Source organism: Ascaphus truei, chromosome 15, assembly GCF_040206685.1.
Source record: "Ascaphus truei isolate aAscTru1 chromosome 15, aAscTru1.hap1, whole genome shotgun sequence".
Lineage (NCBI taxonomy): Eukaryota > Metazoa > Chordata > Amphibia > Anura > Ascaphidae > Ascaphus > Ascaphus truei.
Window position 1 is genome coordinate 28,702,781 of NC_134497.1, and position 72,089 is coordinate 28,774,869.

The 72,089-nt window shown below is 44.6% G+C and overlaps 1 protein-coding gene across 8 annotated transcripts; it reads right to left on the reverse strand.

Annotated features, from left to right (window-relative positions):
- Positions 1-40,543: 40,543 nt before the first annotated feature.
- LOC142466742 (uncharacterized) lies at positions 40,544-59,893 on the reverse strand. Of its 8 annotated transcripts, none has more exons than XM_075572095.1 (4): positions 59,804-59,893; positions 53,720-54,836; positions 52,446-52,635; positions 40,544-43,126 (listed from the first exon to the last, which is right to left on the reverse strand). In XM_075572095.1, exon 4 carries the CDS (start codon positions 42,968-42,970, stop codon positions 40,679-40,681), a length of 2,292 nt encoding a protein of 763 aa, XP_075428210.1. In that variant the 5' UTR covers positions 42,971-43,126; positions 52,446-52,635; positions 53,720-54,836; positions 59,804-59,893; the 3' UTR covers positions 40,544-40,678. The 8 variants fall into 8 exon arrangements, with proteins under 8 accessions (XP_075428210.1, XP_075428212.1, XP_075428217.1 ...); XM_075572097.1 differs by having other exon boundaries at positions 59,800-59,872; XM_075572102.1 differs by lacking the exon at positions 59,804-59,893 and adding an exon at positions 52,002-52,152 and having other exon boundaries at positions 53,720-55,282.
- Between the last annotated feature and the right edge of the window lie 12,196 nt (positions 59,894-72,089).

Consider the following 72,089-nt stretch of genomic DNA (forward strand, 5'->3'; position numbering starts at 1 on the left):
CTATTCCATGTCCTTTTATTAAAAGTATCTTTTAACATTTTGAACTAATTTTAATCTTCTATTTGCTGCTCTATGTGTTTAGCCCGTTCTGAGCATTCTTATGCTTCACTTATCTCCCCATTGGTCATCCAGATCCATAGGGCAATGATAATACTTGCTATTGTGTTTCTTTGCCATGTTTTAATACTTTTTTTCTTGTTTTAGCACATCAATCGCGTCATGGTTAACATTGCTTTTGTTAATAAAGTTTGTTTGAAGTTTTTTTGCATATGTTTAACACTGTGAGTGACGCATGCACTTCGGGACTCTAACCCCGCCCCAGTCGCTTTCCTATTGGATAATAGAACTGATGGCTGAGCCAATGAGGCACGATCGTGGGATATTTAGATTCTACCCGAATCCACTTGATATCAGTCCCTGATGAAGAAACTTTATGTTTCGAAACGCGTAGGACATGTTTGTACTAGTGCTCTAGCTTTTTACTAGCACCCTACTGCGCAATTTGATCGTGGTCGAACGGCGCCGAATTCCTGTGGTGACGTCACGAACCAGGAAGCACTCCACACGGAGGAGAGTGCAAACGCCCAGCAGATGACCAGATTCGCTTTGCTGAAGCACTGCAGGAATCAGCAGCTCCCGGCCCAATCGTGCACAGGGGAGCAAGGACCAGCAGAGGTTGTGCACCTACTCCAATAGGACCCTGCACCATCGAGGATAGCAGTTTAACCCCTGCGAGGACACCTAATCCGGTCTCCGGAGGCGTTGGGTAACATATCCCGAAACTGCTTGATTTTATTGCAATTGATGTACGCACATTACTCACCCTTTTATTGTTTATGTGAATAATATTTGTAATGCACTATGAGCGTTGTGCGCTGTGTCTTTTTTGTATCCATTTGTTAGCTCCAGGGGGATTCTGAGCCCCCCCCTTCATCACAGCTGCAGACGCTCAATTCTAGGTTAAGTTATTTAATTAACTTATTTTCACTTATCACGTCACGTTACAACTTAGTTGCGCACTGTTATTTCTTCTTTTTTCACTTTATATTGCTCTGTTCGGTGCTGCACTTACACCTGTTGGTTTACACCTTTATTGTGTGGTTGACACCCTCTTTTAATTATGGTGTGGAGCCTGTTAGAATGCAGGAAAAAACGTGATGATAACTTTGACTCACTCTTTAGTGAGGAAACCATTGTAGTTCCTAGTGAAGGAAACATTAAGGGGTCCATTGAAAAGAATTTTAAAATTTTAGAGCAATTACTCCTTACCGAAGTAAAAATACATCTTGAAAAAAGAACTTTTCAGAAATATGTGGAGTGTGATAGGGTCCCTAGGGGCCTGCGATTTCGTAAATCCCCCACCTTCGGTAAGGAGAATGAGCATTTTTTAAAAGAGTGGAATAGGATCTTGGACGACTGCTCCATATCATTAATGAAGCTCATTATTTATGAGAGAACTAAAATGTTAAAGACAATGGATAAGGAGATCTCTGATGTTATAAAAGTGCTGGAGCCCCTGGTGGTCGAATATGACTGCTCGGAGCTGGAGCACGACCTCCGCATGAAACTTGAACATGCGGAGGAAGAAATTATAAAAAAGAAGCATGAAAAGTTTTTCAGAGACAAAGCTGATTACGATAACAATAGGCAAAGAAATTGGGCTAAAGACCCAAAAAGAAGTAGGTCTGTAAAAACAAACCAGAAAGGTGGGGATAAAAGAGATTCCTCTCAATCCCAAACTAGAAATAATGAGCAGCATAGAAATGTTATACCTATCCCTAACCAAAGAGGTTGGGAAAATTGGAATGAGAGGGGCAGGGATACCCAAATCTATGAAGATAGAAGGGGTTATACCCCAAGCAATGGGTATCCCCGTCAACATAGACAAGAGGGTCATTTTAGAAACCCCAATTACAAAGGTAAAAATTACATTCCAAATTTTAAATATGGACAAAGAGACTATGTTAAATACGAGTCAAATTTTAATCAAAGAGCTTTTAAACCAAGCCCTAGGCAGAGATCACCGGCCCATCCCTCACCCTCGGGTTTTTTAGACTCCGTCAAGAACAGACATATAGATCCCCAAAAAAGGGGGGAGACTCTGGACGTAGTACACAAACCAGAGATAAAAGAAAGAAGGAAAAGGGTCCTGTCAGGCGGGGGACAAGAGGGGGGGCCAGACTTAAAGAAAAGAGACTGCGAAATGCCGTAAGAAGTACACCCTTTAATGGGATCTTTAATCTGTCCACTGTTATTTTGACAGATGATCAAAACAAAGTACTAGATAGAGGCCTCACTTTCTCCCGATCCTGTGGTCCAAGTGGCTTTCAGCTATACTCAGACCTTCAGAAGTTTGTACGAAATCTTACTCTGAAGAGACATTTTATTAAATCTGACATTGAAAATATTCCACAAAAAGCAATAGCTGAGACTAGCACTGTAGATTCTACTCTGCCTGAGACCGGAGAGGGAGACTTAACCTGTACACATACCCACTTTAGGGGGAAGTCGACTTTCTACCCAGCACATTCTAAAGGCCACCACATAGATACGTTTTTTAACATGGTCAACAAAGATTTTAACCTTTTAACTAATGATGTTAAAAATAATAATGATTTTAGACATAATTTAAATAAGAACGAAGCACTTGCACTTAAATTCCTCAAAGATAACAAAAACCTGATTATCAGACAGGCTGATAAGGGGGGGGGGTGTTGTACTACAAGATAGGAAGGATTATGAGGGTGAAGCCCTCAGACTCCTAAACGACACATCCTCCTATAAAAGACTGATGAGGGACCCTACAAGGGATTTTCTGGTCCCTTTAAAAGAACTTCTAGATGAAGCCCTAGCAAATAATGTCCTAGAAAAAAGAGAATATGATTTTTTGTACTGTAGTTGCCCAAAAATTGCAATTTTCTACCATCTCCCAAAAACACACAAGAGCTTAACAAACCCGCCAGGTAGACCGATCATATCGGGAATAGATAGTTTAACATCTAACCTATCCCAATACGTGGATTTTTTCCTTCAACCACATGCGGCAAAACTTCCCTCCTACCTGAGAGACTCAACATCAGTGTTGAACCTGATGGAAGGTGTGGTGTGGAAAGAATCCTATAGATGGTTAACCTGCGATGTGCAGGCTTTATACACCAACATCCCACATGCAGAAGGTTTACATGCAGTCCAAACTTTTTTATTGAACGATGCCACCTTGCATCCTCTGAATGGTCAATTTGTCCTGCAATCAATTGAATTTATCCTGAAGCATAATTACTTTATGTTTCTTGATGATTTCTTCCTACAGGTTTGCGGAACTGCGATGGGCACGAGATTTGCCCCCAGTTTCGCAAACCTGTATATGGGAAAATGGGAGGAGGATTACATCTATAATGACAAATTAAATCCCTTCAAATTGAACATCATTGTATGGCGTCGATTTTTAGATGACATCCTGTGCATCTGGGATGGCGACCAGGGTTCAATTGATCTATTCCTACTGTACATAAATAATAATGACAGGAATTTGACTTTTACCCATGTACAGCATGAAAATGAAATAAATTTCCTGGATCTCAATCTTAAGGCATTATCTGACGGGACTGTTGCAACTAAAACCCATTTTAAGGAGGTTGATTCAAACAACCTCCTTATGGCCACAAGTAATCACAAAAAAACATGGATATCTAATATCCCCAGCGGCCAATATTATAGATTGAAGAAAAATTGCAGTACAGTAGTAGATTTTGAGGATCAGGCCAAAGATTTAACATCAAGATTTTTGGAGAGGGGATACCATCTAGAAAAACTAAATGGGGATTTGGAGAAAATAAGAAAACTAGAGAGAAAATCCATGTTATTAACTAAAGAGAAAAAAAGTAAAAAAATTCATAAATGAGGGAAAGTGCAATGTATCTTTTATTACAAATTTTAATTCCATGACAGGCAGGATAGAGAAAATTATAAAAAAACACTGGCCAATTCTTTCAAATGACCCGCTTTTGGGCACCCACCTTTCGAAATTCCCGAAATTTATTTATAGAAAGGCTAAAAATGTAAAAAATACGCTATCCCCTAGTGATATTAAATTAAAAGAACAACATAGTGGGGAGAGGCATTGGTTGAGCACTAAACCAACTGGGAATTTCAAATGTGGGAAATGCTCTGTTTGCAAGTATATGCATCCTGATAAAAAACATTTTAAATGTCCAAGTGGTGAAATTATCAATATTAATGATTTTATTCTTTGTAATACCGACCATGTAGTGTATTTATTAGAATGCCCCTGTGGCCTTTTTTATGTGGGACGCACTAAGCGTGCTTTAAAGGTACGCATTTTAGAACATTTGCGGAATATTAAAATGGGGTTTATGAAACACAGCCTCTCGAAACATTACGCAACATGTCACAACAGTGATCCCTCAACCCTCCTGTTTAAAGGTATAAAGCATATTCCAAAAAATAGGAGAGGGGGGGATAGGGTCAAGGAACTATCTAGGCAAGAAACCTTCTGGATACACAAACTAAACACCTTGCATCCAGGAGGTTTAAATGAAGACATAGATATTTGGTCTCTGTACTAATTCTTTTATAACATAATCAACTCTTTTTTAATTAGTATTAATATTTTAACTATTCCATGTCCTTTTATTAAAAGTATCTTTTAACATTTTGAACTAATTTTAATCTTCTATTTGCTGCTCTATGTGTTTAGCCCGCTCTGAGCATTCTTATGCTTCACTTATCTCCCCATTGGTCATCCAGATCCATAGGGCAATGATAATACTTGCTATTGTGTTTCTTTGCCATGTTTTAATACTTTTTTTCTTGTTTTAGCACATCAATCGCGTCATGGTTAACATTGCTTTTGTTAATAAAGTTTGTTTGAAGTTTTTTTGCATATGTTTAACACTGTGAGTGACGCATGCACTTCGGGACTCTAACCCCGCCCCAGTCGCTTTCCTATTGGATAATAGAACTGATGGCTGAGCCAATGAGGCACGATCGTGGGATATTTAGATTCTACCCGAATCCACTTGATATCAGTCCCTGATGAAGAAACTTTATGTTTCGAAACGCGTAGGACATGTTTGTACTAGTGCTCTAGCTTTTTACTAGCACCCTACTGCGCAATTTGATCGTGGTCGAACGGCGCCGAATTCCTGTGGTGACGTCACGAACCAGGAAGCACTCCACACGGAGGAGAGTGCAAACGCCCAGCAGATGACCAGATTCGCTTTGCTGAAGCACTGCAGGAATCAGCAGCTCCCGGCCCAATCGTGCACAGGGGAGCAAGGACCAGCAGAGGTTGTGCACCTACTCCAATAGGACCCTGCACCATCGAGGATAGCAGTTTAACCCCTGCGAGGACACCTAATCCGGTCTCCGGAGGCGTTGGGTAACATATCCCGAAACTGCTTGATTTTATTGCAATTGATGTACGCACATTACTCACCCTTTTATTGTTTATGTGAATAATATTTGTAATGCACTATGAGCGTTGTGCGCTGTGTCTTTTTTGTATCCATTTGTTAGCTCCAGGGGGATTCTGAGCCCCCCCCTTCATCACAGCTGCAGACGCTCAATTCTAGGTTAAGTTATTTAATTAACTTATTTTCACTTATCACGTCACGTTACAACTTAGTTGCGCACTGTTATTTCTTCTTTTTTCACTTTATATTGCTCTGTTCGGTGCTGCACTTACACCTGTTGGTTTACACCTTTATTGTGTGGTTGACACCCTCTTTTAATTATGGTGTGGAGCCTGGTAGAATGCAGGAAAAAACGTGATGATAACTTTGACTCACTCTTTAGTGAGGAAACCATTGTAGTTCCTAGTGAAGGAAACATTAAGGGGTCCATTGAAAAGAATTTTAAAATTTTAGAGCAATTACTCCTTACCGAAGTAAAAATACATCTTGAAAAAAGAACTTTTCAGAAATATGTGGAGTGTGATAGGGTCCCTAGGGGCCTGCGATTTCGTAAATCCCCCACCTTCGGTAAGGAGAATGAGCATTTTTTAAAAGAGTGGAATAGGATCTTGGACGACTGCTCCATATCATTAATGAAGCTCATTATTTATGAGAGAACTAAAATGTTAAAGACAATGGATAAGGAGATCTCTGATGTTATAAAAGTGCTGGAGCCCCTGGTGGTCGAATATGACTGCTCGGAGCTGGAGCACGACCTCCGCATGAAACTTGAACATGCGGAGGAAGAAATTATAAAAAAGAAGCATGAAAAGTTTTTCAGAGACAAAGCTGATTACGATAACAATAGGCAAAGAAATTGGGCTAAAGACCCAAAAAGAAGTAGGTCTGTAAAAACAAACCAGAAAGGTGGGGATAAAAGAGATTCCTCTCAATCCCAAACTAGAAATAATGAGCAGCATAGAAATGTTATACCTATCCCTAACCAAAGAGGTTGGGAAAATTGGAATGAGAGGGGCAGGGATACCCAAATCTATGAAGATAGAAGGGGTTATACCCCAAGCAATGGGTATCCCCGTCAACATAGACAAGAGGGTCATTTTAGAAACCCCAATTACAAAGGTAAAAATTACATTCCAAATTTTAAATATGGACAAAGAGACTATGTTAAATACGAGTCAAATTTTAATCAAAGAGCTTTTAAACCAAGCCCTAGGCAGAGATCACCGGCCCATCCCTCACCCTCGGGTTTTTTAGACTCCGTCAAGAACAGACATATAGATCCCCAAAAAAGGGGGGAGACTCTGGACGTAGTACACAAACCAGAGATAAAAGAAAGAAGGAAAAGGGTCCTGTCAGGCGGGGGACAAGAGGGGGGGCCAGACTTAAAGAAAAGAGACTGCGAAATGCCGTAAGAAGTACACCCTTTAATGGGATCTTTAATCTGTCCACTGTTATTTTGACAGATGATCAAAACAAAGTACTAGATAGAGGCCTCACTTTCTCCCGATCCTGTGGTCCAAGTGGCTTTCAGCTATACTCAGACCTTCAGAAGTTTGTACGAAATCTTACTCTGAAGAGACATTTTATTAAATCTGACATTGAAAATATTCCACAAAAAGCAATAGCTGAGACTAGCACTGTAGATTCTACTCTGCCTGAGACCGGAGAGGGAGACTTAACCTGTACACATACCCACTTTAGGGGGAAGTCGACTTTCTACCCAGCACATTCTAAAGGCCACCACATAGATACGTTTTTTAACATGGTCAACAAAGATTTTAACCTTTTAACTAATGATGTTAAAAATAATAATGATTTTAGACATAATTTAAATAAGAACGAAGCACTTGCACTTAAATTCCTCAAAGATAACAAAAACCTGATTATCAGACAGGCTGATAAGGGGGGGGGGGGTGTTGTACTACAAGATAGGAAGGATTATGAGGGTGAAGCCCTCAGACTCCTAAACGACACCTCCTCCTATAAAAGACTGATGAGGGACCCTACAAGGGATTTTCTGGTCCCTTTAAAAGAACTTCTAGATGAAGCCCTAGCAAATAATGTCCTAGAAAAAAGAGAATATGATTTTTTGTACTGTAGTTGCCCAAAAATTGCAATTTTCTACCATCTCCCAAAAACACACAAGAGCTTAACAAACCCGCCAGGTAGACCGATCATATCGGGAATAGATAGTTTAACATCTAACCTATCCCAATACGTGGATTTTTTCCTTCAACCACATGCGGCAAAACTTCCGTCCTACCTGAGAGACTCAACATCAGTGTTGAACCTGATGGAAGGTGTGGTGTGGAAAGAATCCTATAGATGGTTAACCTGCGATGTGCAGGCTTTATACACCAACATCCCACATGCAGAAGGTTTACATGCAGTCCAAACTTTTTTATTGAACGATGCCACCTTGCATCCTCTGAATGGTCAATTTGTCCTGCAATCAATTGAATTTATCCTGAAGCATAATTACTTTATGTTTCTTGATGATTTCTTCCTACAGGTTTGCGGAACTGCGATGGGCACGAGATTTGCCCCCAGTTTCGCAAACCTGTATATGGGAAAATGGGAGGAGGATTACATCTATAATGACAAATTAAATCCCTTCAAATTGAACATCATTGTATGGCGTCGATTTTTAGATGACATCCTGTGCATCTGGGATGGCGACCAGGGTTCAATTGATCTATTCCTACTGTACATAAATAATAATGACAGGAATTTGACTTTTACCCATGTACAGCATGAAAATGAAATAAATTTCCTGGATCTCAATCTTAAGGCATTATCTGACGGGACTGTTGCAACTAAAACCCATTTTAAGGAGGTTGATTCAAACAACCTCCTTATGGCCACAAGTAATCACAAAAAAACATGGATATCTAATATCCCCAGCGGCCAATATTATAGATTGAAGAAAAATTGCAGTACAGTAGTAGATTTTGAGGATCAGGCCAAAGATTTAACATCAAGATTTTTGGAGAGGGGATACCATCTAGAAAAACTAAATGGGGATTTGGAGAAAATAAGAAAACTAGAGAGAAAATCCATGTTATTAACTAAAGAGAAAAAAAGTAAAAAAATTCATAAATGAGGGAAAGTGCAATGTATCTTTTATTACAAATTTTAATTCCATGACAGGCAGGATAGAGAAAATTATAAAAAAACACTGGCCAATTCTTTCAAATGACCCGCTTTTGGGCACCCACCTTTCGAAATTCCCGAAATTTATTTATAGAAAGGCTAAAAATGTAAAAAATACGCTATCCCCTAGTGATATTAAATTAAAAGAACAACATAGTGGGGAGAGGCATTGGTTGAGCACTAAACCAACTGGGAATTTCAAATGTGGGAAATGCTCTGTTTGCAAGTATATGCATCCTGATAAAAAACATTTTAAATGTCCAAGTGGTGAAATTATCAATATTAATGATTTTATTCTTTGTAATATCGACCATGTAGTGTATTTATTAGAATGCCCCTGTGGCCTTTTTTATGTGGGACGCACTAAGCGTGCTTTAAAGGTACGCATTTTAGAACATTTGCGGAATATTAAAATGGGGTTTATGAAACACAGCCTCTCGAAACATTACGCAACATGTCACAACAGTGATCCCTCAACCCTCCTGTTTAAAGGTATAAAGCATATTCCAAAAAATAGGAGAGGGGGGGATAGGGTCAAGGAACTATCTAGGCAAGAAACCTTCTGGATACACAAACTAAACACCTTGCATCCAGGAGGTTTAAATGAAGACATAGATATTTGGTCTCTGTACTAATTCTTTTATAACATAATCAACTCTTTTTTAATTAGTATTAATATTTTAACTATTCCATGTCCTTTTATTAAAAGTATCTTTTAACATTTTGAACTAATTTTAATCTTCTATTTGCTGCTCTATGTGTTTAGCCCGCTCTGAGCATTCTTATGCTTCACTTATCTCCCCATTGGTCATCCAGATCCATAGGGCAATGATAATACTTGCTATTGTGTTTCTTTGCCATGTTTTAATACTTTTTTTCTTGTTTTAGCACATCAATCGCGTCATGGTTAACATTGCTTTTGTTAATAAAGTTTGTTTGAAGTTTTTTTGCATATGTTTAACACTGTGAGTGACGCATGCACTTCGGGACTCTAACCCCGCCCCAGTCGCTTTCCTATTGGATAATAGAACTGATGGCTGAGCCAATGAGGCACGATCGTGGGATATTTAGATTCTACCCGAATCCACTTGATATCAGTCCCTGATGAAGAAACTTTATGTTTCGAAACGCGTAGGACATGTTTGTACTAGTGCTCTAGCTTTTTACTAGCACCCTACTGCGCAATTTGATCGTGGTCGAACGGCGCCGAATTCCTGTGGTGACGTCACGAACCAGGAAGCACTCCACACGGAGGAGAGTGCAAACGCCCAGCAGATGACCAGATTCGCTTTGCTGAAGCACTGCAGGAATCAGCAGCTCCCGGCCCAATCGTGCACAGGGGAGCAAGGACCAGCAGAGGTTGTGCACCTACTCCAATAGGACCCTGCACCATCGAGGATAGCAGTTTAACCCCTGCGAGGACACCTAATCCGGTCTCCGGAGGCGTTGGGTAACATATCCCGAAACTGCTTGATTTTATTGCAATTGATGTACGCACATTACTCACCCTTTTATTGTTTATGTGAATAATATTTGTAATGCACTATGAGCGTTGTGCGCTGTGTCTTTTTTGTATCCATTTGTTAGCTCCAGGGGGATTCTGAGCCCCCCCCTTCATCACAGCTGCAGACGCTCAATTCTAGGTTAAGTTATTTAATTAACTTATTTTCACTTATCACGTCACGTTACAACTTAGTTGCGCACTGTTATTTCTTCTTTTTTCACTTTATATTGCTCTGTTCGGTGCTGCACTTACACCTGTTGGTTTACACCTTTATTGTGTGGTTGACACCCTCTTTTAATTATGGTGTGGAGCCTGGTAGAATGCAGGAAAAAACGTGATGATAACTTTGACTCACTCTTTAGTGAGGAAACCATTGTAGTTCCTAGTGAAGGAAACATTAAGGGGTCCATTGAAAAGAATTTTAAAATTTTAGAGCAATTACTCCTTACCGAAGTAAAAATACATCTTGAAAAAAGAACTTTTCAGAAATATGTGGAGTGTGATAGGGTCCCTAGGGGCCTGCGATTTCGTAAATCCCCCACCTTCGGTAAGGAGAATGAGCATTTTTTAAAAGAGTGGAATAGGATCTTGGACGACTGCTCCATATCATTAATGAAGCTCATTATTTATGAGAGAACTAAAATGTTAAAGACAATGGATAAGGAGATCTCTGATGTTATAAAAGTGCTGGAGCCCCTGGTGGTCGAATATGACTGCTCGGAGCTGGAGCACGACCTCCGCATGAAACTTGAACATGCGGAGGAAGAAATTATAAAAAAGAAGCATGAAAAGTTTTTCAGAGACAAAGCTGATTACGATAACAATAGGCAAAGAAATTGGGCTAAAGACCCAAAAAGAAGTAGGTCTGTAAAAACAAACCAGAAAGGTGGGGATAAAAGAGATTCCTCTCAATCCCAAACTAGAAATAATGAGCAGCATAGAAATGTTATACCTATCCCTAACCAAAGAGGTTGGGAAAATTGGAATGAGAGGGGCAGGGATACCCAAATCTATGAAGATAGAAGGGGTTATACCCCAAGCAATGGGTATCCCCGTCAACATAGACAAGAGGGTCATTTTAGAAACCCCAATTACAAAGGTAAAAATTACATTCCAAATTTTAAATATGGACAAAGAGACTATGTTAAATACGAGTCAAATTTTAATCAAAGAGCTTTTAAACCAAGCCCTAGGCAGAGATCACCGGCCCATCCCTCACCCTCGGGTTTTTTAGACTCCGTCAAGAACAGACATATAGATCCCCAAAAAAGGGGGGAGACTCTGGACGTAGTACACAAACCAGAGATAAAAGAAAGAAGGAAAAGGGTCCTGTCAGGCGGGGGACAAGAGGGGGGGCCAGACTTAAAGAAAAGAGACTGCGAAATGCCGTAAGAAGTACACCCTTTAATGGGATCTTTAATCTGTCCACTGTTATTTTGACAGATGATCAAAACAAAGTACTAGATAGAGGCCTCACTTTCTCCCGATCCTGTGGTCCAAGTGGCTTTCAGCTATACTCAGACCTTCAGAAGTTTGTACGAAATCTTACTCTGAAGAGACATTTTATTAAATCTGACATTGAAAATATTCCACAAAAAGCAATAGCTGAGACTAGCACTGTAGATTCTACTCTGCCTGAGACCGGAGAGGGAGACTTAACCTGTACACATACCCACTTTAGGGGGAAGTCGACTTTCTACCCAGCACATTCTAAAGGCCACCACATAGATACGTTTTTTAACATGGTCAACAAAGATTTTAACCTTTTAACTAATGATGTTAAAAATAATAATGATTTTAGACATAATTTAAATAAGAACGAAGCACTTGCACTTAAATTCCTCAAAGATAACAAAAACCTGATTATCAGACAGGCTGATAAGGGGGGGGGGGTGTTGTACTACAAGATAGGAAGGATTATGAGGGTGAAGCCCTCAGACTCCTAAACGACACCTCCTCCTATAAAAGACTGATGAGGGACCCTACAAGGGATTTTCTGGTCCCTTTAAAAGAACTTCTAGATGAAGCCCTAGCAAATAATGTCCTAGAAAAAAGAGAATATGATTTTTTGTACTGTAGTTGCCCAAAAATTGCAATTTTCTACCATCTCCCAAAAACACACAAGAGCTTAACAAACCCGCCAGGTAGACCGATCATATCGGGAATAGATAGTTTAACATCTAACCTATCCCAATACGTGGATTTTTTCCTTCAACCACATGCGGCAAAACTTCCCTCCTACCTGAGAGACTCAACATCAGTGTTGAACCTGATGGAAGGTGTGGTGTGGAAAGAATCCTATAGATGGTTAACCTGCGATGTGCAGGCTTTATACACCAACATCCCACATGCAGAAGGTTTACATGCAGTCCAAACTTTTTTATTGAACGATGCCACCTTGCATCCTCTGAATGGTCAATTTGTCCTGCAATCAATTGAATTTATCCTGAAGCATAATTACTTTATGTTTCTTGATGATTTCTTCCTACAGGTTTGCGGAACTGCGATGGGCACGAGATTTGCCCCCAGTTTCGCAAACCTGTATATGGGAAAATGGGAGGAGGATTACATCTATAATGACAAATTAAATCCCTTCAAATTGAACATCATTGTATGGCGTCGATTTTTAGATGACATCCTGTGCATCTGGGATGGCGACCAGGGTTCAATTGATCTATTCCTACTGTACATAAATAATAATGACAGGAATTTGACTTTTACCCATGTACAGCATGAAAATGAAATAAATTTCCTGGATCTCAATCTTAAGGCATTATCTGACGGGACTGTTGCAACTAAAACCCATTTTAAGGAGGTTGATTCAAACAACCTCCTTATGGCCACAAGTAATCACAAAAAAACATGGATATCTAATATCCCCAGCGGCCAATATTATAGATTGAAGAAAAATTGCAGTACAGTAGTAGATTTTGAGGATCAGGCCAAAGATTTAACATCAAGATTTTTGGAGAGGGGATACCATCTAGAAAAACTAAATGGGGATTTGGAGAAAATAAGAAAACTAGAGAGAAAATCCATGTTATTAACTAAAGAGAAAAAAAGTAAAAAAATTCATAAATGAGGGAAAGTGCAATGTATCTTTTATTACAAATTTTAATTCCATGACAGGCAGGATAGAGAAAATTATAAAAAAACACTGGCCAATTCTTTCAAATGACCCGCTTTTGGGCACCCACCTTTCGAAATTCCCGAAATTTATTTATAGAAAGGCTAAAAATGTAAAAAATACGCTATCCCCTAGTGATATTAAATTAAAAGAACAACATAGTGGGGAGAGGCATTGGTTGAGCACTAAACCAACTGGGAATTTCAAATGTGGGAAATGCTCTGTTTGCAAGTATATGCATCCTGATAAAAAACATTTTAAATGTCCAAGTGGTGAAATTATCAATATTAATGATTTTATTCTTTGTAATACCGACCATGTAGTGTATTTATTAGAATGCCCCTGTGGCCTTTTTTATGTGGGACGCACTAAGCGTGCTTTAAAGGTACGCATTTTAGAACATTTGCGGAATATTAAAATGGGGTTTATGAAACACAGCCTCTCGAAACATTACGCAACATGTCACAACAGTGATCCCTCAACCCTCCTGTTTAAAGGTATAAAGCATATTCCAAAAAATAGGAGAGGGGGGGATAGGGTCAAGGAACTATCTAGGCAAGAAACCTTCTGGATACACAAACTAAACACCTTGCATCCAGGAGGTTTAAATGAAGACATAGATATTTGGTCTCTGTACTAATTCTTTTATAACATAATCAACTCTTTTTTAATTAGTATTAATATTTTAACTATTCCATGTCCTTTTATTAAAAGTATCTTTTAACATTTTGAACTAATTTTAATCTTCTATTTGCTGCTCTATGTGTTTAGCCCGCTCTGAGCATTCTTATGCTTCACTTATCTCCCCATTGGTCATCCAGATCCATAGGGCAATGATAATACTTGCTATTGTGTTTCTTTGCCATGTTTTAATACTTTTTTTCTTGTTTTAGCACATCAATCGCGTCATGGTTAACATTGCTTTTGTTAATAAAGTTTGTTTGAAGTTTTTTTGCATATGTTTAACACTGTGAGTGACGCATGCACTTCGGGACTCTAACCCCGCCCCAGTCGCTTTCCTATTGGATAATAGAACTGATGGCTGAGCCAATGAGGCACGATCGTGGGATATTTAGATTCTACCCGAATCCACTTGATATCAGTCCCTGATGAAGAAACTTTATGTTTCGAAACGCGTAGGACATGTTTGTACTAGTGCTCTAGCTTTTTACTAGCACCCTACTGCGCAATTTGATCGTGGTCGAACGGCGCCGAATTCCTGTGGTGACGTCACGAACCAGGAAGCACTCCACACGGAGGAGAGTGCAAACGCCCAGCAGATGACCAGATTCGCTTTGCTGAAGCACTGCAGGAATCAGCAGCTCCCGGCCCAATCGTGCACAGGGGAGCAAGGACCAGCAGAGGTTGTGCACCTACTCCAATAGGACCCTGCACCATCGAGGATAGCAGTTTAACCCCTGCGAGGACACCTAATCCGGTCTCCGGAGGCGTTGGGTAACATATCCCGAAACTGCTTGATTTTATTGCAATTGATGTACGCACATTACTCACCCTTTTATTGTTTATGTGAATAATATTTGTAATGCACTATGAGCGTTGTGCGCTGTGTCTTTTTTGTATCCATTTGTTAGCTCCAGGGGGATTCTGAGCCCCCCCCTTCATCACAGCTGCAGACGCTCAATTCTAGGTTAAGTTATTTAATTAACTTATTTTCACTTATCACGTCACGTTACAACTTAGTTGCGCACTGTTATTTCTTCTTTTTTCACTTTATATTGCTCTGTTCGGTGCTGCACTTACACCTGTTGGTTTACACCTTTATTGTGTGGTTGACACCCTCTTTTAATTATGGTGTGGAGCCTGGTAGAATGCAGGAAAAAACGTGATGATAACTTTGACTCACTCTTTAGTGAGGAAACCATTGTAGTTCCTAGTGAAGGAAACATTAAGGGGTCCATTGAAAAGAATTTTAAAATTTTAGAGCAATTACTCCTTACCGAAGTAAAAATACATCTTGAAAAAAGAACTTTTCAGAAATATGTGGAGTGTGATAGGGTCCCTAGGGGCCTGCGATTTCGTAAATCCCCCACCTTCGGTAAGGAGAATGAGCATTTTTTAAAAGAGTGGAATAGGATCTTGGACGACTGCTCCATATCATTAATGAAGCTCATTATTTATGAGAGAACTAAAATGTTAAAGACAATGGATAAGGAGATCTCTGATGTTATAAAAGTGCTGGAGCCCCTGGTGGTCGAATATGACTGCTCGGAGCTGGAGCACGACCTCCGCATGAAACTTGAACATGCGGAGGAAGAAATTATAAAAAAGAAGCATGAAAAGTTTTTCAGAGACAAAGCTGATTACGATAACAATAGGCAAAGAAATTGGGCTAAAGACCCAAAAAGAAGTAGGTCTGTAAAAACAAACCAGAAAGGTGGGGATAAAAGAGATTCCTCTCAATCCCAAACTAGAAATAATGAGCAGCATAGAAATGTTATACCTATCCCTAACCAAAGAGGTTGGGAAAATTGGAATGAGAGGGGCAGGGATACCCAAATCTATGAAGATAGAAGGGGTTATACCCCAAGCAATGGGTATCCCCGTCAACATAGACAAGAGGGTCATTTTAGAAACCCCAATTACAAAGGTAAAAATTACATTCCAAATTTTAAATATGGACAAAGAGACTATGTTAAATACGAGTCAAATTTTAATCAAAGAGCTTTTAAACCAAGCCCTAGGCAGAGATCACCGGCCCATCCCTCACCCTCGGGTTTTTTAGACTCCGTCAAGAACAGACATATAGATCCCCAAAAAAGGGGGGAGACTCTGGACGTAGTACACAAACCAGAGATAAAAGAAAGAAGGAAAAGGGTCCTGTCAGGCGGGGGACAAGAGGGGGGGCCAGACTTAAAGAAAAGAGACTGCGAAATGCCGTAAGAAGTACACCCTTTAATGGGATCTTTAATCTGTCCACTGTTATTTTGACAGATGATCAAAACAAAGTACTAGATAGAGGCCTCACTTTCTCCCGATCCTGTGGTCCAAGTGGCTTTCAGCTATACTCAGACCTTCAGAAGTTTGTACGAAATCTTACTCTGAAGAGACATTTTATTAAATCTGACATTGAAAATATTCCACAAAAAGCAATAGCTGAGACTAGCACTGTAGATTCTACTCTGCCTGAGACCGGAGAGGGAGACTTAACCTGTACACATACCCACTTTAGGGGGAAGTCGACTTTCTACCCAGCACATTCTAAAGGCCACCACATAGATACGTTTTTTAACATGGTCAACAAAGATTTTAACCTTTTAACTAATGATGTTAAAAATAATAATGATTTTAGACATAATTTAAATAAGAACGAAGCACTTGCACTTAAATTCCTCAAAGATAACAAAAACCTGATTATCAGACAGGCTGATAAGGGGGGGGGGGTGTTGTACTACAAGATAGGAAGGATTATGAGGGTGAAGCCCTCAGACTCCTAAACGACACCTCCTCCTATAAAAGACTGATGAGGGACCCTACAAGGGATTTTCTGGTCCCTTTAAAAGAACTTCTAGATGAAGCCCTAGCAAATAATGTCCTAGAAAAAAGAGAATATGATTTTTTGTACTGTAGTTGCCCAAAAATTGCAATTTTCTACCATCTCCCAAAAACACACAAGAGCTTAACAAACCCGCCAGGTAGACCGATCATATCGGGAATAGATAGTTTAACATCTAACCTATCCCAATACGTGGATTTTTTCCTTCAACCACATGCGGCAAAACTTCCCTCCTACCTGAGAGACTCAACATCAGTGTTGAACCTGATGGAAGGTGTGGTGTGGAAAGAATCCTATAGATGGTTAACCTGCGATGTGCAGGCTTTATACACCAACATCCCACATGCAGAAGGTTTACATGCAGTCCAAACTTTTTTATTGAACGATGCCACCTTGCATCCTCTGAATGGTCAATTTGTCCTGCAATCAATTGAATTTATCCTGAAGCATAATTACTTTATGTTTCTTGATGATTTCTTCCTACAGGTTTGCGGAACTGCGATGGGCACGAGATTTGCCCCCAGTTTCGCAAACCTGTATATGGGAAAATGGGAGGAGGATTACATCTATAATGACAAATTAAATCCCTTCAAATTGAACATCATTGTATGGCGTCGATTTTTAGATGACATCCTGTGCATCTGGGATGGCGACCAGGGTTCAATTGATCTATTCCTACTGTACATAAATAATAATGACAGGAATTTGACTTTTACCCATGTACAGCATGAAAATGAAATAAATTTCCTGGATCTCAATCTTAAGGCATTATCTGACGGGACTGTTGCAACTAAAACCCATTTTAAGGAGGTTGATTCAAACAACCTCCTTATGGCCACAAGTAATCACAAAAAAACATGGATATCTAATATCCCCAGCGGCCAATATTATAGATTGAAGAAAAATTGCAGTACAGTAGTAGATTTTGAGGATCAGGCCAAAGATTTAACATCAAGATTTTTGGAGAGGGGATACCATCTAGAAAAACTAAATGGGGATTTGGAGAAAATAAGAAAACTAGAGAGAAAATCCATGTTATTAACTAAAGAGAAAAAAAGTAAAAAAATTCATAAATGAGGGAAAGTGCAATGTATCTTTTATTACAAATTTTAATTCCATGACAGGCAGGATAGAGAAAATTATAAAAAAACACTGGCCAATTCTTTCAAATGACCCGCTTTTGGGCACCCACCTTTCGAAATTCCCGAAATTTATTTATAGAAAGGCTAAAAATGTAAAAAATACGCTATCCCCTAGTGATATTAAATTAAAAGAACAACATAGTGGGGAGAGGCATTGGTTGAGCACTAAACCAACTGGGAATTTCAAATGTGGGAAATGCTCTGTTTGCAAGTATATGCATCCTGATAAAAAACATTTTAAATGTCCAAGTGGTGAAATTATCAATATTAATGATTTTATTCTTTGTAATACCGACCATGTAGTGTATTTATTAGAATGCCCCTGTGGCCTTTTTTATGTGGGACGCACTAAGCGTGCTTTAAAGGTACGCATTTTAGAACATTTGCGGAATATTAAAATGGGGTTTATGAAACACAGCCTCTCGAAACATTACGCAACATGTCACAACAGTGATCCCTCAACCCTCCTGTTTAAAGGTATAAAGCATATTCCAAAAAATAGGAGAGGGGGGGATAGGGTCAAGGAACTATCTAGGCAAGAAACCTTCTGGATACACAAACTAAACACCTTGCATCCAGGAGGTTTAAATGAAGACATAGATATTTGGTCTCTGTACTAATTCTTTTATAACATAATCAACTCTTTTTTAATTAGTATTAATATTTTAACTATTCCATGTCCTTTTATTAAAAGTATCTTTTAACATTTTGAACTAATTTTAATCTTCTATTTGCTGCTCTATGTGTTTAGCCCGCTCTGAGCATTCTTATGCTTCACTTATCTCCCCATTGGTCATCCAGATCCATAGGGCAATGATAATACTTGCTATTGTGTTTCTTTGCCATGTTTTAATACTTTTTTTCTTGTTTTAGCACATCAATCGCGTCATGGTTAACATTGCTTTTGTTAATAAAGTTTGTTTGAAGTTTTTTTGCATATGTTTAACACTGTGAGTGACGCATGCACTTCGGGACTCTAACCCCGCCCCAGTCGCTTTCCTATTGGATAATAGAACTGATGGCTGAGCCAATGAGGCACGATCGTGGGATATTTAGATTCTACCCGAATCCACTTGATATCAGTCCCTGATGAAGAAACTTTATGTTTCGAAACGCGTAGGACATGTTTGTACTAGTGCTCTAGCTTTTTACTAGCACCCTACTGCGCAATTTGATCGTGGTCGAACGGCGCCGAATTCCTGTGGTGACGTCACGAACCAGGAAGCACTCCACACGGAGGAGAGTGCAAACGCCCAGCAGATGACCAGATTCGCTTTGCTGAAGCACTGCAGGAATCAGCAGCTCCCGGCCCAATCGTGCACAGGGGAGCAAGGACCAGCAGAGGTTGTGCACCTACTCCAATAGGACCCTGCACCATCGAGGATAGCAGTTTAACCCCTGCGAGGACACCTAATCCGGTCTCCGGAGGCGTTGGGTAACATATCCCGAAACTGCTTGATTTTATTGCAATTGATGTACGCACATTACTCACCCTTTTATTGTTTATGTGAATAATATTTGTAATGCACTATGAGCGTTGTGCGCTGTGTCTTTTTTGTATCCATTTGTTAGCTCCAGGGGGATTCTGAGCCCCCCCCTTCATCACAGCTGCAGACGCTCAATTCTAGGTTAAGTTATTTAATTAACTTATTTTCACTTATCACGTCACGTTACAACTTAGTTGCGCACTGTTATTTCTTCTTTTTTCACTTTATATTGCTCTGTTCGGTGCTGCACTTACACCTGTTGGTTTACACCTTTATTGTGTGGTTGACACCCTCTTTTAATTATGGTGTGGAGCCTGGTAGAATGCAGGAAAAAACGTGATGATAACTTTGACTCACTCTTTAGTGAGGAAACCATTGTAGTTCCTAGTGAAGGAAACATTAAGGGGTCCATTGAAAAGAATTTTAAAATTTTAGAGCAATTACTCCTTACCGAAGTAAAAATACATCTTGAAAAAAGAACTTTTCAGAAATATGTGGAGTGTGATAGGGTCCCTAGGGGCCTGCGATTTCGTAAATCCCCCACCTTCGGTAAGGAGAATGAGCATTTTTTAAAAGAGTGGAATAGGATCTTGGACGACTGCTCCATATCATTAATGAAGCTCATTATTTATGAGAGAACTAAAATGTTAAAGACAATGGATAAGGAGATCTCTGATGTTATAAAAGTGCTGGAGCCCCTGGTGGTCGAATATGACTGCTCGGAGCTGGAGCACGACCTCCGCATGAAACTTGAACATGCGGAGGAAGAAATTATAAAAAAGAAGCATGAAAAGTTTTTCAGAGACAAAGCTGATTACGATAACAATAGGCAAAGAAATTGGGCTAAAGACCCAAAAAGAAGTAGGTCTGTAAAAACAAACCAGAAAGGTGGGGATAAAAGAGATTCCTCTCAATCCCAAACTAGAAATAATGAGCAGCATAGAAATGTTATACCTATCCCTAACCAAAGAGGTTGGGAAAATTGGAATGAGAGGGGCAGGGATACCCAAATCTATGAAGATAGAAGGGGTTATACCCCAAGCAATGGGTATCCCCGTCAACATAGACAAGAGGGTCATTTTAGAAACCCCAATTACAAAGGTAAAAATTACATTCCAAATTTTAAATATGGACAAAGAGACTATGTTAAATACGAGTCAAATTTTAATCAAAGAGCTTTTAAACCAAGCCCTAGGCAGAGATCACCGGCCCATCCCTCACCCTCGGGTTTTTTAGACTCCGTCAAGAACAGACATATAGATCCCCAAAAAAGGGGGGAGACTCTGGACGTAGTACACAAACCAGAGATAAAAGAAAGAAGGAAAAGGGTCCTGTCAGGCGGGGGACAAGAGGGGGGGCCAGACTTAAAGAAAAGAGACTGCGAAATGCCGTAAGAAGTACACCCTTTAATGGGATCTTTAATCTGTCCACTGTTATTTTGACAGATGATCAAAACAAAGTACTAGATAGAGGCCTCACTTTCTCCCGATCCTGTGGTCCAAGTGGCTTTCAGCTATACTCAGACCTTCAGAAGTTTGTACGAAATCTTACTCTGAAGAGACATTTTATTAAATCTGACATTGAAAATATTCCACAAAAAGCAATAGCTGAGACTAGCACTGTAGATTCTACTCTGCCTGAGACCGGAGAGGGAGACTTAACCTGTACACATACCCACTTTAGGGGGAAGTCGACTTTCTACCCAGCACATTCTAAAGGCCACCACATAGATACGTTTTTTAACATGGTCAACAAAGATTTTAACCTTTTAACTAATGATGTTAAAAATAATAATGATTTTAGACATAATTTAAATAAGAACGAAGCACTTGCACTTAAATTCCTCAAAGATAACAAAAACCTGATTATCAGACAGGCTGATAAGGGGGGGGGGGTGTTGTACTACAAGATAGGAAGGATTATGAGGGTGAAGCCCTCAGACTCCTAAACGACACCTCCTCCTATAAAAGACTGATGAGGGACCCTACAAGGGATTTTCTGGTCCCTTTAAAAGAACTTCTAGATGAAGCCCTAGCAAATAATGTCCTAGAAAAAAGAGAATATGATTTTTTGTACTGTAGTTGCCCAAAAATTGCAATTTTCTACCATCTCCCAAAAACACACAAGAGCTTAACAAACCCGCCAGGTAGACCGATCATATCGGGAATAGATAGTTTAACATCTAACCTATCCCAATACGTGGATTTTTTCCTTCAACCACATGCGGCAAAACTTCCCTCCTACCTGAGAGACTCAACATCAGTGTTGAACCTGATGGAAGGTGTGGTGTGGAAAGAATCCTATAGATGGTTAACCTGCGATGTGCAGGCTTTATACACCAACATCCCACATGCAGAAGGTTTACATGCAGTCCAAACTTTTTTATTGAACGATGCCACCTTGCATCCTCTGAATGGTCAATTTGTCCTGCAATCAATTGAATTTATCCTGAAGCATAATTACTTTATGTTTCTTGATGATTTCTTCCTACAGGTTTGCGGAACTGCGATGGGCACGAGATTTGCCCCCAGTTTCGCAAACCTGTATATGGGAAAATGGGAGGAGGATTACATCTATAATGACAAATTAAATCCCTTCAAATTGAACATCATTGTATGGCGTCGATTTTTAGATGACATCCTGTGCATCTGGGATGGCGACCAGGGTTCAATTGATCTATTCCTACTGTACATAAATAATAATGACAGGAATTTGACTTTTACCCATGTACAGCATGAAAATGAAATAAATTTCCTGGATCTCAATCTTAAGGCATTATCTGACGGGACTGTTGCAACTAAAACCCATTTTAAGGAGGTTGATTCAAACAACCTCCTTATGGCCACAAGTAATCACAAAAAAACATGGATATCTAATATCCCCAGCGGCCAATATTATAGATTGAAGAAAAATTGCAGTACAGTAGTAGATTTTGAGGATCAGGCCAAAGATTTAACATCAAGATTTTTGGAGAGGGGATACCATCTAGAAAAACTAAATGGGGATTTGGAGAAAATAAGAAAACTAGAGAGAAAATCCATGTTATTAACTAAAGAGAAAAAAAGTAAAAAAATTCATAAATGAGGGAAAGTGCAATGTATCTTTTATTACAAATTTTAATTCCATGACAGGCAGGATAGAGAAAATTATAAAAAAACACTGGCCAATTCTTTCAAATGACCCGCTTTTGGGCACCCACCTTTCGAAATTCCCGAAATTTATTTATAGAAAGGCTAAAAATGTAAAAAATACGCTATCCCCTAGTGATATTAAATTAAAAGAACAACATAGTGGGGAGAGGCATTGGTTGAGCACTAAACCAACTGGGAATTTCAAATGTGGGAAATGCTCTGTTTGCAAGTATATGCATCCTGATAAAAAACATTTTAAATGTCCAAGTGGTGAAATTATCAATATTAATGATTTTATTCTTTGTAATACCGACCATGTAGTGTATTTATTAGAATGCCCCTGTGGCCTTTTTTATGTGGGACGCACTAAGCGTGCTTTAAAGGTACGCATTTTAGAACATTTGCGGAATATTAAAATGGGGTTTATGAAACACAGCCTCTCGAAACATTACGCAACATGTCACAACAGTGATCCCTCAACCCTCCTGTTTAAAGGTATAAAGCATATTCCAAAAAATAGGAGAGGGGGGGATAGGGTCAAGGAACTATCTAGGCAAGAAACCTTCTGGATACACAAACTAAACACCTTGCATCCAGGAGGTTTAAATGAAGACATAGATATTTGGTCTCTGTACTAATTCTTTTATAACATAATCAACTCTTTTTTAATTAGTATTAATATTTTAACTATTCCATGTCCTTTTATTAAAAGTATCTTTTAACATTTTGAACTAATTTTAATCTTCTATTTGCTGCTCTATGTGTTTAGCCCGCTCTGAGCATTCTTATGCTTCACTTATCTCCCCATTGGTCATCCAGATCCATAGGGCAATGATAATACTTGCTATTGTGTTTCTTTGCCATGTTTTAATACTTTTTTTCTTGTTTTAGCACATCAATCGCGTCATGGTTAACATTGCTTTTGTTAATAAAGTTTGTTTGAAGTTTTTTTGCATATGTTTAACACTGTGAGTGACGCATGCACTTCGGGACTCTAACCCCGCCCCAGTCGCTTTCCTATTGGATAATAGAACTGATGGCTGAGCCAATGAGGCACGATCGTGGGATATTTAGATTCTACCCGAATCCACTTGATATCAGTCCCTGATGAAGAAACTTTATGTTTCGAAACGCGTAGGACATGTTTGTACTAGTGCTCTAGCTTTTTACTAGCACCCTACTGCGCAATTTGATCGTGGTCGAACGGCGCCGAATTCCTGTGGTGACGTCACGAACCAGGAAGCACTCCACACGGAGGAGAGTGCAAACGCCCAGCAGATGACCAGATTCGCTTTGCTGAAGCACTGCAGGAATCAGCAGCTCCCGGCCCAATCGTGCACAGGGGAGCAAGGACCAGCAGAGGTTGTGCACCTACTCCAATAGGACCCTGCACCATCGAGGATAGCAGTTTAACCCCTGCGAGGACACCTAATCCGGTCTCCGGAGGCGTTGGGTAACATATCCCGAAACTGCTTGATTTTATTGCAATTGATGTACGCACATTACTCACCCTTTTATTGTTTATGTGAATAATATTTGTAATGCACTATGAGCGTTGTGCGCTGTGTCTTTTTTGTATCCATTTGTTAGCTCCAGGGGGATTCTGAGCCCCCCCCTTCATCACAGCTGCAGACGCTCAATTCTAGGTTAAGTTATTTAATTAACTTATTTTCACTTATCACGTCACGTTACAACTTAGTTGCGCACTGTTATTTCTTCTTTTTTCACTTTATATTGCTCTGTTCGGTGCTGCACTTACACCTGTTGGTTTACACCTTTATTGTGTGGTTGACACCCTCTTTTAATTATGGTGTGGAGCCTGGTAGAATGCAGGAAAAAACGTGATGATAACTTTGACTCACTCTTTAGTGAGGAAACCATTGTAGTTCCTAGTGAAGGAAACATTAAGGGGTCCATTGAAAAGAATTTTAAAATTTTAGAGCAATTACTCCTTACCGAAGTAAAAATACATCTTGAAAAAAGAACTTTTCAGAAATATGTGGAGTGTGATAGGGTCCCTAGGGGCCTGCGATTTCGTAAATCCCCCACCTTCGGTAAGGAGAATGAGCATTTTTTAAAAGAGTGGAATAGGATCTTGGACGACTGCTCCATATCATTAATGAAGCTCATTATTTATGAGAGAACTAAAATGTTAAAGACAATGGATAAGGAGATCTCTGATGTTATAAAAGTGCTGGAGCCCCTGGTGGTCGAATATGACTGCTCGGAGCTGGAGCACGACCTCCGCATGAAACTTGAACATGCGGAGGAAGAAATTATAAAAAAGAAGCATGAAAAGTTTTTCAGAGACAAAGCTGATTACGATAACAATAGGCAAAGAAATTGGGCTAAAGACCCAAAAAGAAGTAGGTCTGTAAAAACAAACCAGAAAGGTGGGGATAAAAGAGATTCCTCTCAATCCCAAACTAGAAATAATGAGCAGCATAGAAATGTTATACCTATCCCTAACCAAAGAGGTTGGGAAAATTGGAATGAGAGGGGCAGGGATACCCAAATCTATGAAGATAGAAGGGGTTATACCCCAAGCAATGGGTATCCCCGTCAACATAGACAAGAGGGTCATTTTAGAAACCCCAATTACAAAGGTAAAAATTACATTCCAAATTTTAAATATGGACAAAGAGACTATGTTAAATACGAGTCAAATTTTAATCAAAGAGCTTTTAAACCAAGCCCTAGGCAGAGATCACCGGCCCATCCCTCACCCTCGGGTTTTTTAGACTCCGTCAAGAACAGACATATAGATCCCCAAAAAAGGGGGGAGACTCTGGACGTAGTACACAAACCAGAGATAAAAGAAAGAAGGAAAAGGGTCCTGTCAGGCGGGGGACAAGAGGGGGGGCCAGACTTAAAGAAAAGAGACTGCGAAATGCCGTAAGAAGTACACCCTTTAATGGGATCTTTAATCTGTCCACTGTTATTTTGACAGATGATCAAAACAAAGTACTAGATAGAGGCCTCACTTTCTCCCGATCCTGTGGTCCAAGTGGCTTTCAGCTATACTCAGACCTTCAGAAGTTTGTACGAAATCTTACTCTGAAGAGACATTTTATTAAATCTGACATTGAAAATATTCCACAAAAAGCAATAGCTGAGACTAGCACTGTAGATTCTACTCTGCCTGAGACCGGAGAGGGAGACTTAACCTGTACACATACCCACTTTAGGGGGAAGTCGACTTTCTACCCAGCACATTCTAAAGGCCACCACATAGATACGTTTTTTAACATGGTCAACAAAGATTTTAACCTTTTAACTAATGATGTTAAAAATAATAATGATTTTAGACATAATTTAAATAAGAACGAAGCACTTGCACTTAAATTCCTCAAAGATAACAAAAACCTGATTATCAGACAGGCTGATAAGGGGGGGGGGGGTGTTGTACTACAAGATAGGAAGGATTATGAGGGTGAAGCCCTCAGACTCCTAAACGACACCTCCTCCTATAAAAGACTGATGAGGGACCCTACAAGGGATTTTCTGGTCCCTTTAAAAGAACTTCTAGATGAAGCCCTAGCAAATAATGTCCTAGAAAAAAGAGAATATGATTTTTTGTACTGTAGTTGCCCAAAAATTGCAATTTTCTACCATCTCCCAAAAACACACAAGAGCTTAACAAACCCGCCAGGTAGACCGATCATATCGGGAATAGATAGTTTAACATCTAACCTATCCCAATACGTGGATTTTTTCCTTCAACCACATGCGGCAAAACTTCCCTCCTACCTGAGAGACTCAACATCAGTGTTGAACCTGATGGAAGGTGTGGTGTGGAAAGAATCCTATAGATGGTTAACCTGCGATGTGCAGGCTTTATACACCAACATCCCACATGCAGAAGGTTTACATGCAGTCCAAACTTTTTTATTGAACGATGCCACCTTGCATCCTCTGAATGGTCAATTTGTCCTGCAATCAATTGAATTTATCCTGAAGCATAATTACTTTATGTTTCTTGATGATTTCTTCCTACAGGTTTGCGGAACTGCGATGGGCACGAGATTTGCCCCCAGTTTCGCAAACCTGTATATGGGAAAATGGGAGGAGGATTACATCTATAATGACAAATTAAATCCCTTCAAATTGAACATCATTGTATGGCGTCGATTTTTAGATGACATCCTGTGCATCTGGGATGGCGACCAGGGTTCAATTGATCTATTCCTACTGTACATAAATAATAATGACAGGAATTTGACTTTTACCCATGTACAGCATGAAAATGAAATAAATTTCCTGGATCTCAATCTTAAGGCATTATCTGACGGGACTGTTGCAACTAAAACCCATTTTAAGGAGGTTGATTCAAACAACCTCCTTATGGCCACAAGTAATCACAAAAAAACATGGATATCTAATATCCCCAGCGGCCAATATTATAGATTGAAGAAAAATTGCAGTACAGTAGTAGATTTTGAGGATCAGGCCAAAGATTTAACATCAAGATTTTTGGAGAGGGGATACCATCTAGAAAAACTAAATGGGGATTTGGAGAAAATAAGAAAACTAGAGAGAAAATCCATGTTATTAACTAAAGAGAAAAAAAGTAAAAAAATTCATAAATGAGGGAAAGTGCAATGTATCTTTTATTACAAATTTTAATTCCATGACAGGCAGGATAGAGAAAATTATAAAAAAACACTGGCCAATTCTTTCAAATGACCCGCTTTTGGGCACCCACCTTTCGAAATTCCCGAAATTTATTTATAGAAAGGCTAAAAATGTAAAAAATACGCTATCCCCTAGTGATATTAAATTAAAAGAACAACATAGTGGGGAGAGGCATTGGTTGAGCACTAAACCAACTGGGAATTTCAAATGTGGGAAATGCTCTGTTTGCAAGTATATGCATCCTGATAAAAAACATTTTAAATGTCCAAGTGGTGAAATTATCAATATTAATGATTTTATTCTTTGTAATACCGACCATGTAGTGTATTTATTAGAATGCCCCTGTGGCCTTTTTTATGTGGGACGCACTAAGCGTGCTTTAAAGGTACGCATTTTAGAACATTTGTGGAATATTAAAATGGGGTTTATGAAACACAGCCTCTCGAAACATTACGCAACATGTCACAACAGTGATCCCTCAACCCTCCTGTTTAAAGGTATAAAGCATATTCCAAAAAATAGGAGAGGGGGGGATAGGGTCAAGGAACTATCTAGGCAAGAAACCTTCTGGATACACAAACTAAACACCTTGCATCCAGGAGGTTTAAATGAAGACATAGATATTTGGTCTCTGTACTAATTCTTTTATAACATAATCAACTCTTTTTTAATTAGTATTAATATTTTAACTATTCCATGTCCTTTTATTAAAAGTATCTTTTAACATTTTGAACTAATTTTAATCTTCTATTTGCTGCTCTATGTGTTTAGCCCGCTCTGAGCATTCTTATGCTTCACTTATCTCCCCATTGGTCATCCAGATCCATAGGGCAATGATAATACTTGCTATTGTGTTTCTTTGCCATGTTTTAATACTTTTTTTCTTGTTTTAGCACATCAATCGCGTCATGGTTAACATTGCTTTTGTTAATAAAGTTTGTTTGAAGTTTTTTTGCATATGTTTAACACTGTGAGTGACGCATGCACTTCGGGACTCTAACCCCGCCCCAGTCGCTTTCCTATTGGATAATAGAACTGATGGCTGAGCCAATGAGGCACGATCGTGGGATATTTAGATTCTACCCGAATCCACTTGATATCAGTCCCTGATGAAGAAACTTTATGTTTCGAAACGCGTAGGACATGTTTGTACTAGTGCTCTAGCTTTTTACTAGCACCCTACTGCGCAATTTGATCGTGGTCGAACGGCGCCGAATTCCTGTGGTGACGTCACGAACCAGGAAGCACTCCACACGGAGGAGAGTGCAAACGCCCAGCAGATGACCAGATTCGCTTTGCTGAAGCACTGCAGGAATCAGCAGCTCCCGGCCCAATCGTGCACAGGGGAGCAAGGACCAGCAGAGGTTGTGCACCTACTCCAATAGGACCCTGCACCATCGAGGATAGCAGTTTAACCCCTGCGAGGACACCTAATCCGGTCTCCGGAGGCGTTGGGTAACATATCCCGAAACTGCTTGATTTTATTGCAATTGATGTACGCACATTACTCACCCTTTTATTGTTTATGTGAATAATATTTGTAATGCACTATGAGCGTTGTGCGCTGTGTCTTTTTTGTATCCATTTGTTAGCTCCAGGGGGATTCTGAGCCCCCCCCTTCATCACAGCTGCAGATGCTCAATTCTAGGTTAAGTTATTTAATTAACTTATTTTCACTTATCACGTCACGTTACAACTTAGTTGCGCACTGTTATTTCTTCTTTTTTCACTTTATATTGCTCTGTTCGGTGCTGCACTTACACCTGTTGGTTTACACCTTTATTGTGTGGTTGACACCCTCTTTTAATTATGGTGTGGAGCCTGGTAGAATGCAGGAAAAAACGTGATGATAACTTTGACTCACTCTTTAGTGAGGAAACCATTGTAGTTCCTAGTGAAGGAAACATTAAGGGGTCCATTGAAAAGAATTTTAAAATTTTAGAGCAATTACTCCTTACCGAAGTAAAAATACATCTTGAAAAAAGAACTTTTCAGAAATATGTGGAGTGTGATAGGGTCCCTAGGGGCCTGCGATTTCGTAAATCCCCCACCTTCGGTAAGGAGAATGAGCATTTTTTAAAAGAGTGGAATAGGATCTTGGACGACTGCTCCATATCATTAATGAAGCTCATTATTTATGAGAGAACTAAAATGTTAAAGACAATGGATAAGGAGATCTCTGATGTTATAAAAGTGCTGGAGCCCCTGGTGGTCGAATATGACTGCTCGGAGCTGGAGCACGACCTCCGCATGAAACTTGAACATGCGGAGGAAGAAATTATAAAAAAGAAGCATGAAAAGTTTTTCAGAGACAAAGCTGATTACGATAACAATAGGCAAAGAAATTGGGCTAAAGACCCAAAAAGAAGTAGGTCTGTAAAAACAAACCAGAAAGGTGGGGATAAAAGAGATTCCTCTCAATCCCAAACTAGAAATAATGAGCAGCATAGAAATGTTATACCTATCCCTAACCAAAGAGGTTGGGAAAATTGGAATGAGAGGGGCAGGGATACCCAAATCTATGAAGATAGAAGGGGTTATACCCCAAGCAATGGGTATCCCCGTCAACATAGACAAGAGGGTCATTTTAGAAACCCCAATTACAAAGGTAAAAATTACATTCCAAATTTTAAATATGGACAAAGAGACTATGTTAAATACGAGTCAAATTTTAATCAAAGAGCTTTTAAACCAAGCCCTAGGCAGAGATCACCGGCCCATCCCTCACCCTCGGGTTTTTTAGACTCCGTCAAGAACAGACATATAGATCCCCAAAAAAGGGGGGAGACTCTGGACGTAGTACACAAACCAGAGATAAAAGAAAGAAGGAAAAGGGTCCTGTCAGGCGGGGGACAAGAGGGGGGGCCAGACTTAAAGAAAAGAGACTGCGAAATGCCGTAAGAAGTACACCCTTTAATGGGATCTTTAATCTGTCCACTGTTATTTTGACAGATGATCAAAACAAAGTACTAGATAGAGGCCTCACTTTCTCCCGATCCTGTGGTCCAAGTGGCTTTCAGCTATACTCAGACCTTCAGAAGTTTGTACGAAATCTTACTCTGAAGAGACATTTTATTAAATCTGACATTGAAAATATTCCACAAAAAGCAATAGCTGAGACTAGCACTGTAGATTCTACTCTGCCTGAGACCGGAGAGGGAGACTTAACCTGTACACATACCCACTTTAGGGGGAAGTCGACTTTCTACCCAGCACATTCTAAAGGCCACCACATAGATACATTTTTTAACATGGTCAACAAAGATTTTAACCTTTTAACTAATGATGTTAAAAATAATAATGATTTTAGACATAATTTAAATAAGAACGAAGCACTTGCACTTAAATTCCTCAAAGATAACAAAAACCTGATTATCAGACAGGCTGATAAGGGGGGGGGGGGTGTTGTACTACAAGATAGGAAGGATTATGAGGGTGAAGCCCTCAGACTCCTAAACGACACCTCCTCCTATAAAAGACTGATGAGGGACCCTACAAGGGATTTTCTGGTCCCTTTAAAAGAACTTCTAGATGAAGCCCTAGCAAATAATGTCCTAGAAAAAAGAGAATATGATTTTTTGTACTGTAGTTGCCCAAAAATTGCAATTTTCTACCATCTCCCAAAAACACACAAGAGCTTAACAAACCCGCCAGGTAGACCGATCATATCGGGAATAGATAGTTTAACATCTAACCTATCCCAATACGTGGATTTTTTCCTTCAACCACATGCGGCAAAACTTCCCTCCTACCTGAGAGACTCAACATCAGTGTTGAACCTGATGGAAGGTGTGGTGTGGAAAGAATCCTATAGATGGTTAACCTGCGATGTGCAGGCTTTATACACCAACATCCCACATGCAGAAGGTTTACATGCAGTCCAAACTTTTTTATTGAACGATGCCACCTTGCATCCTCTGAATGGTCAATTTGTCCTGCAATCAATTGAATTTATCCTGAAGCATAATTACTTTATGTTTCTTGATGATTTCTTCCTACAGGTTTGCGGAACTGCGATGGGCACGAGATTTGCCCCCAGTTTCGCAAACCTGTATATGGGAAAATGGGAGGAGGATTACATCTATAATGACAAATTAAATCCCTTCAAATTGAACATCATTGTATGGCGTCGATTTTTAGATGACATCCTGTGCATCTGGGATGGAGACCAGGGTTCAATTGATCTATTCCTACTGTACATAAATAATAATGACAGGAATTTGACTTTTACCCATGTACAGCATGAAAATGAAATAAATTTCCTGGATCTCAATCTTAAGGCATTATCTGACGGGACTGTTGCAACTAAAACCCATTTTAAGGAGGTTGATTCAAACAACCTCCTTATGGCCACAAGTAATCACAAAAAAACATGGATATCTAATATCCCCAGCGGCCAATATTATAGATTGAAGAAAAATTGCAGTACAGTAGTAGATTTTGAGGATCAGGCCAAAGATTTAACATCAAGATTTTTGGAGAGGGGATACCATCTAGAAAAACTAAATGGGGATTTGGAGAAAATAAGAAAACTAGAGAGAAAATCCATGTTATTAACTAAAGAGAAAAAAAGTAAAAAAATTCATAAATGAGGGAAAGTGCAATGTATCTTTTATTACAAATTTTAATTCCATGACAGGCAGGATAGAGAAAATTATAAAAAAACACTGGCCAATTCTTTCAAATGACCCGCTTTTGGGCACCCACCTTTCGAAATTCCCGAAATTTATTTATAGAAAGGCTAAAAATGTAAAAAATACGCTATCCCCTAGTGATATTAAATTAAAAGAACAACATAGTGGGGAGAGGCATTGGTTGAGCACTAAACCAACTGGGAATTTCAAATGTGGGAAATGCTCTGTTTGCAAGTATATGCATCCTGATAAAAAACATTTTAAATGTCCAAGTGGTGAAATTATCAATATTAATGATTTTATTCTTTGTAATACCGACCATGTAGTGTATTTATTAGAATGCCCCTGTGGCCTTTTTTATGTGGGACGCACTAAGCGTGCTTTAAAGGTACGCATTTTAGAACATTTGCGGAATATTAAAATGGGGTTTATGAAACACAGCCTCTCGAAACATTACGCAACATGTCACAACAGTGATCCCTCAACCCTCCTGTTTAAAGGTATAAAGCATATTCCAAAAAATAGGAGAGGGGGGGATAGGGTCAAGGAACTATCTAGGCAAGAAACCTTCTGGATACACAAACTAAACACCTTGCATCCAGGAGGTTTAAATGAAGACATAGATATTTGGTCTCTGTACTAATTCTTTTATAACATAATCAACTCTTTTTTAATTAGTATTAATATTTTAACTATTCCATGTCCTTTTATTAAAAGTATCTTTTAACATTTTGAACTAATTTTAATCTTCTATTTGCTGCTCTATGTGTTTAGCCCGTTCTGAGCATTCTTATGCTTCACTTATCTCCCCATTGGTCATCCAGATCCATAGGGCAATGATAATACTTGCTATTGTGTTTCTTTGCCATGTTTTAATACTTTTTTTCTTGTTTTAGCACATCAATCGCGTCATGGTTAACATTGCTTTTGTTAATAAAGTTTGTTTGAAGTTTTTTTGCATATGTTTAACACTGTGAGTGACGCATGCACTTCGGGACTCTAACCCCGCCCCAGTCGCTTTCCTATTGGATAATAGAACTGATGGCTGAGCCAATGAGGCACGATCGTGGGATATTTAGATTCTACCCGAATCCACTTGATATCAGTCCCTGATGAAGAAACTTTATGTTTCGAAACGCGTAGGACATGTTTGTACTAGTGCTCTAGCTTTTTACTAGCACCCTACTGCGCAATTTGATCGTGGTCGAACGGCGCCGAATTCCTGTGGTGACGTCACGAACCAGGAAGCACTCCACACGGAGGAGAGTGCAAACGCCCAGCAGATGACCAGATTCGCTTTGCTGAAGCACTGCAGGAATCAGCAGCTCCCGGCCCAATCGTGCACAGGGGAGCAAGGACCAGCAGAGGTTGTGCACCTACTCCAATAGGACCCTGCACCATCGAGGATAGCAGTTTAACCCCTGCGAGGACACCTAATCCGGTCTCCGGAGGCGTTGGGTAACATATCCCGAAACTGCTTGATTTTATTGCAATTGATGTACGCACATTACTCACCCTTTTATTGTTTATGTGAATAATATTTGTAATGCACTATGAGCGTTGTGCGCTGTGTCTTTTTTGTATACACACTGACTGCCTGACACACGCAACAGCAATGTCTCCCGGCATCTTTCTCTGCAACTACTGGCAATATGGCTGAAAATTACATCCTGGGTAACGCCGGGTATATCAGCTAGTGTGTATATATATATACCGCCAGATGGCGAGGAGAGCAGTAAACCTTGCAGCAGGGAGACCACTAGCCCCTGAGGCTACTCTTGTTCCGCTCCCTGGATCATGCTCACTGGCTCACTGTAATGGTGAAGGGGTTAACCAGGCTCACTAATAAAAGTTAAGCCCACTTGTTTACCCCTGATCCATGTGTTGAGGTCCTAGAGTGTCAGCTCTTGGACCCAGATGTAAGAAATGCATTACTGTGACTGTGTGCAAATTATGCGACATTAAAGATTGATTTGTGTTTTACCTTTCCTGGGGGGCTGGGACCGGGAGATTTCTAGGCTGTAAGTTTCAGGGTGGGTTTGCCGGAGAAAGTCTTTACAGAATGTGTCTATGTATCGGGGTTCTGGAGTTATGGGATACCCCAAAAGTTGGATCCGGGAATCGTGTGAGATTCTCGGATACAGCCACGCACATTACTCTGGTCAAACTCTGACTCTGAAAACGTTCTTACGACTCACCGCCAGGATTCCTCAGCAACATCATCCAGACAAGGTAAACGGGTATGAAGGGGTTAATGTATACCTGCAACCATACACGGGGTCCCTAGTATAACAGGGAGACCCTAGTATAAGGGGGTGCCCATATACATGCCCAGGTACCCTGAAACTGATATAGGGGTTCAGGGGATGCTCCTGAGAGTGGTTTCTTGTGGGTAAAAAGTTTTAAAAGTTATTTTCTAAAGTGTGCCAAGAATGAGGCTAGTGAGTTTAGGCAAATTATACTCTCACTCCATCCCTGACACCAGAATAGGAACTTATATATTTTATCACACAACAGACAGGACACAGTATATTTTATTAAAATAGTTATATTTAATAGGTATATGTACTGATAACCTGTAAATAAACGGTGGGATTTCCAAGTCATTTATTCCGAGGGACCAGATGGCTACCAAGCTTGGTGCCTATGTGTCTGTGCGGAGTCCGGACTTGAAAGCCTCAGGGATGCCAATGTGTTAGAACAGGAGGGGTACTGCCGTTCTGCTCTAGTACCCGCATCCTGGGCTAACACAGGGCTAACCGGCCACCATTTGCCAGATCCCAGACTGTGGAGCCTGGCCAGCGGGTGGGCTCAGTATGCAAAGGTGCCAGGTTGGTGCATGCCCCTTTACCGACTGAAAAAAGATGCCCTCCCGGCTTTATAATACTGACAAATCGGTGATTCGCTGGCAGGAGAATTCCCACACTCTGATAGGCTGTAGATGTTGGTGAATGAGACCCTGAAACCCATAAGGGGACTTGCAGCCAATCAGGAGCGCAGTTTCCAAGCGCCAAACCAAAAGCGGCAAATTCAAAGATGCGCTGTACTGAATAAACGCGAGCTTGCTTCAAAGATTTTGACTCAAGAATTCTTCTAAGTCCCACTTCTGAAGAACGTAGCGGTCGCGTCTGGCATTGCATGCCAAAATATGTTCCAGGACTTTCGTGAGTACCTACCGGTCATTGGAAAGAGCTCCTACAGAGGTCATTTTGTGAATTTTGTTTAAAGGATAGATTTATTTGTTAGCCCGTTCCCAGTAAGTGTGTTAACCCTTTAAATTGTGTTGCATTGTGTGTATGTCTTTCCTGAAATAAATGAAATTTATTTTACCTCCTTGCTTTGCTCCATCAATGATCCCTGTATAAAAAGGTGTTGATAAACTTGGTCTCCCATGACACTCACCATCTGCACTCTCATCTTCCCTGCTTTCCTCCTCCTCTGCCTCCACTTCCACCAGGGCTGGAATGAGCTCCGGCACCCTGGCTGGGCTAGTGGACCCTGCAACTGCAGGTGAGGCTGGGATTGCCTCAGGTGAAGCTATCCTTGCTTCAGACCTTCTGAGATTCTCCTCAAGCACCGTCTTCGCCTGACCTGCGGTCAGTAGTCCATAACTTTCACAACTGGCAAGAATCCGGGGACGGTCCCAGGACATATACTGTTCTGCCCGTCGGTCCATCTACGCCATGTGGCACTAAACTTAAGTGACAAAGAGGACCTGCACTTTCCTTAGCTTTGTGTAACGTGTGTAAGTCACTACTTGTTTTGAGAGCTCGCAATCTACGAGTTTCTCTTTATGTTAGAAGACCCTGCAGGATTTTAAAACATAAAGCTCAATGATCCCACACGCTGCCACCAGTAAATATAAGTCTATCACGGCAGACCAGGCAATTTACACCTTTTTATCCGGATCATACATTGAGCAAAACAAGATAATGAAATAAATTGTAAATTTATACACAGGAAATGGCAGACATATGTTACACAAAATACATAAGAAAAGATACACTTACTAGGGGTCTGGGGATACAAAATGATACACTCCTGGGTGCAAGGAATCTTACCTAAGAATTTTCCCCAAAGCTTGCAATTGTCCAGGAAATGAAATCAGCATGCAATTCCAGGCACCACCACCCCCCTTCTCTCCAGAGGGCTTAAAGTTACTGCCGATCATACACATTTTAAGTGAAAGTTCTTTGGCTTTTGTCACTGATTTGTCACAGAAATTGTATTTGCAACAATGTTTTTAATTTAAAATCAAAACACAATTGTATTGACAAAACGCAAAGAAGTTTGACTTAGAACGTGTTTTAGCTATTTGCACTTCTATATTTATAGTAACTGAATTCCTTGTGTGTGTGTATGTGTGTCAGTCAGTGTATGTCAGTGTGTGTGTCTATCAGTGCGAGTCTGTGTGTGTTAGTCTGTGTGTGTGTGTGTGTGTGTCAGTCAGTGTGTATGTGTCAGTCAGTGTGTGTGTGTGTCAGTCTGTGTGTGTGTGTGTGTCTCTTTCTATCTGTGTGTGGTGTGTGTCTCTCTCTGTGTTGTCGTCCCCCTCTCTTCTGATTTCCCTCACCCCCGACGGAGCTGCAGACACGAGGGGTTCTGTCTGAGTCCCCCCTCCCCGGCAGAGCTGTGGACACGGCAGTGTGTGTCCTGCTGCAGCCAGCCCCCCGGGGGAGGTACAGGGACACGGGGGGGGGGGGTTGTTCAGCGGCTTACTGTGAGGGGGGCGCATCACTCAGGTGGGCGTTGTTCGGTGCATCACGCCCCTCCCTGCCCCCGGTGGAGGTCCCAGCCAAAGGGAGGAGGTAGTGGCCACACAACACTCAGCAGGGTGGGGGGGGACGCGTGGGCAGCCCGGGCAGCAGTGTACAGAGCAGGGGGAGAGGCTAGAGCACGGGACACACGGGGGAGGGGGAGGTGTTCCCCTGTTTCCTAAGTTAAAGCTGTAGTTCAGTCAATATCCTGCATGTGTGTTTTTTTTAATAAATCAGTTCTGTAGTAAGAAAAAATACTTTTAGCATTTTCTGTTTAAAAAAAAAACAACTTTGAAAGACCAATTTTCTTGTATTCTATTTTAACAACCATTTGCAGAAGCAGAAAAAAACAGATCCCTTCACTAATGATGTCACCAAATTTCGCCGATCAATACATGGAGAACGAATTGACCTGCAGCTATACAGTTCTTTAGGTAATTAGATTGCACACATGAAACTATTGAAGTAAAAAAATAAATTAAAAAAAAAAAAAAGACTGAACTGCAGCTTTAATGGCTTAAAAAAAACTTGTTTAGAATTTTGGAGAACTCAAAATCAGCAGCAGTGTGCAGAGCGAGGAGATAGGCCAGATCACTTTGTGTGTATGTGTGTGTTTCCCCGTCCGTCCAGAGCTGACTCCTCCTGGTGGAAGCTGGCAACACTCACGGCCTCTTCTACCAGGAGTGATATCACTTTCGTCACCACTGACTTTCGTCTCCAATCAATACACTAACGCCGCTAATGAAAATTCACTTAAAAAACTTGCTTAGAATCTTGGAGAACTGAAAATCTGAGTTACGCCGCGGTTTATAATACCTCTGGTGTTTCATTCCCAAATTACAATGGCCCAATCAAAAGCCTGAGAAATTTCTCAGCAGCTAATCAGAGCAGGGCTCACCTGGCTGATGTCAGGGAAAGGGGCATGGCTATCAGCCGGGAAGTTTCAGCAGAGTCTGGTGGGATGTAATGGGAAAGCAAAGGGCGTCCATTGATCTCAGGATGTCCTTCCCTCCTGCCCAAATAGTCTTGATATCTCCATATCCTGGATTCCCTTTGAGGCCAAATGGGCTAAGTAGACATCAGGTCTTCTATGAAAATGATTTAGGCTGATGGCATGGATTTTTATACATACAGTATAACACCCTCTGAACCATACTTGAATAAAGTATAAACCTTGGGGACCCTTATATACGTGTGGGAAATTAGTTGGGGATATCTGAGCTCAAAAACCAGGAGTCTGGGGGACATGGTGCAGCCCCAATATAATTTACCCTGTGAACCCACAAATGGTGCCTGTACGCTGGGTAGAATCAGAGGACCACCAGTAGCTGGGCCCCCCGAACTCCTGCAAATAAAAAGGAATACATTTTCACTCAATATCCCACCTAAAACTTACACTCCCAAAATCTGGAGTTTCTACGACACAGGGAATTCCAAACGCCCCTAAACAGGTCAGGTTTTCCTATACTTTACAAGGGACTTCCATGACCCACAAACCCAATACAGGCTCTGGGTCACCTTGGCACTAACTGGGGTACCCCGATGTTATCTAGGGATCCTCGCAGCTACAAGAACACTTTTCCTCCCTGTGCCTCATTTTACTGTGTACAAGCCTATATGTACGTAACACACTTTGTTCAATTCCATATACACTTTAAAAATATCCTGTCTTTTGGTTACGGGAAATAGAACCACAAGCTGCACTTTATTCCTTACTAGCCACATTCTCCACACTGTACAATAAATTTAGGACTGGACTTTAAAAGTCCCCTCAGAACCTTATAGATGGTTGGAGCACCACCAGAACCTCTATACTGGTTCTGGGTGACCTGGGTATTTACTGAGGGTCCCCATTAACCTAAGGAGCCCTTGGCTGGTTCAGGGACACCTCACATCCCTATGCCCCTTTTACCTTTCTGGTCTGTGCTAAAGCAGGGAACCAATAGTGGTGAGTTGTGAAAGCGTTCTCCAGGGTAAATATTGCCGGGACATGTGCCTAATGTATCCAGGAATTAGACCTGATTCCTGGGTACATTTTTAGGGGAACCAGCAACTTTAGACCCTTACTAGCTAGGCACATTCTGACAACACTTTCTCCTCAATACCCTCATTGAAACTCATACCATAGCAATATCTGCTTGCTGGCACTCCTGGAAAGGTAAAAACACATAAAATATTTTATTGCCGCACATTACAGGTTATGCATATACAACACTGGGTCCAAGAGCCGACTCTTCTTGAACCCTTATTACGGATAAGGGGTAACCAAACGGACTTAAACCTTTATTTGGAGCCTGGTTACCCCCCTACCGTCACAAGTGTCTGCACGGCTTCTGTTTCATCCTCAGAGTAATCATCCGGGTCCCATAGCTGTGTCACGAGTGACGTCAAGTGGGACAGCGACCGGAGTGGCAGAAAGCAAAGGAGCATGAAGCAGCAGAGAGACACAGGACTTACCAGCCCAAATAGGACTATTTTCACAGGCAATTGCTTTTTGAAGATTGTACCTGAGACCAGGCGGGTCCCCACCCCAGATTTCCCAGTGTTATGACACTATATTGCTGTCAAAGAACATCTGTTTGTGAGTTCCCATTCATTCTCACTACATGTGTTTTACAGTATGACACTATTGTGTTTTTCCATTTTTTCCTATTTCCCTTGAGCCTCAAGGGGGATTAGATTTCCAGATTTGCTGTTAGAGGGGTCAACACACACACACGCACACACACACACACACACACACACACACACACACACACACACACACACACACACACACACACACACACACACACACACACACGTCAAATGTATACAACAAAAGACAGAAATGCCCACTACAACATCCAATGTGACAAAATATATAGTAAAATAGTTCATTAGTATTCTCGTGAGTAAGGGTTATTTCGTTATAAGCCTGCTGCCAAATCACGGCATGACCAGTAACGCAGGTTCTAACAATAAACTGTGACAAATCTCATTTACCTCTGTTGGAGGGAGAATGACCGCAGTGGGTCTGTCCAACGCAGAAACATGAAAAAATCTTCTACTTTAAAACGTGGCGTGAGCTTAAACCCTGGGAGGAGGGGACACTAACCTTTGTAAAGTAGAAGGTTTTTTTTCATGTTTCTGTGTTGGACAGACCCACTGCCCAATTCTACCCTGGTCCCAGTCAGTATAAAATGATCAATAACCACAGAATGACGCTAAACAGTGATACTGCTGAGATTGCTCCCATTCTGGCCTCCCGCCCTCACCCGTGACACGAAACGGGAAGTGACGTGACGGCACTGACTGATACGGAACTACACTGTGAGGGGAAAGTGAAGCACCGAGCAGCAGCCTACTTCTTAACCAACCTTCTATCGGCGGTTCTCTCCACCACCCATCTTTATTATGGAAAATGTGAGTTTCCTGAATACCTGTGTTTAATACATATGTATAGTTCATACTATATGCACTATTTGTGGTTTTCTTTATTTTCATATCATCCACTTCACTGAGAGGTATACAGACTCCAGTTACACAAAGGGCTCCAGTCAGAGAGAGAAGGATCTCTGACATGCAGTGATTTAATACGATTTTTGTGAGTTCATTTCTTACGTTTTTTATATTTTCTGTAGCAGTGAATTATCATCTGCACTATATATATTTATATTTTTTACATATCACGAGCTTATCCTGCGCTCCTCCTCAACCCCAAGAAAAGAACACACCTTAATCCCTAACCCTAAAACCATCTAACCCAACCACTTACCCTAAACCCCCTAAATTAACCCCATACCCAAAACGGTAATAAAACTTACATTAGAAGTGGCTGTTGGCGGAGGGTCTGTCTGTAGCCTAATGCCGACAGCAAACTGGTTGAGGCGAAACTATTCAGATTCACAGCTAAGTGAGGCTACAGACCGCTTCAGCATAATGGGGAACGCACATTTTGTTAGACAACAGCATGGAACTATAAAACATTATTAAGAAAAAATTTCTTTAAATAAAACTACAAGAATGATACAATTAACCTGCATTTAAATGTTATAACTTTATATCATTTTAAAATGCTTGTTTTATGCACCATAAACTAGTCACTTTTCATTGTGATTTAGCGTAACACAGATACACATGTGCACTTATATGTGAGCGTCTTAGTTGCTGGTTATCCCTAAACATGCCTGTCTTTAGAGATAGGTCTCTCCCCTGTGTGTGTCCTCCTGTGTGTGTTCAGGCTGGATAACTGACTAAATCCCTTCCCACACTCCCCACATACATGCGGTCTCTCCCCTGTGTGTGTCCTCTTGTGTTTCATCATGTTGGATAAGTCAATAAATCCCTTCCCACATTCCCCACATACATGTGGTCTCTCCCCTGTGTGTGTCCTTTTGTGTATGTTCAGGTGGGATAACCGACTAAATCCTTTCCCACATTCCTCACATACATGCGGTCTCTCCCCTGTGTGTGTCCTTTTGTGTATGTTCAGTTGGGATAACCGACTAAATCCTTTCCCACATTCCCCACATACATGCGGTCTCTCCCCTGTGTGTGTCCTCTTGTGTGTCCTCAGGCTGGATAAGTCACTAAATCCCTTCCCACATTCCCCACATACATGCGGTCTCTCCCCTGTGTGTGTCCTCTTGTGTGTCTTCAGGCTGGATAACTCACTAAATCCCTTCCCACATTCCCCACATACATGCGGTCTCTCCCCTGTGTGTGTCCTCTTGTGTGTGTTCAGGCTAGATAACTCACTAAATCCCTTCCCACATTCCCCACATACATGCGGTCTCTCTCCTGTGTGTGTCCTTTTGTGTATGATCAGGCGGGATAACTGACTAAATCCCTTCCCACATTCCCCACATATATGCGGTCTCTCCCCTGTGTGTGTCCTCTTGTGTCTCCTCAGGCTGGATAAGTCACTAAATCCCTTCCCACATTCCCCACATACATACGGTCTAACCCCTGTGTGTGTCCTCTTGTGTGTCCTTAGGCTGGCTAAGTCACTAAATCCCTTCCCACATTCCCCACATGCATGGGGTCTCTCCCCTGTGTGTGTCCTTGTGTGTATGTTCAGGCTGGATGACACACGAAATCCCTTCCCACATTCCCCACACACATATGGTCTCTCCCCTGTGTGTAACCTTTTGTGTGTATCCAGGCTGTATAACTGAATAAATCGCTTTCCACATTCCCCACATACATATGGTCTCTCCCCTGTGTGTGTCCTCTTGTGTATGTCCAAGCTGGATGACACACTAAATCCCTTCCCACATTCCCCACATACATACGGTCTCTCCCCTGTGTGTGTCCTCGTGTGTGTGTTAAGGCTAGATAAGTCACTAAATCCCTTCCCACATTCCCCACATACATGCGGTCTCTCCCCTGTGTGTGTCCTTTTGTGTATGATCAGGCTGGAAAAGGCACTAAATCCCTTCCCACATTCCCCACATACATGCGGTCTCTCCCCTGTGTGTGTCCTCTTGTGTGTGTTCAGGATGGATAAGTTACTAAATCCCTTCCCACATTCCCCACATACATGAGGTCTCTCCCCTGTGTGTGTCCTCTTGTGTGTGTCCAGGCTGGATAAGGCACTAAATCCCTTCCCACATTCCCCACATACATGCGGTCTCTCCCCTGTGTGTGTCCTCTTGTGTGTGTTCAGGATGGATAACCGACTAAATCCCTTCCCACATTCCCCACATACATGCGGTCTCTCCCCTGTGTGTGTCCTCTTGTGTGTGTTCAGGCTGAATAACCGACTAAATCCCTTCCCACATTCCCCACATACATACAGTCTCTCCCCTGTGTGTGTCCTCTTGTGTGAGTTCAGGATGGATAAGTTACTAAATCCCTTCCCACATTCCCCACATACATGCGGTCTCTCCCCTGTGTGTGTCCTCTTGTGTGTGTTCAGGTGGGATAAATGACTAAATCCCTTCCCACATTCCCCACATACATGCGGTCTCTCCCCTGTGTGTGTCCTCTTGTGTGTGTTCAGGCTGGATAAAGTACTAAATCCCTTCCCACATTCCCCACATACATACGGTCTCTCCCCTGTGTGTGTCCTCTTGTGTGTGTTCAGGCTGGATAAGGCACTAAATCCCTTCCCACATTCCCCACATATATGTGGTCTCTCCCCTGTGTGTGTCCTCTTGTGTGTGTTCAGGATGGACGACCGACTAAATCCCTTTCCACATTCCCCACATACATACGGTCTCTCCCCTGTGTGTGTCCTCTTGTGTGTGTCCAGGCTGGATAACCAACTAAATCCCTTCCCACATTCCCCACATACATGTGGTCTCTCCCTGGTCTGTGTGCTCAGGTCTGATAACAAAGTCAGACTCTTCCCACTTTCTCCAAGATCTTTTCCGGTGGCAGCTGCCAATATATCTCTTTTGGAATGAGAAGCAGTTACATTGTTTATTAATTGCCTTGACTGGTTGAAAGATGCATTTTCTGTCATATTTATTGGAATGTTGAAGATTGTTCTGTCCTCATCTTTTCCATATTCTCATTTGGGTGTTTGAACTTCAGATATTTGAAGAGGTAATCCTGACTGCTGAAAGGAACCTTGCAGTGTTGGCATGGGTGGATTATTGGTGCTTGTCTTTGTACTAGACTAGACAAAAAAAGTCACTGTTACACAAACTGTCTTACAAAAGGTCATGCAGGAGAGGTAAGTTGGCATATCATAAAAATTTCAGGGTGAATGTAAACTGTAGATGTACATTGTAAAAATGAAGGGTTTAGCACAACATGCGCAGCATTAATTAGGACAGGGAGAGTAGATGTAGTGGATCATACATTTAAAGTGGATCATAATATTTAACGATTTCAAAGGAAATCTCACTAGCTGCAAAACACCAACTAAATTGTCAGAAATCTTTTCAAATCCTTTGATAGATAGAAAGTCGATAGTATCAGTTGTGAAGTTATAATTTAAAAATGTTTGTAAAATGAATAGAATATGTGTCTCATTAGAAGCTCACATATCATTCACCGGGTGGTCCAGTTACCGCACCATGTACCAGGTCTCTAATAGTTATAGGATGACCCAACTTTCTTCTAAATCTCCATTGTTAAATCAGGAACCAAATGCACAATTATTGTATTTTAACATATATACTGTACATATACAATGGTGATGGGGACAATGCAAATACAAAAACAATGCAAAATCATGGAATGTGATTCCAAAAAAAGGAATGTGATTCCCTCCCTTTAAGGTGCCATTCCAGCACTCAAAAAGGGCATTCATTACATGGTACATCTATCCCTTCATTACCTTAGCGGTTAGCCACCGAGGGAGGTTATTAATGTATTTTAAAATTGTTGATGTGTTTATTTATTACTGGGTTACCATTTATCGCCAATGTGGATATCTGGGCCCCTCATTGAGAGGGCCTACTTATCCACAGTGATAATCAATGGTTTTGTGTGTAAAATGTATTTTGAATTTTCTTTTTTGTTTTAAATGTGTGTAACAGGGTATGTCTCTTTCTACCTGGCTTTCCCCGTTATGTAAGTTCCTCCTAGCTGCAGGCTTTAACAGGTTAATTATGTGGGCTTGTGACCACCCTTGTGCTCCTCCCTGATGGACAGGAGTAAGATAGTGACTCATGGCCTGTGTAAGCCTATAAGGGATAGGTATAGAACATGAGCCCGTCCCTTCTGCTTCCTGATGAAGAGGCAGAGCCAAAATTTAATCAGTCCTGTTCCTAGTTCTGAGGAGAACGGAATCAGAGGGCTGTGAGTCTCTCCCATGGCGAGTTGAGCGGGGCCACCCCCAGCCTTATGGCTGAGGGAACAGCTGACCTTGGAAGATGACCCCATACTATCAGGGTCAAGCATCATCCAGAGGTTGGAACTCTCTGAACCCTTGCAAGACCATCATGCAGTGACTGCCAAATAAAGATCCCCTTGTTTTATTATACACGTGTCTGTGAGAAACAGTTCAGTCCGCGCTCTTTAAGGGTGTGGAATGTTGATTCCTCTGTTCTTTTGCTGCTCCTGCGATTCGAGGTGTCTTCCCTCACCTCCAAAGTGGATCCCAACGGAAAACTCCGACGGCGATACCAAATGACCAAGAAAAAAGAGAAACACAAGAGCGCACCAAGATGAGATCTCAACGATCTTTCAGCCACGCTTACACTCGTGGAGGTCTGACAGCACAACGGAGACAGCCCCAGCGCGCTGGACTGATTTCTGAGGACTGATACTGCCCCTGCACACCTCATGTGATGCCCCACCATTGAAGTTATCGTTGAGATCGGGGAATATTAAAGTTTTTATTCATGTAAGTGGTTGCTATCTTATCTTGTTGGTAATACACTTTATATCTCTCATCTTGGTGCGCTCTTGTGTTTCTCTTTTTTCACTATACACGTGTCTGGACTGAGTGTGGCGAGAGGGGTTAATCAGGCCTTTAATAAAGGTATTATACCCGGCTGATTAACCCCAACTCGTAGTGGGTGGAAAGGGAACTCTTGTTCCCACAAGAAAGCTTTTCAATGAAGCGGGCTAACTCGCGAACGGAGGCAGCCAGCACCCTGATTTTTGGTGTGCAGGTGTAAATAAATAAAACACTCACATGCATATAAAAATTACAGTTGTGGTACACCCAGAAAATTATGTTTTAATAAGGCGTGTAATACTGTGAATTTAAAATGTACAGGCACGAACTGTTATCTGTAAGCCCGGGAAGAAATCCTTTGGCATGTAAATATGCTAAGGGTGCCTGAGCTGTAGTGTATTTTCCTTCCTGCATTTCAAAGAGGTCCCGCTAAGTGGGAGCCTCTAAGTCTAGGGAAAATGCCGGGATGAAAAGCCTCAGAGATCCAAGGTGTTGCGGAGTGCTAGATCCTGGCACCCAGCATGAGACATTCACACCTTGGAGCCAAACCCAAGACCCAGAGTCGCCAGGAGAGTGGTGTATTTCAGGTATGCTAAACTGCATGGGTGTCAAGTGAGCACATGCGCATTGCAGACCGGAAAGCCTTTTATGGCAGTTTTACAAACTATGGGCAAATCAGGGATTGGTGTGTTTACTGTTCCCACGGAGGGGATTGGGCATACATGTTAAGGATAGGCTAGTGTACCCTATAACTGTGCCCACCGGACTATCCCCAGTGTGATCCAGATGTGATTCATGATGTGACTACAGGATTTCGTTCAAGTACAGCGGTAGCGGTTCCAGGACGCAAGGGGTTAATTACATCGCAACAGAGAATTTACCCCTAAACGCCGGAATTCGTTAGCCCTGGAGACTACTGAACGAATTCCTACGAACTTCCACGAAATTCCTTTATTTGGCAAAGTTATTAGATCGGCAACATGCGATCTAGCCAAGTGGACTTTAAACAGAGACTGCATTTCTTGCACTTTCTTTCAAAGGACATTCTATTTTGTTTCCCCATCCCAGTAAGAGTTGTATTAAGTGTATTCTAAAGCTGCCGTGTGTTTGTCTAGCAAGGAAATAAATCACAATTTATTTTGCCCCCTTGTCGTGTTCAATCGAGATTCCCAAAAATAGAAAAAGTGTTGATAAGTTCTGGTCCACCGTGACACTGAGTCAGTGAGAAGGTGTGTGAGAGTGCTTCAGAGGGAACTGCTCCTGGAACTTCCAGGATACCCACTGAAGCTGGAGGCGCTGACACCGAACTAAGATTACATCAAAAGCCTGTCCTGATCTCCTTATCATCGCATATCAGCTCAGATCTCTTGAACCCAACAGGTATGCCTCAGCCCCACACGGTAGCAAAAGAGTAAATCTCCCAGGGGGAAGGGGGTGGGGGAGAGGTAAACAGTGCTACACGCGTATTTATTTTTTGTTAATATTTAAAACCACATTTGTCTAATAGGGATATTGGGCATTAGTCATTAGGCGGAGGAAGGGGATGTGGGTGATGGCGGTAGTTGCCCCAGGGAGGGTTGTTAGGCTTCCCGTGGGGGGAGGAAGTGGTGGTGAGAGGGGTTAACCCATTAATTACCTTAGCGACTAGAATGGCAATGCTTTACTGGCCACTAATGGGGTCAACAGGGTTAGGTAATAAAAAATAAGGTATTAACCCCTTTGGTGCCTGTGGTATATCTTGAACCACAAGCATGAAAAGGGTTAATGTTATTTTGATCAAAGGTTTCTGTAATAATAGACATTACAGAAGCCTACAGCAGCGGCAGCTCTTATTCGAGCAAAAGCCGCTGGCTGTATGCGGCTGGGAAGCGGGTAGCCGCGGCGCGTGGCGGCGCACTGTGACGTCACAGTCACATGCGCGCCCGGCTTCCCCGTCTTCCCCGACACCCCTGGAGATGAAATTAAGGTAAGCGGGGGTGCGGGGAAGCAGAGGGGCATGACAGAAGCCAGGTTCGGGGTCCAGAAGGGGGGGGTAATTGCGCGCGATGTGGAGGGGGGGTGCGTGGGGGAAACGCGGCGGCGCGCGTTTTTTACTGGCGGCAGCTGGGGTAGATCCCGGCATGCCGCCGGCATTTACTTTAATAAAGTATGTCGCTACTGTATGATAGAAATATTAACCCAATGCGGTATGTAACACATTATTAACGGTCGCTTTAGTTCCCATATCATGAGATTGGCCCAAATATCACACCCAGTAAATTATTACCACAATTAGATATACACCACCTTAAAATTCCAGTAATAACACCCGTTAGCTTATTATTTCCCGGCTGCGATATTAACTCCACATTAACAGAATTTGATCTATCTGATCTTTAGTGTTTTGTTTATGCCTTCGGGACAAACCAAGAACAAACGTATTTTAACAACTATTTTCAGGGGAGTGAAAACTTTTTGAGCTGAGCCCACCCTCTGTGCTCCCCCAGGCACTCGCGCCCCCCTTACTTCTTTACTGGCGTCATTTGACATCACGTGGCCCCGCTGCCATGGTGACGCGACACAACAACTACTATCAACAATCTACTGAATCCCGGTATGCAGGTTACAGAGTCTTCACGGGAACCGCCGGCAATTAATTTAAATGCCTTGGGGGAAGAGCGTGGGGCCTCTGCAACCGCTCACGCCCCCCAAAGAAATCCAGCGCACCGCTGATCTATTCCATGTTGGTTTAGCTCATCTTGCCTGTGTATATAATGGACAGTAAATTGGCCATTATATACATAGTAAAGACAGGGCTAAGGCCAGCCTGGAGCAGGTGATAAAATATTTGCGGTATTTCTGCCGTTCAATAAATATCAGAACTTGATGTATGGCAGTTTTTATTTGAAAATGTAATACTATGCCTGGTTTGTATCGGTTCTGATGCTTTTAACGGGTCCAATTAAAAAGTGCCTTATTTTTGACGCTGCAACGCTGATTCATTGCACGGTAACAACGCTCTTTTTTTATGGGTGTCAATATGGCATTTTTGGTTAAAGCAGCTTGATGTATCTGGCTATTTGACTCAAGTCAGGTTTAGTGATAAAACACACAGAACCCCTACAAGCTCATATTGAACCCCCAAAATAACCACAATATATATGCGTATAAGTGTCAAAGTGGAGTGCTACTGAGAAAGAACATGAAACACAGACAGAGCTCAGTGCTATATCCTATGACACAAATACACAGTACAGTGCCTATATATATATATATATATATATATACACACACACACACACACACACACACACACACACACACACACACACACACACACACACACACACACACATGTAGAGGTATCAGTACCGTGTTAGCCGAGCTTCAATAATCAAAAAATAAATAGATGATACCGTTCTGTGGCTAACGAAATGCTTTTATTTGTGCGAGCTTTCGAGATACACTGATCTCTTCTTCCGGCGATGTTACAATGAATGAAGCAAGCAAAAGCTATACTATAAACAGTGTCTATTGGAATGTTATCTGTGCTGGTCCTTCCCCTGGTGTGGATGTGTTTTATGGCTGGAGGTGTCAAAAGGTTCCTGAAAGCAAGTGATGAAAGATTGTGTATATGTATCAGTGTGAATAAAAATGAATGGAGAGCCCACAGTATATACAGTGCTTTACAAAAGGTGTGTGTGGAGTGGGAGTGGATATAAATGGTGTGGGTGGGTGTGGAAATGTGAGAGTTAGTAGCACAACTAAAAGTGTGTGTGGATACTATGTGGTCCCTATTGGTGTATAGTGATGGAAATATATATATATATATTATATATATATATAAGTATCTTTTGATTAAAATGGTCTTTTAGTTTAACTATTTGGCCAAAGTGTTGTAAGCCCTTGAGCCACTCCAAGGCAGACCACGTCTCAAGGGTCCTAACACTAATATAAATTCTTAATAACCTGTACATTACCAGGAAGAATGATTTATAATAAATCTGTCAAAATTAGTTGCATAGTTCTAAGTCTGATTGAAGCTCTTATTAACCTGTATAATACCAGGAATAGCACTCTGTATTAGATTTGTCACAATCAAACTGTCTGCAAGTTCCCATGAGTGTGGAAGGCGAGATGGAGTGAGCTTTTAACCATTTCAAAGTGGGTGGGGGTGAGCTTCAAACTTGGGCAGGAGGAGCCATCCTCCAAATCAGCCAAAGAGTTAAACTAAAAGACCATTTTATTCAAAACACACACACACACACACACACACACACACACACACACACACACACACACACACACACACACACACACACACACACACACACACACAGTGACTGCTTGCACTTTTGTAGAAGTTAAATGCATGTTTGTTTTCTGGCATCAAGTGCACCACTTTTCTCTCTTTCTTTCTGTTTCTGTCTTTTTTTTGCTGGGCCCAGCGATCTTTTTTTTTTTTTTGTTTCCTTTATCTGAAACTTTACTAACCTTTAATGTGGTGTCCTGAGGTCAGTCAGTACAATACAGGTCTGGTTGGTGTTAAACACAATTTGATGTTACACAGCCATGGGCAGTCTCTATTAAAAAGGAAAAGGGCGTTTCCTTCCTGCATACCATCTAGGGTGGATTATACCATGGTATGGGGGGGGAATTAAAGTAAGTGATAATGAATGTAATTTATTTTGCAGAGTAAAGACATGCATGGGATGTTTGTAAAAGGTACTGTTTTTGGGGCTTGCTATAGAAAATTGTATGTTGTGTGAAGTGTATTATGTTTGCTAATTGTGTGTTTTTTGGGAGACAACTCCCCTGTGTGGTTTACCTAATTTGGTTTGGTCCAAATTAACCAGTAATAAAAGGGAGGGGGTTTCTTTCCCTGGTGGCCTGCTGCACTCGTTGTTGTGTGATAGGAGGTTGTTCTTTTTCTGCACTCCTTGTTGCTGCTATATGATAGGAGGATGTCTGTGAAACTTCAGTGAAAGGATGCAAACTTTCTAATGCAGATATTGCTGGCTACTCTCTGTATGGAGACATCACGCTGGGGGAACTGGTTGTTGTACACCTGAGTGTGGAATACCTAATAAAAAGAAGGTTCAGAGAACAGCAAACAAAACTCTTCCATTCTTCCCAGGGTCTGATGCGGCTGCTTCTTTAAATAAAGGCAGGGACGCAACATATATATATATATATATTATTTCAAAATCGTGGAACAATAGGTTGAGTATTTGTTGGAAAGGTTGGATAATAATGTTGAAAACAAAGATGGAAGAAAATGTAATACGATGTTGTATAAAAATGGTTTATTGTAAACACACCACAGTACAATGTATATTTTGGTGACATAAGTGATGTAAAAATGTGAGGCGTGTGTCCTGCTAGGGTGTGAGCGTGTGTGAGGCGGCGGGTTGGTGTTCAGTACGGGTGGCGCGTGGGTAGTGAGTGCTGGCTGTGGGTGGGGGTCCTGCTAGGGTGTGAGGCAGCGGGTGTGTGGCGAGTGCAGGCGACAGCTGGTCAGTGATGTTGGTGCGTAGTGGCGGGAGGCGGCAAATGTGTGTCGAGTGTGTGGGGTGGGTGAGAGGCGGCGGGTGTGGCGGGTGTCTGTTCAATGCGTGCGGCGGCTGTGTGGCGCAGGGGTGTGAGCGGGAGGGGAGGAAGGGGGGGAGGGGAGGAAGGGGGGGAGGGGGGAAGAGGGGAGGGGGAAGGGGGAGGTGAAGGGGGGGAGGTGAAGGGGGGAGGGGAGGTGAAGGGGGGGTGGAGGTGAAGGGGGGGTGGAGGTGAAGGGGGGAGGGGAGGTGAAGGGGGGGAGGGGAGGTGAAGGGGGGGAGGGGAGGTGAAGGGGGGAGGGGAGAGGAAGGGGGGTGGAGGTGAAGGGGGGGAGGGGAGAGGAAGGGGGGTGGAGGTTAAATGGGATGGGGAGGTGAGGGGGGGAGGTGAAGGGGGGGGAGAGGAAGGGGGGTGGAGGTGAAGGGGGGGAGGGGAGGTGAAGGGGGGGAGGGGAGGTGAAGGGGGAAGGGGAGGTGAAGGGGGGAAGGGGGGGAGGTGAAGGGGGGAGGGGAGGTGAAGGGGGGGAGGGGAGGTGAAGGGGGGAGGGGAGGTGAAGGGGGGGAGGGGAGGTGAAGGAGGGGAGGGGAGGTGAAGGGGGGGAGAGGAAAGGGGGTGGAGGTGAAGGGGGAAGGGGAGGTGAAGGGGGGAAGGGGAGGTGAAGGGGGGAAGGTGAAGGGGGGAGGGGAGGTGAAGGGGGGGAGGGGAGGTGAAGGGGGGGAGGGGAGGTGAAGGGGGAGGGGAGGTGAAGGGGGAGGGGAGGTGAAGGGGGAGGGGAGGTGGAGGGGGGGAGGGGAGGTGGAGGGGGGGAGGGGAGGTGAAGGGGGGTGGGGAGGTGAAGGGGGGGGGGAGGTGAAGGGGGGGAGGGGAGATGAAGGAGGGGAGGTGTAGGGAGGTGAAGGGGGGGAGGTGAAGGGGGGGAGGTGAAGGGGGGGAGGGGAGGTGAACGGGGGGAAGGGGGAGGGGAAGGGAGGTGAAGGGTGAGGGGAGGTTAAGGGGGAAGGGGGAGAGTGGAGGGGAGGTGAACGGGAGGGGGGGAGGTGGGGGAAGGGGGGGAGGTGAAGGGGGAGAGGGGAGGTGAAGGGGGAGAGGGGAGGTGAAGGGGGAGAGGGGAGGTGAAGGGGGGGAGTGGGGAGGTGGAAGGGGGGAGTGGGGAGGTGGAGGGGGGGGGAAGGGGAGGTGGGCGCGTGCATGCGTCGTCCGCTCCCTCACCCGTCCGCCCGCTCCCATGCGGATCTGAGGTGGGAGGCAGTGTGTTGTGGCCACTCCCCCAGCCGGCTGTCCGCTCCCCCGCTGTGTCCCGGGCGCTCGCTCCCGTGCAGCCGGTTCCCCGCTGACTAACGACCGGGGTGTGAGCTTGGAGGCAATGCGGGAAGGGAGGGCAGAGGCAGGCACAGGGGTTTTGCGCTGGGAGGGGAGGCACAGGGGTTTTGCGCTGCGAGGGGAGGCACAGGGGTTTTGCGCTGGGAGGGGAGGCGCAGGGGTTGGAGGCCCCGGCGGTAGAGGTGTGCGCTGGGAGGGGAGACACAGGGGTGTGAGGCAGCGGGAGGCACAGGGGTTTGAGGCGGCGGCAGGGGTGTGCATTGGGAGGGAAGGCGGCGGTTTAGTTACTTACCTGGGCGGGAGGTGGCGCCGGCTGGTGTGTGTGTGTCACTGTTAGACCACACCGGCCAATGAGAGGTGTGCGGGGGCGGGCGGGCGGGCCAAGGGAGCCATCTCATTGGCCTGAGGCAGAGTGACGGGCCAAAGGTCCAATGCGATTGCCCCTAGACACAGGGAGACACAGGACAAACAGACACGAATACAACGGTTTGAGAAATATATATCTATAAATATAAATATATATCTTTAGGCACTGTACTGTGTATTTGTGTCACAGGATGTAGCACTCAGCTCTGTCTGTGTTTCATGTTCTGTCTCTGGTTTTAAACAGGTTTAGTGATATTAAGTTCTAGTTGACCCGTAATGGTGTATGCAGATCTATCATTATTTGTAATTTAACATCAGAAATAAGACAATAGAAATGTAAAAACCACATAACACATATATACCTGATTACCTTGTGCTGGCGCGTTACTTTTCCACAGCGTACCCCCTTGATACCAAGCTCTTTCCCATATTCATCTCCATACCAGACCAGGAGCTGTGTGTGTGTGGGGAGGTCTGTGCAGGTTCTGTAGTAGATTGTCCTGTGGTACTGCAACGCCACAAGGTTCTGTTCTTCCTCGTTTCTCGCACAACTTACAAATCTAAAATTGGGACAGTTAGTGAGGTCTCAAAGTAATGTCTATTTTATAAAGGAAGAGCTGAAAAAAGATACAAGTTGTTAATAATGTGACTTGTCTTTTCTTTCTTCTCTACAGTTTTTGAGAACAGAAATTAATGGAGAGCAATGTATATACGATGGCTCACTTGTATGTACCCACATTTTTAATTGGAATGGGAGCCACAGGCCACACCAATGACTACTTTCTTATTACTTAAAAATAAATAAAAACACTGTTGTAATTAAAAAGTTTCTGACAAGATGACACAAGTGACACAAAGGTGAGTTTTCTTCTGGTGGAACTAAACAGAAAGTAGGGTTGATGTAACAAAGTGTTGTAGCAGGAATGTGTTCCATTAGCAACCTTAGCTTATAACATACCCTGGGCTGATTTGAAAACTGGACTATGGAAAAGGGCTTGAGCCACAGTCTAATGAGGTAACAATGTCTGTTTGAGCTTAAAACTCCAACCCCCCCCCCCCCTCCTGTCAAGGCCACGCGCTTGGCAGGGAGAGGGGACCCGACAGACAGCGGCGAATATGAGGAAAATCATCTTTTCGCGCTCGCGTGTGTGTGTCAGTCAAGGATTGCAAAAAAAAAAATATATATATTTATTAAACTTTTTTTTTTTTCTTTAAAAGATCTTATTTAGGACTTACTTTCACTTTCACTCACACAACCCATGCACACACATACACACACATATACATTACCTGCAGCTCCTGACACTATATACAGGAAAAGCATGCGGCACGTGCACGCGCGTTCGCATAGGAACGCACGGCCGCATGCTGTATATTACAGCACTAAGCCTGGGCTTTGAAATGCTTAGCAGGATTCAAAGGTGTTAACCTCTTGTTAGCAGGAAGGACCAAATAATGTGTTAGCCCTTCCGTGCTAATTGAAGCCCCAATATCCTTAGATCAAAAGGGTCCCTTTCAGAAAGGGTCCCGGCATTCAGCAAGAAAACAGGATGGCATATGCTAAGTGGCAAGTGGCCAGTGGGGGCGAGATGACAGTTTTGTTGCACATGCTCAGTCACTGTTCTGAAGCTTCTGCCAGCCTACCTGTGTTACTGGCGGAGCATGCCCATTGGCCAGGGAGAAAATTCCCACACAGTGATTCGTTGCAGACTGACAGGATGGACTTTTGGGAGTTTTTAAAAAAGTTATGCAGTCAGACAGAGTGAGATTCATCTAAGATTCATCAGATCCATCTAAGTTTTTCATGAGTCCATAAGTTCCACCTTGTGTGATTCACCTGAGATTCAGTCCCATTTGAGAAGTTCCAGCTCTGAGTAAATCGTCTAAATCTCTCAGAGGATAAGTGACCAGAATTCAACAGCAAGAGGCTACAGGAAGGAGAAGTAGCCTAGAATATGTTGCTGTGTGTTTGCAATTAGGAAAGATTAGTTTTGTTTTCCCAGTTTCCAAAGTAAGTGTGTCTTTTTACTGTATTTTTGGGCAACATAGTTGTGTACGTTCGTTAGGTGAATAAACGCAATTTATTTTTATCTCTCTGCTTGCTCAATCATTGATCCCGGTAATTAAAAGTCTTAATAAGCTTGATCTACCGTGACTAGGTCAGCCTCTACTATTAATCCAGATATATGCAGGTGGATATATCTGAGACACAGGTTTAAACCTCTGTCACTCAGGCCCACGACTGGTATGGATTCTACAATTCTGTTTATCCCACTTAAGTCTACTCAATTATTATTATTAAGTGGGGGACGTGGGTGTTACAGAGGCCCCGCGCTTCCCCAAAGGCATTTTAAATAAAGGCCGGGGATTGCGTGAGGCCTGTGTAACTGGTTTACTTACCTTCGGTCCAACGACGTGTCTTCATGGCAACCGGCATAAAATGACGCCGCGGGGTCATGTGACGTCATGTTGCCTGACGTCACACGACCCCGCAACGTCATTTGACGCCGGGGCTGTGCGGGGGGAGGGGGCGCGATCTGGTGAGGAGAGGAGACAGTCGGGAGCATGAAAATAAGTTTGCACACCCCTGGTGTATCTTATGCAATTTGACTTCTCCACAATTCTGCAAGTGTGCTGAGCTGTCTCTGTGTGACTCTCTTTTGTTATTGGTTTTCCAGGTGCTTGGCTACGTGACATCATATGATGCTGCGATGACAGCAGACATCATCCAGGAAGTACTGAGGCTGCAGTGGCTGCCCGGCTGTAAACAAAGGTGATGGGTATCAGGTGATTGTGTAACCACTAGGGGTATATATACTTGTTATTACAGTTAGTAGGGTTGCCAGGTGTCCGGTTTTCAACTGGACAGGCCGGTAATTCCGAAGCCTGTCCGGTCTAAAATCTGAGGTAATACCAGACACGCTTCTGGTATTACCATTTTTGCGGCAGCGGACTGGCAGCGCAAGCGCGACGGCGGAGGGCTGGCAGTGCAAGCACGAGGGCAGCGCCGCTGGAAGTGCTGGCCTGCTCCTGAGACAGGGCGCGGGCTGCGGACGGGAACAGTCAGGAGCACTGTGTGTGTCTGGGCAGCCTGTCCCTGATTGGAGCGGACGGCAAATCAGAGGACAGCGGGGCGGAGCCAACATCCCGGCGGCCCAGAGAAGTCTGCGACCTGCATGGAAATAAGGTAAGGACACAATTGGGGGGGAGGGGCAGGCTGAGATGATGGGGGGGGCAGGATGAGCCGAGGTGATGGGGGGGCCAGGATGAGCCGAGGTGATGGGGGGGCCAGGATGAGCCGAGGTGATGGGGGGGCCAGGATGAGCCGAAATGATGGGGGGGCCAGGATGAGCCGAAATGATGGGGGGGCCAGGATGAGCCGAAATGATGGGGGGGCCAGGATGAGCCGAGATGATGGGGGGGCCAGGATGAGCCGAGATGATGGGGGGGCCAGGATGAGCCGAGATGATGGGGGGGCCAGGATGAGCCGAGATGATGGGGGGGCCAGGATGAGCCGAGATGATGGGGGGGCCAGGATGAGCCGAGATGATGGGGGGGCCAGGATGAGCCGAGATGATGGGGGGGCCACGATGAGCCGAGATGATGGGGGGGCCAGGATGAGCCGAGATGATGGGGGGGCCAGGATGAGCCGAGATGATGGGGGGGCCAGGATGAGCCGAGATGATGGGGGGGCCAGGATGAGCCGAGATGATGGGGGGGCCAGGATGAGCCGAGATGATGGGGGGGCCAGGATGAGCCGAGATGATGGGGGGGCCAGGATGAGCCGAGATGATGGGGGGGCCAGGATGAGCCGAGATGATGGGGGGGCCAGGATGAGCCGAGATGATGGGGGGACCAGGATGAGCCGAGATGAGGGGGGGGCCAGGATGAACCGAGATCATGGGGGGGCCAGGATGAACCAAGATCATGGGGGGAGGTGGGGGTATTTTTTTATATGCATTCGGTGGCATGGGGGAGGGGGTTTTATATGCATTCAGGGGGCGTGGGGGTCTTTTTATATGCATTCGGGGTTCGTGGGGGTCTTTTCTATGCATTCGGGGTGCGTGGGGGTCTTTTCTATGCATTCAGGGTGCGTGGGGGTCTTTTCTATGCATTCGGGGTGCGTGGGGGTCTTTTCTATGCATTAGGGGGTGTGGGGGTATTTTTTCTATGCATTCGGGGGGCGTGGGGGTCTTTTTTATATGCATTCGGGGGGGGGGGGTCTTTTTTATATGCATTCGGGGTGCATGTATTCGGGGGCGTAGGGGTATTTTATATGTATTTGGCGGCGTGGGGGTCTTTTTTATATGCATTGGAGGGGCGTAGGGGTCTTTTTATATGCATTCGGGTGGCGTGGGGGTCTTTTTACATGCATTCGAGGGGCGTGGGGGTCTTTTTTATATGCATTCGAGGGGCGTGGGGGTCTTTTTTATATGCATTCGGGGGGGTCTTTTTTATATGCATTCGGGGTGCATGTATTCGGGGGCGTAGGGGTATTTTATATGTATTTGGCGGCGTGGAGGTCTTTTTTATATGCATTGGAGGGGCGTAGGGGTCTTTTTTATATGCATTCGGGTGGCGTGGGGGTCTTTTTACATGCATTCGAGGGGCGTGGGGGTCTTTTTTATATGCATTCGAGGGGCGTGGGGGTCTTTTTTATATGCATTCGAGGGGCGTGGGGGTCTTTGTTTTTATATGCATTCGAGGGGCGTGGGGGTCTTTGTTTTTATATGCATTCGAGGGGCGTGGGGGTCTTTGTTTTTATATGCATTCGAGGGGCGTGGGGGTCTTTTTTTATATGCATTCGAGGGGCGTGGGGGTCTTTTTTTTTATATGCATTCGAGGGGCGTGGCTGTCTTTTTTTTATATGCATTCGAGGTGCGTGGGGGTCTTTGTTTATATGCAATCGAGCGGCGTGGGGGTCTTTTTTTTATATGCATTCGAGGGGCGTGGGGGTCTTTTTTATATGCATTCGAGGGGCGTGGGGGTCTTTTTTATATGCATTCGAGGGGCGTGGGGGTCTTTTTTTTATGCATTCGAGGGGCGTGGGGGTCTTTTTTTATGCATTCGAGGGGCGTGGGGGTCTTTTTTTATATGCATTCGAGGTGCGTGGGGTCTTTTTTTTATATGCATTCGAGGGGCGTGGGGGTCTTTTTTTTATATGCATTCGAGGTGCGTGGGGTCTTTTTTTTATATGCATTCGAGGGGCGTGGGGGTCTTTATTATATGCATTCGAGGGGCGTGGGGGTCTTTTTTTTATATGCATTCGAGGGGCGTGGGGGTCCTTATTATATGCATTCGAGGGGCGTGGGGGTCTTTTTATATGCATTCGGGTGGCGTGGGGGTCTTTTTACATGCATTCGAGGGGCGTGGGGGTCTTTTTTATATGCATTCGAGGGGCGTGGGGGTCTTTTTTATATGCATTCGAGGGGCGTGGGGGTCTTTTTTATATGCATTCGAGGGGCGTGGGGGTCTTTGTTTTTATATGCATTCGAGGGGCGTGGGGGTCTTTGTTTTTATATGCATTCGAGGGGCGTGGGGGTCTTTGTTTTTATATGCATTCGAGGGGCGTGGGGGTCTTTTTTTATATGCATTCGAGGGGCGTGGGGGTCTTTTTTTTTATATGCATTCGAGGGGCGTGGCTGTCTTTTTTTTATATGCATTCGAGGTGCGTGGGGGTCTTTGTTTATATGCAATCTAGCGGCGTGGGGGTCTTTTTTTTATATGCATTCGAGGGGCGTGGGGGTCTTTTTTATATGCATTCGAGGGGCGTGGGGGTCTTTTTTATATGCATTCGAGGGGCGTGGGGGTCTTTTTTTTATGCATTCGAGGGGCGTGGGGGTCTTTTTTTTATGCATTCGAGGGGCGTGGGGGTCTTTTTTTATATGCATTCGAGGTGCGTGGGGTCTTTTTTTTATATGCATTCGAGGGGCGTGGGGGTCTTTTTTTTATATGCATTCGAGGTGCGTGGGGTCTTTTTTTTATATGCATTCGAGGGGCGTGGGGGTCTTTATTATATGCATTCGAGGGGCGTGGGGGTCTTTTTTTTATATGCATTCGAGGGGCGTGGGGGTCCTTATTATATGCATTCGAGGGGCGTGGGGTTTTTTTTTACATGCATTCGAGGGGCGTGGGGTCTTTATTATATGCATTCGAGGGGCGTGGGGGTCTTTTTTATATGCATTCGAGGGGCGTGGGGGTCTTTATTATATGCATTAGAGGAGCGTGGGGGTCTTTATTATATGCATTCGAGGAGCGTGGGGGTCTTTATTATATGCATTCGAGGAGCGTGGGGGTCTTTATTATATGCATTCGAGGGGCGTGGAGGTCTTTTTTTTACATGCATTCGAGCGGCGTGGGGGTCTTTTTTATATGCATTCGAGGGGCGTGGGGGTCTTTTTTTATGCATTCGAGGGGCGTGGGGGTCTTTTTTATATGCATTCGAGGGGCGTGGGGGTCTTTTTTTATATGCATTCGAGGTGCGTGGGGTCTTTTTTTTATATGCATTCGAGGGGCGTGGGGTCTTTTTTTTATATGCATTCGAGGTGCGTGGGGTCTTTTTTTTATATGCATTCGAGGGGCGTGGGGGTCTTTATTATATGCATTCGAGGGGCGTGGGGGTCTTTTTTTTATATGCATCCGAGGAGCGTGGGGGTCTTTATTATATGCATTCGAGGGGCGTGGGGTTTTTTTTTACATGCATTCGAGGGGCGTGGGGTCTTTAATATATGCATTCGAGGGGCGTGGGGGTCTTTTTCATATGCATTCGAGGGGCGTGGGGGTCTTTATTATATGCATTCGAGGAGCGTGGGGGTCTTTATTATATGCATTCGAGGAGCGTGGGGGTCTTTATTATATGCATTCGAGGGGCGTGGAGGTCTTTTTTTTACATGCATTCGAGGGGCGTGGGGGTCTTTATTATATGCATTCGAGGGGCGTGGGGGTCTTTATTATATGCATTCGAGGGGCGTGGGGGTCTTTGTTTTTATATGCATTCGAGGGGCGTTGGGGTCTTTTTTTATATGCATTCGAGGGGCGTTGGGGTCTTTTTTTTATATGCATTCGAGGGGCGTGGCTGTCTTTTTTTTATATGCATTCGAGGTGCGTGGGGGTCTTTGTTTATATGCAATCGAGCGGCGTGGGGGTCTTTTTTTTATATGCATTCGAGGGGCGTGGGGGTCTTTATTATATGCATTTGAGGGGCGTGGGGGTCTTTATTATATGCATTTGAGGGGCGTGGGGGTCTTTTATACTTCTATATGCATTCGAGGGGCGTGGGGGTCTTTTTCTTATATGCATTCGAGGGTCGTGGGGGTCTTTTTTAATATGCATTCGAGGGGCGTGGGTGTCTTTTTTACATGCATTCGAGGGGCGTGGGGGTCTTTTTTACATGCATTTGGGGTGCGTGGGGGTCTTTTCTATGCATTCGGGGTGCGTGGGGGTCTTTTCTATGTATTCGGGGTGCGTGGGGGTCTTTTTATATGCATTCGGGGGCGTGGGGGTCTTTTTTATATGCATTCGGGGTGCGTAGGGGTATTTTATATATATATTCGTGTGAGTATTTTTTTATATGTATTCAAGGTGCGTGGGGGTATTTTTTTAGATGTTTTTGGGGGGCTTGGGGGTCCAGTAAGATGTATGATCTGAGAAGAGGACGTGCCTGTCCTGAAACGCCACGTGTTTGCATATACCTGCTCTGATGATTTGAATACAAAGTAACTTACTTACAGAAAAGGCTCCTGTGTGCTTCCTGCACCGCTTTATTTCTTCATCTTCTCTTTCCCGGAAGTGGAGACACTGACTACATCCAGGTCACAGCTCTGTGTCCTACTGCGCATGCTCACACGATGGGGATCTTGGGAGTTGTAGTTTTTAGACTCCAAAACGGATCACGTGTCACATACTGTGTAGATTAGAAACAAGACAGTAACATTTCCCAGGCACTGTGCTAGAGAAAGATAGTTTCTGCTGCATGTAGATGTGTATACTCCTCCTGGTCCTTGATATATATCAGTAAAGCTGCTTCAGTTCCTCCCTTTTGGCCAATGTTGATATGAAGAAGGTAACCTGGATATGACATAACCCCTGAGGCTGTAATACAACTAAAGCACTGCACATTTATACGCACACATACACACACCTTAACTACCTGCCTTACCTGTTCTCTCTGAGTCCCTTGCAGAGGGCTGGGGTATTGTCTTTGAAATGCAGATTGTCCTGATTTTGTCATTTCTTTTATTTTCCAAGTTAATAACAAGTGCCTTCCCCTGCTCCCTCACACAGAGCCCCCCCTGCTCCCTCACACAGAACCCCCCCCTGCTCCCTCACACAGAACCCCCCCTGCTCCCTCACACAGAGCCCCCCCTGCTCCCTCACACAGAGCCTCCCCTGCTCCCTCACACAGAACCCCCCCCTGCTCCCTCACACAGAACCCCCCCCTGCTCCCTCACACAGAGCCCCCCCCTGCTCCCTCACACAGAGCCCCCCCTGCTCCCTCACACAGAGCCCCCCTGCTCCCTCACACAGAGCCCCCCCCTGCTCCCTCACACAGAGCCCCCCCTGCTCCCTCACACAGAGCCCCCTCCTGCTCCCTCACACAGAGCCCCCCCCTGCTCTCTCACACAGAGCCCCCCCCTGCTCCCTCACACAGCCTCCACTGCTCCCTCACACAGAGCCCCCCCCCCCTGCTCCGTCACACAGAGCCCCCACTGTTCCCTCACACAGAGCCCCCACTGTTCCCTCACACAGAGCCCCCACTGCTCCGTCACACAGAGCCCCCCCCTGCACCTTCACACAGAGCCCCCCCCCCTGCACCTTCACACAGAGACCCCCCCTGTTTCCTCACACAGAGCCCCCCTGCACTCTCACACAGAGCCCCCCCTGCTCCCTCACACAAAGACCCCTCTGCTCCCTCACACAGAGCCCCCCCTGCTCCCTCACACAGAGCCCCCCCTGCTCCCTCACACAGAGACCCCTCTGCTCCCTCACACAGAGACCCCCCCTCCGCTCCCTCACACAGAGCCCCCCCCTCCGCTCCCTCACACAGAGCCCCCCTGCTCCCTCACACAGAGCCCCCCCCTGCTCCGTTACACAGAGACCCCCCTGATCCCTCACACAGAGCCCCCTCTACCTCACAAAGAGCCCCTCCCCCCCTGTTCCCCCATACATGATACAGAAAATCTCTTTGGAGAAAATATCAGCTAGGGCGGGTGAGGAGGGTAATCCTTTAAGAGGGATAAAATGTGCCATCTTGGAAAACCGGTCCACTACTACAAGAATGGTGTTCATACCATTTGATCTAGGTAACTCCACAATAAAGTCCATCGATATGTGTGACCAGGGACGCTCCGGAATAGATAAGGGTAAGAGAAGACCCTGAGGTTTCTGACGAGGAATCTTGTTACGTGCACATACCGGACAGGACCGTGTCAATTCGAGAATGGTTTTGGCCATATTGGGCCACCATAAAGTGCGAAGGATGAGATCCAATGTTTTCTTGAATACTGGATGCCCTGCCAAACGGGCAGCATGTCCCTAGTCGAGTATCTCAGGAACGAATTTGGGCTCTATGTACAAAGTGTCTTTTGGAACCTCAAGACCGGTCGGAAGATGTTTTTGTGATTTGATGATCTTCTCAAGATTCTTGAACGTCGCAGCCGCTATGATCCTTTGTTTAGGAAGGATGGACTCAGTGGTTTTTTCCAGTCTCTCTTCTGAAGAGTATTGTCTGGAGAGGGCATCCACCTTGACGTTTTTTGCGCTGGGAATATATGACAGAATAAAATTAAATCTGGAGAAAAATAACGACGAGCGGGCTTGGCGAGGACCTAAACGGCGGGCATTCTCGATGTACAACAGGTTTTTATAGTCCGTGAGAATCGTGAATGGCTCTTTTGACCCCTCCAGAAGTTGCCTCCATTCTTGAAGAGCCAACTTGACAGCCAAAAGTTCCCTATTGCCCACGTCATAATTTCTCTCCGCTGGAGAAAATCTTTTAGAGAAAAACCCGCAAGGGTGAAGATTGTCCTGGGGAGAAAATTTCTGAGACAGAACTGCACCAGCCCCACAGTCAGAAGCATCAACCTCTAGGGTGAATGGAGAATTAGTGTTCAGATGTCGAAGGATGGGGGCAGAGACAAAGGCTTGTTTCAGTGTTTTGAAAGCCGTGGCTGCCTCGGGTGACCAAGATGCAGGATCTGCACCTTTTTGAGTCAGTGCCGTAGGAGCGATGATGGTGGAAAAGTTGCGAATGAATTTCCGGTAGTAGTTGGAAAATCCTAAAAATCGCTGAAAAGATTTGAAGGAATTGGGTTGTGGCCAATCCATTACGGCTTTCAGTTTCTCTGGGTCCATGGCCAAACCTCTGTTGGAGATAATGTACCCAAGAAAGGAAGTGGTGGACTGGTGAAAAAGGCATTTCTCCATCTTGGCAAACAACCGGTTCTCTCGGAGGCGTGAAAGCACAAACTTTGTGTGGATGATATGGTCCTGTAAGTTTTGGGAAAAAATAAGGATGTCATCCAGATAGACAATTACAAAGCGATTAAGGACATCCCGAAAGATGTCATTGATAAAGTCCTGAAAAACTGCAGGTGCGTTGCACAAACCGAAGGGCATCACTAGGTATTCGTAGTGCCCGCTACGGGTGTTGAAGGCAGTTTTCCATTCATCGCCCTCTCGAATACGGATGAGATTGTATGCCCCACGGAGGTCAAGTTTGGTAAAGAGATTGGCCCCCTGAAGTCTGTCGAAGAGTTCGGAGATGAGTGGGAGTGGATAACGATTTTTCACCGTAATATGGTTCAGACCCCGGTAATCAATACACGGTCTGAGAGTACCATCCTTCTTCTTAACGAAGAAGAATCCAGCCTCCGCGGGAGAGTTGGAATGACGTATACAGCCCCGCTTTAAGTTCTCACGAATATATTCATCCATGGCTTCTGTCTCGGGCAACGTGAGGGGGTAAGATTTGGACTTTGGCAAGGTGTATCCAGGTACCAGGTCGATCGGACAATCGTAGGAACGATGAGGGGGTAAGAGTTCAGATTGCGTCTTGCTAAAAACATCCAAAAATTCTGCGTACCTAAGGTAACTCCCTCTTAGGATTGGATGTGTTAGCTAGTAGGTGGAACGGATGTTCCGTAGACAAAGAAGATTCCTCTGACCTTGACCTCCAGACAATGGGATTAGGGGATACCCAATCGATGTGCGGATTGTGCTTCTGCAACCAGGGCAAGCCAAGCGTGACCGGTGTACCCGGGGCATGAATCACGTCAAAGCCCAGGGTCTCTTTGTGGGAGTGAGTAGAAAGGGTGATAGGTCCGGTCTCCAAGGAGATATATGCCGGAGTGAGTGGCCGATTATCAATCCCGACCAAGGCAACAGGGGACTTCTTCTTAGAGAGTGGGATCTGATTTTGATCAGAGAAGGTCTGATCCATGAAGATCCCTCCTGCGCCAGAATCGATAAATGCTGCTGTGGAGGTGCGGAAGGTTGGGCCAGAAAGGGAGACTGGAATGGTCAATTTTTTAGGGAGTTCCCTTCTGGATAGGGGACAATGAGATTTAGCACCCAGGGAGCGCCCCTTCGTACTCACTGGGTTTGGTCGTTTCCCAGAGATGGTGGGCAGTCACGGGTACGCTGCTCAGAAGATCCGCAATGATGGCACGACTCTCTGGTTGAGCGAAATTGTCGTAAGGGTGCCTGAGGATGCTGGACTCCGAGTTGCATCGGCTCTGGGGCTTCCAGCGCAGGCACTGGGGAGAAAACGGGTCTCGAGGTTGTAGAGAACCTGGAGAAAGGAGCACGGAAAGATGTAGACCGGGGTTGCTGATGCTGAACGCGGCGTACCTGGATACGCTGGTCCATACGAATGGCCAGGGTGATGAGGTCCTCCAGAAGTCCTGGCCTGTGTTGAGAAGCAAGTTCATCCTTCAGGGAGTCCAATAGGCCTTTCCAGAAAATGGAGACTTAGGCCTCCTGGTCCCAACGAGTCTCAGCTGCTATGTGTCACGACCTGGGAGTCACGCCGCCCTCGGCGTGCTCCTCACTTACCCGCGGTCCCGCCGGGCTTTCCCGCGCCTCGTAGCGATCCTCCATCCAGGACGCTGGTCGCCATCTTGCCTTGACGCGCGCGCGCACGCCAGCACTTCCCTTCTAGTGTCGAGTCTGGGTGTGTGTTCGGTCACGCGCCCGCAGGGACGGCCACACGGGGGCGCGCCCACATAGAGGAGCGTCAGCATCTTAAAGGCATATCTCCCATTTGTAATGCTGCAATCAAATGCATCCGTTCGTCTACTCCCTCCTCCAGGAGTTCCTCTGGACCTATCCCTGCCTCAGTCTGGCCCATTCACACACCCCCACCTTGCTACTTGCCCATTGGACCCTCTGGCCTATATATGCCCTGCAGCTTCATTAACTCATCGGCTGAGCATAGAACCAGTTGTTCTCATCACTCTCTGCCTCCCTAGTCCTGTCTTGTCTTGTTTTGCAGTCTTCCTCGTGTACCGAACTGGCTTCCGCTACGACTACCCGCACCTCTGGCATCCCGAACTCGGCATACGGCAACACGACTCTCCGCACCTCTGGCATCCCGATCACGGCAAACGGTAATGATTACGTCCTTCTCTCTAACCCCGGACTTGGCAAACAGCACCCTCTACCATCCGTACCTCTCCTGCCCCGATCCGGACTCCCAGACCACTCTACTCTCAAGACGTGCCCTCGTGGCTGTGGGTGGCGGTATATCCTATCCCTCCTCAGCACCGCAGTCCCGTCTCATTTGTGGTGAGCACGTCCTGACATTATGCTCAGCCCAACAAACATGGACCCCGCTGAGGTGGAACGCACTTTAAATGCCCATATAAATCTCTTCACCGGGCTAGAGACTTATCTGGAACAAGCTGATAGGAGAATGGATACGTTACAGCAAAGCCTTCATTCCCTTAACGTTCAAGTCCGAGCTCTCAGTCGGGAACCTTCACCCGTGGCTTCCACAGCCTCCGCAACCGCCTTTCCAGCACCTCCGTTTGCTTTGGAACCTCGTATTCCGCCTCCTAAACACTATGCTGGGGATCCCCAAGGATGTAGGGGCTTCCTTAACCAATGCCTCATCCAATTTCGACTCTCGCCCTCTTGTTTTGTCTCTTCTGTCTCCAGGGTCGGCTATATCGTGGCTCTTCTCATCGACGAGGCCCTGGCATGGGCTTCTCCCATGTGGGAACAACAGGGTCCCCTCGCATAGGACATCGATCTCTTCGTCGAGGAGTTCCGAAGACTCTTCGACACCCCTGCACGGCAATTAACGGCAGCATTTTCTCTTCATCACATAACCCAGGGAGATCGAACCGTCGCCCGCTACGCTGTGGAGTTCCGCACACTTGCTGCTGACACGGGATGGAATAATGAAGCACTATCTTCAGCGTTTTGGCAAGGTCTGTCTGAATCCCTAAAGGATGAGATCGCAGCGCGGGAACGTCCCACTGACCTAGAGGATTTGATCAGTCTGTGTGTTCGAGTGGACCAGCGTCTGCAGGAGCGGAGAAATTAACGTTCTCGTTACCGTCAACGGGTTTCAAGGCATCTTGCTCCATCGTTCGTGGCTCCTACACCCCCTTCCGGGGACGCCCCGGAACCAATGCAGTTGGGAGGTAACAAGCTGTCTGCTGCCGAGAAACAACGTCAGCGCAATGCCGGTCTCTGCATGTACTGTGGTAATTCCGGTCACATATTACCCCAGTGTCCCCACAAGCCGGAAAACGCCAACTCCCAATGAAATCCCGGAGAGTTTCGTTGGGAATACTGACACTTTCTCCCATCGTCAAAGACTTCCTTCCCACCAGGATAATGTTGCCCATAACACTGTCTGGAGAGGGGTTTCACACTCAAGCACGGGCGTTCATTGACTCCGGTTCCGCAGGCAATTTCATCGATGAGACTTTTGCTAGACGGAACAATATTCCATTTATCAGTAAGAAGACGTCAGTAGGTCTGGAGGCCATTGACGGTCGAACTCTACAGCCGGCATTCATCACGCTACAGACGGTGCCTCTCCTACTGCAGTTCATCGACGTTCATACGGAGATCATTACCCTCGATGTTATCCACACTCCCTCTGCTGAGCTGATTTTGGGTCTTCCTTGGCTTCAACTCCATAATCCTCGCATCGACTGGACGGATCGGGAACCCATCCAGTGGGGTGCTCCTTGTGCCAAGACATGTACCAGGATTTTCCAGAAGATTGATGGGTTGTCTACCCTGCCAGAGAAGATCGACTCCCTACCTTCTGTGTACTGGGAATTCCGTGATGTGTTCGACAAAGCACGTTCCGAGGTTCTACCTCCGCACCGTTCTTTCGACTGTCCGATTGACCTACTACCCGGGGCACCTCTTCCCAGAGGACGATCCTATCCTCTCTCTCTCCCAGAGACTAAAGCCATGAACACTTACATTGCAGAGAATTTAGAGAGGGGTTTCATCCGAAAGTCTTCCTCTCCAGTCGGAGCAGGCTTCTTTTTCGTCAAAAAGAAGGACGGTTCTCTTCGTCCATGCATAGACTACCGGGGTTTGAATAACATCACACGCAAGAACCGCTACCCACTGCCCTTGATACCGGAACTCTTCGACCGTCTTCAGGGAGCAACTATCTTTTCTAAATTGGATTTAAGAGGTGCCTACAATTTAGTAAGGATACGTGAGGGGGACGAGTGGAAGACTGCTTTTAATACCCATGACGGCCACTATGAATACCTGGTCATGCCGTTCGGTCTGTGCAACGCACCAGCAGTTTTCTAGGATTTCGTCAATGAGATTTTACGGGACATTCTTAACACATTTCTTATCGTCTACCTAGATAACATCCTAATCTTTTCTAAATCTCCTCAAGAACACATCAAACACGTTCAACAGGTGCTGTTAAACCTCCGGGAGAACCATCTCTTTGCGAAATTGGAGAAATGTCAGTTCCATCTCAAGTCTGTGGCATTTTTGGGATACGTTATCTCTGACTCCAGATTTAATATTGATCCAGAGAAACTTAGGGCTATTTTGGACTGGCCCCGTCCGACCACTCTCAAAGCCGTGCAACGCTTTCTAGGTTTTGCAAACTATTATCGGCGCTTCATTCGCAATTTTTTTTCTACGGTATCTCCCATAACTGCTCTCACGAAGAAGGGTGCAGATCCTTCATCATGGTCTGAGACCGCCATACGGGCATTTATACTTCTGAAGAAGGTTTTTGTGTCTGCCCCTTTCCTCACCCACCCAGATCCTAAACTTCCATTTACCTTGGAGGTAGATGCCTCTGACATCGGGGCTGGGGCTGTCTTATCCCAAAGGATCTCTCCCTTAGCCAGACTACACCCATGTGCCTTCTTCTCGAAGAAATTTTCGTCCGCAGAACGGAATTACGATGTCGGGAACCGGGAGCTTTTGGCTATCAAGTTGGCATTAGAAGAGTGGAGACACTTCTTAGAGGGTACGGAGACACCTATAACTATACTCACAGACCATAAGAACCTTCTCTACTTAGAAGGGGCACGTCGTTTGAGCTCTCGACAAGCCCGCTGGGCACTATTTTTTTCATGATTCAATTTTCTCATCTCCTTTATTCCTGGCTCCAAAAATCTAAAGGCGGACGCTCTGTCTCGATAGTTCCTTGCAGAGGACAAGTCTGAAGAACAGCTAGAGACGATTATTCCCTCTAGATGTATTCTGTCTGCCAACTCCTTTGATATTATGGATAAGATTCGATCCGAGCAATCACAAGCTCCGATGGGGCTCAAGGTTCCGGAGGGAAGATTCTACACGGCACCCCAACACCGCAAAAGGGTTCTCTAGTGGTGCCATTCCTCTAAATCGGCAGGACATCCAGGGATACGGAAAACCAACGACCTTGTTCAACGTACCTTCTGGTGGCCAGAGAGGGCTAATGATGTGGAGGAGTTTGTTAAAGCGTGTAGCACGTGCGCTCGCAACAAAGTACCCCGGGTCAGACCAGCAGGCCTTCTTCTTTCCTTACCCATTCCAGACCGTCCCTGGAACCATATTTCTATGGACTTCATTGTAGAGCTCCCAGACTCTAAAGGGAAGAATACGATTCTTGTGGTAATTGATCGTTTTTCCAAACAGATCTTGTTCTCTTGAGGGGTATTCCAAATTCCTCCAGGCTTGCGGATGTTTTCATCCAGGAGATTTTTCGTCTTCACGGAGTGCCTTCAACCATCGTCTCTGATCGTGGGTCCCTATTTGTGTCAAGATTTTGGCGAGCCTTTTCCCGAAAATTGGGTATTTCGCTTCAATTCTCCTCGGGATACCACCCCCAGACCAATGGGCAGACGGAGAGGGCCAACCAGAACCTGGAGCAGAACCTTCAGTGTTTTATAGCTGATACACAGGATGATTGGGTGGATCTGCTCCCTTGGGCTGAGTTTGCTCTTAACTCCCTTCGCAATGACTCCACTCAAGAAACTCCCTTCTTCATACAGTAAATTGTGGCTTTCATCCTTCCCGTCTACCCTTCTCCCCTCTATCCTCAGGAGTACCAGTGGTTGACAAGCGCATCTCCCGGCTGAAAGGCTTATGGACGAGAATTCAGGAGAACTTAAAAGTGGCTACAGGGAGACAGAAACTCCAGGCAGACCGCCTTCGACGCCCGGTTCCGGAATTCGTTCCAGGAGACAGGGTTCGTGGTCAGGAGGATTAATCCTGTGGCTTATCGCCTACGCCTTCCACCCTCGATGAAGATACCTTCAGTCTTCCATGTATCTTTGCTTAAACCAGCATTTCAGAGTCCTCGCTTTTCTAAGACGACTTCTCCTCCACTTCCTCTTCTGATCCAAGGTCAACAGGAGTACGAGGTTCAGTATATCCTGGATTCTAGGATTTCCAGAGGAGGAGTACAATACCTGGTCCACTGGAGGGGGTTCGGACCAGAAGAACGTTCATGGATTCCCCACCGGGATCTTCACGCACCTCGACTCGTCCAGGCTTTCCATCGTAAGAATCCCTCCAAGCCTTGTTATGGACGCCCGGAGGTCGCCCCTGAAGGGGGGGGTACTGTCACGACCTGGGAGTCACGCCGCCCTCGGCGTGCTCCTTACTTACCCGCGGTCCCGCCGGGCTCTCCCGCGCCTCGTAGCGATCCTCCCTCCAGGACGCCGGTCGCCATCTTGCCTAGACACGCGCGCGCACGCTAGCACTTCCCTTCTAATGTCGGGTCTGGGCGTGTGTTCGGTCACGCGCCCGCAGGGACGGCCACACGGGGGCGCGCCCACATAGAGGAGCGTCAGCATCTTAAAGGCATATCTCCCATTTGTAATGCTGCAATCAAATGCATCCGTTCGTCTACTCCCTCCTCCAGGAGTTCCTCTGGACCTATCCCTGCCTCAGTTGGGCCCATTCACACACCCCCACCTTGCTACTCGGCCTATATATGTCCTGCAGCTTCATTAACTAATCGGCTGAGCATAGAACCAGTTGTTCTCATCACTCTCTGCCTCCCTAGTCCTGTCTTGTCTTGTTTTGCAGTCTTCCTCGTGTACCGAACCGGCTTCCGCTACGACTACCCGCACCTCTGGCATCCCGAACTGGCATACGGCAACACGATTCTCCGCACCTCTGGCATCCCTATCACGCCAAACGATTACGTCCTTCTCTCTAACCCCGGACTTGGCAAACAGCACCCTCTACCATCCGTACCTCTCCTGCCCCGATCCGGACTCCCAGACCACTCTACTCTCAAGACGTGCCCTCGTGGCTGTGGGTGGCGTTATATCCTATCCCACCTCAGCACCGCGGTCCCATCTCATTTGTGGTGAGCACGTCCTGACACTATGGTCCTGAATTCCAAAGCGTATTGGGCCACAGACCGACGTCCCTGTGTAAGCTGCAGCAGGGAATCAGAACCAGTCTCTTGTCGTGCGGGGGTATCGAAGACCTGTCGAAAGTCTCGTCTGAAGGCTGCGTAATCTCGAGTAATATCGGGGCGCAGTCCCCAGATCGGGGAGGCCCATGCCAGGGCATTACCTGTGAGCAGACTGTACACATAAGCTACCTTTTTCCGACCAGTAGAATACAGCTACGGAGCCATCTCAAACTGGATCTCACATTGGTTGAGAAAGCCACGACAAGCGTGGGGATCCCCTGCGTAGGGTTTCTGAGCCGGAATCTTCGGACCTGAGGATGAAGTGGATGTAGAATCTGACTGCGCCGGTGGTGCAGCCGCAGGTGGTGCCTGTAGAGAAAGGTCCTGTACCTGTTGGGAGAGGAGAGACACTTGATCCGTTAAGGCCTGGATTTGTTGGAACATGGCCATCATCATAGAGTCCACATCTGTCTGGTCTGCGTCTTGTGGGCTCGACATAATGTTACGCCGGTGCTGCCCGCAGACCAGACCCGTCCCTTCTACTTTGGTGAGGAACGTATATGGGCATGCACCCGCAGCAAAAGGAGCGTGTCCGGGGTGTGGTGTTTTAGGCGTTGCCAGGCCAGGTGATGTTAGCTAGCAATACTTGCCGGTACCGGTGAAGAAGTGCCGTCATCGTTGCCGTTTAGCCAAGGTCAGGGATTGGAGAATTCCGGAAGGTCGTTGTCCAAGCAGGGGTTGAGAGCCAGAGATAGACGTCCGCCAAGCCAAGTCGTAACCTAAGAGAATAAGAGAGAGAATGCCAGAGTAGTAATCCTAGTGGAAACTATGTCGAGCAATGAGTGAGTGAGAGGACAGGCAATATAAAGTGTGGCTGACCAATCAGAAGTGGAGGCAGGCCTGGAGGAGTGCGTGGAGCTGTCCTGGATAGGTCCACTTGATTGGCAGGCAGGTGAGGACTCTTGTTTTGTCAGGAGGTCCTGTTCGTCTGCTGGGGGCGTGGTTTCACTGCTAGAGCGGTGAATAAATTATCTTCACCCGGCGCGCGCTGGACACGCGCGCGGGCTGGACACAGGGCTGCCACATGGGAGGGAAGCGCAAGCAGGAGAGAGAGACCACCGGGGACGACGGGGAACCCCCAGAGCAGCATGAGGTAAGTGGCGCCAGCGAGGAGCACGCACCTCAGCAGCGGGGGTTAAAGAAGATAAGGAGGGGCCAGGCTGTGGGCGCCGCGATCCCTGACTCCTCACACACACCAGTGCAGGAACTTTCACACGGAGATGCCGGTCTGGAGACTCCCCACAGCTTTACCAACTGCTATCTGGAGAGGGGGTTTTCTGTCTTGATCGCGGACGTCCCGTTCATGGAATTCCATTGCTTGATGTGTTAAGATCTACATGATCTATTTTTATTGTAAGTTGTGTACTTTTTAATATATGCTTATATAAATTGATATATTTTTTGCACTTTTTAGTTATCATTTCTCTTCTTTTGCACCCCCATTCTTTTGTTTGTGTTTGTGAGTGTTCTCCAGGCCCGCTGATCATTGGAGATGGGGAGCAGCACTGAATAGAGATTGCCATAAGAGATCTGTGATGGCCAGGGCGCACTTACCTTTCCAGTACACATGTACAGTTGGTGCACGTTTACCTCCGTTGGCACTCCTGTACCCAGGTGCCGCTGAATGAACAGAAGGTTCAGTTTGGTCCCCCGACATGAGGTCTCTCAGAGGTCCTCCGCTGCACTTGCTCCAATCCACCGTGTGGGGTGAACTCCCGCTAGAGTGTCTCACTGTTAGAGTCTCTGAATCAATGGCCTGGGTCTAGTCCCAGATTGCATACCAGGCACACCGCACGGCGTTGCTTGTTGATGCTGCAGCTCTAACAGTACACTAACAGGGTATCCCTAACTGACAGGGCCTTCCCTATACATGCACTAGTACCTACTGTGAGTTGGGGATTAGCTGGGGTCTACATGGTAAATCTAGGCCTACACCAGGAGCCACAGAAACCCGGACACTACCTGTCCCTTCAGCTCCCTGTCTCCGACTGGCATGGTCCCTCTCTTCACACCAAACTGCACTATCTCCTCTGCAGGGATATGGGTGCCCTATTGGCTGTGTCTTCCCACTGGTCTAGCAGCCCCTGGTGC

What these genes read in the sequence shown, in the direction of transcription:
- LOC142466742 (XM_075572095.1), bottom strand. Translation starts at nt 42,970, where the DNA reads ATGACAGAAAATGCATCTTTCAACCAGTCAAGGCAATTAATAAACAAT.